We start from the raw sequence: 72,089 nt of genomic DNA on the forward strand, positions 1-72,089 counted from the left end.
ATTCCTCCCTCCTTTCCTCCCTCCCTCCCTCCCTTTATTCCTCTCTTTCTCTTCCCTTCTCTCTCTCTCTTTCCTTCTTTCTCTCTTCTTTTTCTTTCCCTCTTTCTTTTTTTCTTTGCTTCTCTTCTCTTTTCTTTTCTTTCTTTTTTGAGACAGTGTCTCACTCTGTCTCCCAGGCTGCAGTGCAGTGGTGAGATCACTGCTCATTGCAGCCTCAACCTCCCAGGCTCAAGGGCTCCTCCTGACTCAGCTTCCTTGGTAGCTGGGACTACAGGTGCACAACACTACACCTGGCTAATTTATTTTTGTAGAGATGGGGGTCTCCTTATGTTGCCCAGGCTGCTCTTGAATTCCTGGGCTCGAGCAATCCTCCTGTCTCAGCCTCCCAAAATGCTGAGACTACAGAAATGAGCCATGGTCCCCAGCTCCTTCTTTCTTATACAGACCCGTTCAACTATCTTTGCAGCATCAGTCTCTGAACTCACCTTTCTCATCCAAATAAGCCATCAAGGTTTCCTAAGCAAAGAGCTATCAACATGGATATGGATTAGTCAATTACCCCAGAATAGAAAAATGACTGCAGTCTGTTGGTTGAAATACTCTTTTTCCTTTCTCCTCACCACAAATGAAAATAAACACTTATTATTTTCAAGTTCTGAAAAACAGTACACATGTTTTCAGTCTCAAATGTTGAGAAATCTCAACATCGGACACTCTATGCAGAAAATACAGAGTCAGTGGGACATGAGTCTGTGCTGTTTAAATCTACATTCATGTATGTTAAGGCCAATTTTATCATGTGACCATCGTTTCTGTAGTTTTAACTTACTGCCTCTGAATATGTTGTCTTGGTGACTCATAAAACAGTGTCAAAATCAGGAACGTGACTTAATGTATTATTCTCCACACTTACGATGATACTGTATCATTGGACTGTTGTGAGTAATGATCATAAATATTGTCCACTCAGCCATATTCAAACCACATGCAAACTTTCTAACCATATGCAGATTCCCATTTGTGATGGTCACCTTCACTCGTAGTTTAGAAAATGTTGTGGTTGATTCTCCCCCAGCTCTAGTGGCGAGCTGAGATTCAGTTAAACCAACCAGCATATGTCATTATCCATGGTAGTAAGCAGCTTTGGAAATGGCTCCCATGGGGTCCCCACCTCCTGGTATTCACACTGTTGTGTAATCCCTGCTTTTTGAGTGTAGATGGACTTGCTAATTGATATGGTTTGGCTGTGTCCCCACCCAATTCTCATCTTGAATTCCCACATGTTGTGGGAGGGACCCAGTGGGAGGTAACTGAATCATGGGGCAAGTCTTTCCCGTGTTATTCTCATGATAGTGAATAAGTCTCCTGAGATCTGATGATTTTAAAAAGAGAAATTCCCCTGCCCAAGCTCTCTTTCTTTGCCTGCTGTCATCCATGGAAGACGTGGCTTGCTCTTCCTTGCCTTCTGCCTTGACCATGAGGCTTCCCCAGCCACATGGAACTGTAAGTCCAATTAAACCTCTTTCTTTGTAAATTGCTCGGTCTCAGGCACGTCTTTATCAGCAGCATGAAAATGGACTAATACAGTAATAATGACTAAAATATGACAGAAATGATGGGATATCCCTTCCAGGATTAGGTTATCAGAGACTGTGACTTCCATCTCTCTCGTTTGCTTGCTCTGATGAAGCCAACTGCCTTGTTGTGAACTTCCCTACAGAGAGGCCCCATGGCAAAAAGCTGAGCATGGTCTCTGCTGAACAGCCAGTGAGGACCTGAGGCTCTCAGTCCAACAGTCCACAATGAATTGAATCCTGCCAGTAACCACTGAGTGGGTTTAGGAGAGGATCCTGTTGAACCTTGAAATGACTGGAGTGCTGGTTGACACCACAATTGGAACTTACAAAAGACTCTGAGCTGGAGGACCTAGTGAAGCCATATTTGGATCTCCGCCCCATAGAAACTGTGAGGTAATAAGTGCATGTTATTTTAAGCTGCTAAGTTTGGCAGAGGAAGGAGGGGGGTGTAATTGGTTACATAGCAATAGATAACTGATACACTCCTGGTTACAAAAGTTTGTCCAGGTATGTGCATGTGAGCAATCGAGCCAATGGCAGTTAGGCTGATATCCTTGACTTTTCAACTGGTAGGGGGAGAGGGGAGGGAAGGAAAAAAGAAAGCAAGAGAGGAGGTGGAGGGCGGGTGGGGGGAGAGAGAGAGAGAGACTATTTTCTTCCGTCTATGAAACAAGCTGTTCTACAGCTGTTGTCATCTTGCGACTTTGTGGAGGTAACCTGTCTTAAAAGAAAGCTAACACAAATCAGAAAGCATAGCTGAGAGACAGGGAGATACCAGGTTCTAGGGCATCATTTAAATACCTTCATCACACTGTGTCTGAAGCCAGTGGATGTGAGTCACTGGATTCCCTTTTTTTCTTAAGCCAGTTTCCACTTTTTTTGTAACCCAGACTTTGACCTGATACAAACTGTAATTAGCTAATGATCAAAACTTCAGCTGCCCAAAGAAGGACTTGTCACCCTAAAACAGATGCTCCAAATTTTGTCTCAACTGACACAATTTGGAGCATCTGTTTACAGCTTTACAGGAAGGAGGAGAAGGTATTTTTAAGTGTGTGAGCACAGGTTAAAAAAGTAATTGGAAACTAAGTAAGTACAAAAACATCTTCAATCAAAGAAACATTTTGTAAGCTGAAATATTGTTCACTTTTATGATGGTACGTGTATATCGTCATATATAAAACTTCACTATCATTAGAAAATGTCACAGGAAATAACAAATACACCTTTTTCAATCTGGTTATAAATATGCAGAATGGAGTTTATTTACCAAAGTGTTACACATTTCCAACTGATAATATATCAATAAAAGCTCTCACTCCAAGATGTCATTAAAGCCACATTTGTTCATTTCTATTTATTATGAGAAAAAAACAAAATGAAAAAAGTGGATTTGAGTCATATTTCCTGTGAGTTCATCATTTGCTGGCATATAACACTTGTGAATTTTATTCAATTCATTTAAAATGATTTCTCACATGCAGCCAGAAAGTTGAGGGTAGCAAGGAATTCAAAATGATCAGCAGGCATCCAAGATTTCTCAGGAGACAGATTTAGAATCACAACTAAGGTATGTTTTCCTTAAGGAATGTGTCTTAGAAAAATTAGTTCTAATGAACCAGAATTTGTTCCTAATAAATTCAGCTCATTTGTGTTTTGAAATTAGTAGACTCAAATGACCTTCTTAAAATGAGGTTTCCTCCTTTCTTCCTTTCCCTTCCCTTCCCTTCCCTTCCCTTCCCTTCCCTTCCCTTCCCTTCCTTTCCCTTCCCTTCTCTTTCTGATATAGACCAAGATCTATGGTACCCATTTCAAATGCCCTCAGAACTCATTCTTTTTTTCGTTTGCTTATTTCATAAAAGTGGGCATTCTATCTATATCAATCTTTGCCTATGGATCTGACATATAACCTGTTTTGGCCAGTGGGATGTTAGCCAACATCACACAAGGAGAGGTCCTTTTGCTCCTCTGTCTCTGCCAAAAAAAAAAAAAAAAAAAAAAAAAATACCCAGGCTATCCTGATGGAGAATTAGACATTTGCTCGGTGTACCAGCCAACAGCCAATGAGGCATAGAGTGAACCTAGCATCGCCAGAAGAACTGCCCAGCGCAGCCCAGCCCAGCCCAAATCTCTGACCTGCAGATCTGTGATTTAAATACATGCTCGTTGTTGTCAGCCACTGTATGTGTGTGCATGTGTTCAGGCATGTGTTTCCCAACACTATCATGGTAATAGGTAACTGGTACACACCTAATACCTGAATAACTCATTATATGGTTGAAATATCTGGAATGATTTTGATTTCCTATACTGAGTCCTGACTGATACAGAAGTTTATAGACATTTTCTCATTTAATTGTCACAACTACCTGACATGGTAGGTGTTGTTGCTCTCCCATTTTACAGATCAGGATGCTAACTAATCATTCAAGTCCATACAACTCCGAAACGGCAGAGTGGAAAGCAAACCAGGATGCTGAATTTGAAAGTCCACATTCTCAACCATCAGACCACACTGACTGAGTCAGTTTTCACGTTGAGAGGGAAAAATATTACCAAGTTTCCTCTGGAAAGATCTAGAAGAAGGTAGGTTTACAAGGTCTAAATTGAATGGGAGCTATAAAAGAAGTACAGGTTTCATGCAGAGAATCTGAAGCTCTATGTACGCTTGCATATTTTAGAGCTGAATTCCTGGAGGGTTGTGCAGCCTCTTCATCTAATACAATTGAATTTGGCCCTATCTTCAGATTTAGTCATTTCTTCCATGACGGCATATTAAATGACAATCTCAGATAAAGACCCGCTCATCTGAACAAAGGGAACACGCCCCACTCAGGCCCTTCTTTGATTTATAACCAATTCTCTTTTAACATGTGGACCCAACAAACGAGAGATGGCTGACTAGCTCGAACAATGAACTTGTTAGTTAACAGAATTAACAGTGTGTTGTTTCACTGTGATGACAGTAATAAAACAGGAGACGTGAAGCCGATATAGTCACAACTAAATCGTAATGGATGAGATATTTACAGCAAAGCTGTTAAAACATTGAATAAAATATGGGAAGAGCAAAAGCAGATGTGTTTTTATTCTTCTGAGTTGAAGCTTGCAAGGTAAAAAGATAGTTTGAGTAATAATCACAGGTTCTGATTCACAATGCATTAATAAATATTCATATGGTACCAGCCGCTGAAACTTTCCAGATACAGAAATAAAGTGAGAAAGCCTGTTCTTGCCTTACACTTTACTAAGTTTAGATTTCCAGACACACATGTCAATATCTCCATTAGGTTCCTGTAAAAGTTCTCTTTTATTTTCCACTGCGTTCCAAGTCTTGATGGTGAAACATTCATCTTTCCTGTTTCGTTCCAAATGTCCCAGTATTTCCCCCACTCAAACCACAAGAAAGTAGAAAGAAGTGATGGTCTATTAATAAAGAAGAGACCTATAATTTAAGTAGAAGATAGAGGTGGAAGGAAATGAGCATTTCTCTTTGAATTAGGCACAGGTAAATGAGCTATATATCCCATTGGATGTCCACATCCCCAAATGAATTCGAACGGTGGGATGCCTGATTTTGCAACAGCAAGCAAAACACATTTATTCGTTTTTCTTTTGTTATTATCATTGTCTTTGTTTTAAAGGAGCAGGGAGTTTTCTGAGAGCACAAGGGAATGCTACCGCATTACTCAGGGTTGAAACAACTTGGGAAGCATAATTTGGGGGGTGTGAAAGCATCAGGATGCTTGGTCCAGGTTTGTTTTCCTGCATTTCAGGAAAACAGCTGCGGGAAAAAGAAGAAAGAGGCTTGGCGCAGAACTGGTTTGGATTTTTGGGAGGGAGGAAGGAAGAAAGTGAGACAAGAGTGCTTTGCAGGGGCTCAGATTCCCCTGGCTGGGGGCCACAGCCCTCCCCTCGTGAGTACCTGGTTTGGGTATTGGAGGCTTCCTGATGGACGTCCATGAGTGCTGCAGTCGGTAGCACAACAGGGCTCGTTGAGGTTGCTATGACATCCTTTGTTCCCCATTTCCCTGCTTTTACTGGCATATGTACCTTGGCTTGTATGTAGAACCGGAGGGTTTTGTGTTGCATTTTCATTTTCCCCTCTGTTTTATTAATCACTGCGTCCTTTTATCTCCGTGCACATCCCCAAGTCTTTTCCCTAGACTTCACAGAACCTTTCATTTGGGTTCCATTCTTTGCTTTCCCTCAGATGATCTCTGTTGGCTCTAAATGAGTTTTTGTTGTTTCTCACCCTCTCTCCCCTCCTTGGCCTTCGTATTATTTTTTCCTGCTAATTAATTCCATCTCCACAGACTTTTATTTGCATTTTTTCATTTTCTTATTCTTCTCCGTCTTCTTTGAAAATCTCAGGGTAATGTTCTGGGCACTTGTCTGTGGCTCGGAGTTCTAGGAAGGGAGAGGCCGGAGAGGGTGGCTTCCAAGCAGGTAGGGCACAAGACCAGCAGGAACCAGCAGCCTCAAGCCAGAGCTCACCGCAGAAGCCTCTGACCAAGTGCCTCCTGGTCAAGAGAGGGTTATTTCCAGGGCCGGGTGCGGGGGCTCATGCCTGTAATCCCCACACTTTGGGAGGCCAAGGCGGGTGGATCACGAGGTCAAGAGATCGAGACCATCCTGTCTGACACGGTGAAACTAAAAATACAAAAAATTAGACAGGCGTGGTGGCAGGCACCTGTAGTCCCAACTACCTGGGAGGCTGAAGCAGGAGAATGGCGTGGACCCGGGAGGTGGAGCTTGCAGTGAGCTGAGATTGTCCCACTGCACTCCAGCCAGGGCGACAGAGCGCGACTCCGTCTCAAAAAAAAAAAAAAAAAGAGGGTTATTTCTGGAAGAATCTTCCTTGCACACAAATCTGAGAGCAAGCAGGCCTCTCAAGGGTCAAGGGTGCTGCCACTTCCATTTTGGGGGATTCCCAAAGTGTTAGACAGTAAAGGCAGACTAAAAAAAATATATTTAAAATATTTATGCTTAACAAGTTAACACTCCTTACACAAATCTAAGGCTGTGTCATTGGGCCATGTGCAAGCAAATTGGCAGATTTAGAAACAACGCTTAATCTGAATGCACTACTGATAGTCTTGCAAACAAGTTTCACTAACAAAATCCAACCACACCAGGTCTTTCAGAAAGCATGTGATGTTCGAAAGCTAATATTAATTTGGTTTATCAGCTCAACCCTGAAGGAGTTAGTTTCCTATTATTCTCTGATTCTCTTGTCGCCCTGTGCACAATTAACAAGGCATTTTTTTTTTTTCCTGAATGGGGAGGTTGGGGGAGGTCTGAGTTTTAGATGGTTCACGTTTTTCCCTAGTAACTTTAGCAGAGGAATTAATTATTACTGTGCAATCATCTTTTTTGGAAGGATATTTGGAATGTGCTTCTTGTCTCTTTTCCCTTCAGACTTTTTTTCTTCTTCTTCTTTGAATTGGACATCATAAATGTTAGCTTTACTGGAGTTGAACATACTGTAACACTTAACCCAGGTGAAAATGACTGCTTGCCAATGACTTTTACATCTATATTAAGACTATTCTGGTTATATAGCACAGTTAGATATAATATGTTCAAGTACAGAGAGTGTGATAGATCCAGGCATCGATGATATGCTTTCTTTGAAAACAAAAGGATTGCAGGAAGTGAGCCAGGGACGGCTACTTAGGAATTTGAGCAAATAAGAAAAACGCAGTTATTACTTTTTAAGGCATTGGTCTGTATCTAACTTTACTTTTTTTGGATTTATTTATTCATTGGCTAATAAAGATTTTCAGCCATAGATGGGAGTTTGTTTTTTTCCTAGGTAATTGGTAAATGAATAGAAGCTGACTTTAATCAGTAAACCAGGTATCTGGTAAATTGATTAAATAAATGATTCAATATTGTTGGAAGAACGAGACTACAACATTATCCCAGTTTAAAACTTCAGTGCTCTTAGAACTTCATTCTTAAGATGAAGCTCTTTCTTTATGAATGGAATTTATTTACAGAAAACGAAGCATTTGGCTGAGTTTGTGACTTACTCAATAATGCACAGCAAGTCTGAATTAAATCTGTGTAACAGGTTCTAATCCCATGGTCCAGCAATTAGACCATTCTCCCTAAGCTTCTTTGAGAATTAATTTCTCATTATAAATAAATATATTCTGCACCATGGTCTGAACATACCAATGCTAAGCACATTTTCTGACAGACATTTCAAAGATAGAGATGAGGTCTTGCATCTTTTCAAAAGCAATGCAAGGGACATTCACACAGCAGGTGCTGGAAGGGTCCCTCTGGCAGACAGAGGGGATGCAGAAGTTCTCCTCAATCAGGTTTTCCTGACCAAGCTTGTCTGTGTAGCTGCGGTAAACATGCACAGGTCTAGCGCTCAAAAATGGGCCCCTGGCTCTCACAATGAACCTGACAACCTGGCCAATCAAATTCAAGTCTACCACGTTGCCAGGGTAACTAATACACAGTCACAAAAACAGAATGATCACAGTGAGGGAAAAATACAAAATGCAGCATTTTCATGCTTAGAAAAAGAAAGAGAAAACACAGGCTGACCATACACAGCAGGAATGTATGTATGGTACTTGCTTCTTCCTTAAGTATGAGCCGTTAGTTTACAGCCATGTGCAAATGCCTACGTGCAGATGTATGCACCTATCCACTTCCGCAGAAAATATGTGCTTCACTTCTGGAACATTAGTGAATTTAGAATGGGAGAAAGATGGCAGATTGTGGTTTGAGGTGGAAAGATCTGGAGGCACACACACAAAATGAGCATCCACCCTTCTTCCTTGAGCAACTCCTGGGTTGAAAGGTGCTTCCAGACTCACTTAACTCAGTCGATGGTCCTTCCTTTCAGTATCTAAAGGATGCTACTGACAGGGTAATAAAAGCCACCCCGTGCCCTTAGCAATGACTGTCTCCAGGCTAACCGGTCCCTCTGTTTTGCTATGTGCCCCCATCGTATAGGTGCCCAAGTGATTCTGAAAAATGTAAATCATGTCCTTCCCCCAGTGAGCTCCTCCCCTGGCTTCCCTTGCAGGCTGAGCAGCGGGTGGTGTTTACACCATGGCCCACCAGGTTCTGCTGAGTTCACCTCTTCCTAACTCTCTGCCCTTATTTCTTGACTCTCTCCCCTGCAGTCCACTGTCAGCGATCTTCCTTTCTGTCCCTTGAACATGTCAAGCTTATTTCCACTTGAATTAGTTTCTGGGAGTTGCCATAACAAAGCCCCACAAACCAGGTGGTGAAAAACAGCAGAAATCTATTCTCCCATAGTTCTGGAGGCTTGGAGTCTGAATCAAGGTGCCTGCATGGCCGTATCCCCTCCGAAGGCTCTAGGGGAGTATTCCATTTCCTTCTCTGAGTTCCTGACGTTGTTGGCAATTCCTGGCATTCCTGGGCTTGCGGGTGCTTTGTCCCCATCTCTGCCTCCCTACATCTCTTCTCCTCTTCTCATGAAGACATTAATCATTGGATTAGGGCCCACCTGAATTGAGTAGAACTCAACTTCACTATATTTGCTAAGGCTCTCTTTCCAAATAAGGCCGTATTTACAGGTATTAGTTATCACTTCAGCATATCTTTTTGGGGACACAATTCAATCCATAATGCCACCTCAGGAATTCCACCTCGAATTCCCTCCTACTAGTCCTTTTCATGGCTGGCTCCTTGCGTCTTTTGGGAGTGAGCTCAAAAGCCATCTTGTTCGAAGCTTCCCAGATCACATATTTTTGACTTCCCACCCCTCAACTCCTTGTCATCACTGCACTTTATTTCTTTCTTAGACCTTATCCCCACCGAATATACAACCCCCCTCCCTCTCTCTAGAAGAATATGAACTCCCAAGAGTAACTGCTTTGCATGTCTTAGTCACAGCTCCGTTCCCAGAGTGTAGATGAGTGCCTGCAACAAAATAGGTGCTTGATAACTATGCACTGAATATAACATCTGAATCAGAAAATTTGGGAAGTAGGAGAAGTTGTAGAAGAGAAGGCTGAGTTGAGGTGATACTGAACTGATGACAAGCATTCAACAGTTTCTCTGACAAATATCTGTTGGACATCCATTATATGCCAGGCACTGTTCTAAGTTACAGCTCAGCTAAGACAGACACAAAACCTTGAGCTCACGAGACTTGTATCCAAGTGAGAGCCCCAGCACCAGCCATATGTTGAGTGCTTGCTATCTGCCGGCACAGTGCAGAACACCTGTGATGTTAATCCTACAGAAAATTGTAGAAGGCAGGTGCTATCATTAACTTTACTTCTTCCCAGGCGAGGAAACAATTTCAGAGCAAATTCACCTCATTGGTAAGCAGGAGAGCAAACTCCTCCTAAACATGGGGTTCCGTTCCCTACCCTCTTGGCTGCTCCTTTATGGAACTCTTGAAGAAAACACTAATGCTGGCCAGAAGTTCATGTAGTTGGCAATAGGCTGCATTTTCCTGATGAGAAAATGAAACGCAGGAAAGTTAAATCACTTCCACACATCACAAGCTAATGGGTGGCAGGTAGGGAAGGAGGGAGATGGCCCTGGTTTGTTGTCAGAGCCCATGTTCATAAGCCCCACCTTTTTGTCCTTCTCAAGTCTATAGGTTTGTGGGCAGGTATAGCAGGGGTATCCCTTTTTTTTTTTTTTTTAAACAGAGCTCAGATCCCAAGGTTCTCGAACTCTAAAGAGTATAGGATTCATCAGGGGATTCCAAACACAGACTTTGAATCAGCAGGCCAGCTCTTTCCATTATCCTCGTGTGACCTTCTGGGCCTCCCTGATTTCTCACTCACAGCCATGTTCATCACATGGCAGGCTTTGTGCTACAGAAGGGTTCCTGGGAGTCTGCAGGACACCATGACCCAAATCACTTCTTGTTATTCCCTGAAACGGACATATGTTGCTTTGCTTACCCCAAGTCCAGACCTTCTTCTGATAGTAACATCTTTAATTTCCTTTTGAGGAACCATGCCTCCCTCATCCCAATCCAAAGAGTGAATAGATTTGACTCCTCCCCCTTGGTTGCAGATGTGACAAGGTAATTGAATGGACTTTATGGGGAACAAGAAGACATCTTTTCACTAGGGCTACAAAGTGCATAGAATGCCTGTTGGATGCTGTTACTGTGAAGGGAGAGTCACCCAGATAATAAAGCCCGCATTGAGGTAAGCAGAGATGAAAATTAGAGAAAGAATCTTGATGAAATCTTGGAATGGCCGGATCTGGCCCTGGGAGGTAGGCTTATTGCAAAAAATTCCACAATAGGTAAGACAATAAAGGCCCTTTTTTTGCTAAAATCAGATTAAATTAGATGTTGACACCTGCTGCCAAAACAATCCCAAATAAAACATCTCCTTTAGGCCAAATCCCCTGTACTCCAGAACAATCTCCCTCAGAAACTGGAGTGGCTCATGATGGTATTTCAAACTAAAGTGCCAATGATGGGGAGTGCTTGCTGACTCAACCACTGGAATGTTCTGGAGATGAAATTGATATTTGAAAGCAACTGGAGGGTGACTGACAGTTGGTAGGTACTTAAAAAATATCCTGAGTCTATCTAAATGGTGTATTTTCTTTTTTTACATACTAGAATATATGTACTTGGCCAATCACAAATATGGTTATAATTTGGGAAGTATAATAGGAGACACTTTAAGTAAGAAAAGTTCTAATAATCGCTTTTTGCCTGTTTGGTTTATTTTACGTGACTGTGAAATGCAAAATTCCAAGATTTTGACTTTTTGCCTGGTTTTCCTCTCTCTCCCATCTCCTTTTCTCCTACACTTGCACCATCCATCCTCAGTGGTCAAAAGTACGAGGATCCGCCATTTGGAACTTCATCTTTTAAAGACCAGAAACTCCTCTTCAGGAAAAGGAAGGATGTGCTTTACATGTAGCTTTATCTAAGATAAACAGTGAAGTTCCAAGTTCTCTAGTTTCTTTATTTAAAAATAAATAAATACCAGTGATTTATAGCAAGGGTAGCAATTTAGTGCATAAGGAATTTTTTTGGTCTATTCCTCTCCATCTCCATCTCTCTTAAAGTAACTAATTTTAACAGCTTAGTGCATAACCTTGTAGTCATTTTTCTATGGTATTATAACCAGACACAAATGCATGCATGTATACGCATGTATGTGACTATGCCTATGTACCTAAACACACATACACACATCATTTTTTAACATATTCTTGTACACTGTTGCTTTGGGATATATTTCCAAAGGTCTGATCTCTGAGTCAAAGGGTATGTATAATTTTAATTTAAATGAACACAGATGATTACTTTCCAGAAAGTTTACAGAACTTCACATTCTCACCAGTGTATTTCTCCAAATCACTGCTATCTCAGAATTTTTTGGCACATGATACTGTGGTAGTTTCATGATTTTTATTCTTTTTTCTCTTTATAACACTGAGCATCTTCCTCATTTGAGTCCTTAGGACCGTCACTCAGAATCTGCTCTATGGCCCCATTTTACATGCCTTTCCTGTGTTCTTTCGGAGGTTGCCCCTCGTAATAATGAGGATGAAGATGCAGATGATGTTTATTGAGTGTTGACTACCTGTGCTGAGTCTGCTATACACATACAATGCTGAACAGGTTCTTTACTGAAAGTTTTTCCTTTGATCTTCACAATAACCCTGTGAGCTATCTAGTCTTATAAGTCGGCTTCTATAGATTAGGAAACTGAGGCTCAGAAAAAAATTAGAGGATAGGTGTGATGGCTCACGCCTCTAATCCCAGCACTTTGTGGGGCTGAGGTGGGAGGATCACTTAAGCCCAGGAGTTTGAGGCCAGCCTGGGAAACCTATTGAGACCCCTCTCTCTAATAATAATGATAATAATAATAGCAATAAAATAAAATAAATTAGCTGAGTGTGATGGCGCACACCTGTAGTCTCAGCTACTTGTGAGGCTGAGGTGGGAGAATCACTGGAGCTTGGGAAGTCGAGCCTGCGATGAGCTGTGATCACATCACTGTACTCCATCTTGTCTCAAGAAAAAGGGTGGAGGAGAAGGTTAGAGTAATTTGCCTAAATGTGCAGAGGGAGTGAGAAGCAGAACAGGGATGAATCCAAGAGGTCTGGCAACTACAAGCATAGACGGCACACAAGCACTGTGCATATTGCCTGCTAGATACCCAAGATGGGATTCATTAAAGTGAGGCCAGGTCTGGATGACAAAAGTCCAAGAACCTCCTGAAATGTTGTGCAGGACGCTGGGAGAGGTTTGATTTATTTTCTTCATTTTCCAATCTAGCAATATAATCCTTCACTTCACTTTGAAATATTTTAAACATGCATTCCCAATATTTGTGTACTTATTTATAAATTATATACTTGCACTGAAGTATTGATATCTTATGTCCACCAGAAAGCATACATAAGCAGTTATAATTTTAAATGGTATCTCAGTTTGAGCCATTGTAGCAAAAATACCATGGACTGGATGGTTTAAACGACAAACATATATTTCTCATTGTTCTGGAGGCTGGCAGTCCGAAATCAGGGTGCCAGCATTGTTAGGTTCTGGTGACGGTCCTCTTCCAGGCTGCAGGTTACTGACTTTCCATTGTATCCTCACATGACAAAAGGGGTCTTTAGTGGGTAACTGGGTCATGAGAGTGGAATCCTCATGAATAGGATCAATCCATCAAAGCAGCTATAAGCCTGCCTTGCCTTAAGGGCCGGGGAATCAGACTACACTTTTTTTTTTTTCTTTTTTTTTAAGACAGAGTTTTGCTCTTCTTGCCCAGGCTGGAGCGCAGTGGCATGATCTCAGCTCACTGCAACCTCCACCTCCCGGGTTCAAGTGATTCTCCTGCCTCAGCCTCTCAAGTAGCTGGGATTACAGGTGCCTGCCACCATGCCTGGCTACTTTTTGTATTTTTAGTAGAGACAGTTTCATCATGTTGGTCAGTCTGGTCTTGAACTCCTGACCTCAGGTGATCCGCCCACCTCGGCCTCCCAAAGTGCTGGGATTACAGGCGTGAGCCACTGCGCCCAGCCAGACTACAATTCTTGATGAGGGAATAGGATTCATGAGGATCCCACTCTCATGACCCGATTACCCACTAAAGGCCCCACCTCCTAATATTAGGTTGGTGCAAAAGTATTTGTGGTTTTGCCATTAAAACCAATTGGCTGTAGCTGAGACTGCAGTCATCTGAAGGATGTGCTAGTTGTGCCATTGGCATTACCATTAAAAGTAATGGCAAAAGCCGCAAGCACCAACCCATTATCACTTTGGGGATTAGAATTTCAATATGTGGATTTTGGGTGGACACAAACATTAGGTCTATTACAAATTGATAAGATAAAACTGAAATTACTTGTAATCTAATTATTCTGTTTGTGAATAGTACCAAAATATCATTGCTCTCACTAAATAAAATTAGTATTAGAAATGAACTGCATGCTTAGTTTTACATGTTTCATGACTTGTGATGGCTTTATAGTATTATTAAAAAATATCTTAAGCCATGGCTGGGCACGGTGGCTCACACCTGTAACCCCAGCACTTTGGGAGTCCGAGGCGGGCGGATCACCTGAGGTTGGGAGTTCGAGAACAGCCTGGTCAACATGGTGAAACCCTGTCTCTACTAAAAATACAAAAAATTAGCCAGGGTTGGTAGTGGGTGCCTGTAATCCCAGCTACTTGGAAGCCGAGGCATGAGAATTGCTTGAACCTGGGAGGAGGAGGTTGCAGTGAGCCAAGATGGTGTCATTGTACTCCAGCCTGGGCGACAGAGCAAAACTCCATCAAAAAATAAAAATAAAAAATAGGCCAGGTGTGGTGGCTCACACCTGTAATTCCAGCACTTTAGGAGGCTGAGGTAGGTGGATCATGAGGTCAGGAGATCAAGACCATCCTGGCTAACATGGTGAAACCCCGTCTCTACTAAAAATACAAAAATTAGCTGGGCCTGGTGGCGGGTGCCTGTAATCCCAGCTACTTGGGATGCTGAGGCAGGAGAATCGCTTGAACCTGTGAGGTGGAGGTTACAGACCCGAGATCGCGCCACTGCACTCCAGCCTGGCAACAGAGTGAGACTCTGTCTCAAAAAAATAAAAAAAGAAAAGAAAAGAAATAAAAAATATTAAGCCATAACATATATTTGGGAGGAGGTTTATTGTTTTAGTTATCTAGTAACACGTAACAAATGATCCCCAAATTTAGTGATTTAAACTCGCAAGTTTGTTTTGCTCATGATTTCTGGGTCAGGAATTAGGAAAGGGCTCAGCTGACTGGTTCTCACTTGCAGGTCCTTGTGTAGTACAGTCTGATACTGGATGGAGCTGAGGCTACAGTCATTTGAAGGATGTCCAAGTTGTGCCATTGCCATGGCTGGCAGCTTTGGGACCTTCACTGGGGCTGTTGGTCAGAGTGTTCATGTGCCCCTTTCACCACGATGGTCTCAGTGTAGCTGGACTTCTTGAATAGCAGATCTTGCTCCCTCCAGAATAAGCGTCTCAGGAGAAACCAGAGGGGAAAGCTGTGTGGCTTTTCCTGACAGCCTTGGAAGTCACGTAGCATTCCCTCTGCCGTAATCTATCCATCAAAGCTGTCATAAGCCTGCCTTGGCTCAAGGGCTGGGAATTAGACTATACTTCTCCTCCTCCTTTTTTTTTTTTTTTTGACGGAGTCTCACTCTGTCGCCAGGCTGGAGTGCAGTGGTGCGATCTTGGCTCACTACAACCTCTGACTCCTAGGTTCAAGAAATTCTCCTGCCTCAGCCTCTCAAGTAGCTGGGATTACAGGCGCCTGCCACCACGCCCAGCTAATTTTTGTATTTTTAGTAGAGATGGGGTTTCACTGTGTTGGCCTGGTGATCTGCCCACCTCAGCCTCCCAAAGTGCTGGGATTACAGGCATGAGCCACCGCGCCAGGCCTAGACTATACTTCTTGATGAGGGAATAGCAAGATCACATTGTAAGCCAGCCTATGGAAGGGGAGAGATGATTGAGGCTATCTCTGAAAAATGTAAGCCTCATCATTACAGATTAAGTTATTTATTTATTTATTTATTTATTTATTTATTTATTTTTTGAGACGGAGTCTTGCTCTGTCACCCAGGTTGGAGTGCTGTGGCCGGATCTCAGCTCACTGCAAGCTCCGCCTCCCGGGTTCATGCCATTCTCCTGCCTCAGCCTCCCGGGTAGCTGGGACTACAGGCGCCACCACCTCGCCCGGCTAGTTTGTTGTAGTTTTTAGTAGAGACGGGGTTTCACCGTGTTAGCCAGGATGGTCTCAATCTCCTGACCTCGTGATCCGCCCGTCTCGGCCTCCCAAAGTGCTGGGATTACAGGCTTGAGCCACCGCGCCCAGCCAAGTTATTTATTAATAGATATTTATGCAATGCCTCCTATGTGCCAAGCTAAGAATATGAGTAAAAAGCTTGAAAAAACACAAGATCCCTGATGTTCTGGAACCTATATTCTAGTACAGAAAATATCGGATCACGGTTTTAAATGTAAATCTATATGTTGCATAATCTGCTTGATAACTTCCTTTTTTGTTTGTTTTGACAGATCCTAGTTGCTTATCATCTTTTTTTTTTTTACATCACAATATAACTGATAAAAAGCTCCTATTAGTGGTGGGAGAAGTTACAGCCATTTTCTCCTTGCATGCAGATGCTTGCATTGTTAATAATTCCTTCAATTCAGATTACTTTGTAGGAATCTTTAAGCCACTAGTCCTTTTTGTGAGAGCTGCTATAGTTAAGAGGAGATAATGCAGTCTGTGAATCCACACTACCAGGCATGTGTAAATTGCAAGAAACCTCAGTAGGCTAGAGGCAGTAAGAACACCACTGACATCTGCAGAGACCATCTGACTTCCTCTCTTCCTATGTGAATACCCTTTATTTCTTTCTGTTGTCTGATTGCCCTGGCCAGAACTTCCAATACTATGTTAAATTGGAGTGGACAGAGAGGGCATCCTTGTCTTGTGCTGGTTTTCAAAGGGAATGCTTCCAGCTTTTGCCCATTCGGTATGATATTGGCTGTGGGTTTGTCAAAAATAACTCCCATTATTTTGAGATATGTTCTATCAATATTGAGCGTTTTCAGCATGAAGGGGTGTTGAATTTTATTGAAGGTCTTTTCTGCATCTATTGAGATAATCATGTGGTTTCTGTCATTGGTTCTGTTTGGATTACGTTTATTGATTTGCATTCTACTATAAAGACACATGCACATGTACGTTTATTGCAGCACTATTCACAGTAGCAAAGACTTGGAACCAAACCAAATGCCCATCTAAGATAGACTGGATAAAGAAAATGTGGTGCATATACACCATGGAATACTATGCAGCCATGAAAAGGATGAGTTCATGTCCTTTGCAGGGATGTGGATGAAACTGGAAACCATCATTCTCAGCAAACTAACACAAGAACAGAAAACCAAACACTGCACATTCTCACTCATAAGTGGGAGCTGAACAATGAGAACGCATGAACACAGGAGGGTAACATCACACACCAGGGCCTGTTGGGGGGAACAGTCGGGGGCTAGGGGAGCATAGCATTAGGAGAAATACCTAATGTAGATGATGGGTTGATGGGTGCAGCAAACCACCATGGCACGTGTATACCTATGTAACAAACCTGCACGTTCTGCACACGTATCCCAGAACTAAAAGTATAATTAAAAAAAAAAAAAAAAAGAATGCCATTGTGTCCCCCATCCCAGTTCCTCTGAGTTGTGGAATTCTCACCTTCTCTTAGAATTTCTGCAATACCATATGTAACCGACGCAGAGGGAGTGAGGCAAGTGTCAAGCTGCGTATTAAAATATAACACACTTTAATTTCTTTTTTATTTTTAGTTTGAAGTAAGTATAAATAGAAGGTCTAATGCCTTTTTTTGCTTATTTTCCACTTTGGAGGACACTGCTCTAGAAAAAATCAGAAAACACTCCTCACCAGTTAAAGAAGATGATGCTTCTGGGAAGGACACAGTCCCCAATAATGAAACAAGCCCCACACCTTGCCTCCATGAGTGCCTTCTCTTGAGTGATGATGCAAAAGGAGCTGAAATGAGTTGCAACTTGCAGGAAGTAGCCTGACATACAACGTTGTTTAAATTAAAGTGAATGCAAAAGAGAAGCTTGTTATAGCGTAAATAGATAGGCGAGGAGAACTTTCTCTGTTTCCAATTGCTTGTCTGCTTTGGTTGGAGACCATATGCTTTGAAGAATCTTACAAATGTTCCTGTCCATATACATATTAGAGTATCTCAGGCTTTTCTCTCTGGAAGCCTTTGTGCCCTTGTCTGAAGGATCTATAAAAGCAATAAGCCATCTAGTAAATGGAGCTGGAATATGGGATGTTCTTGTTCCTTTCTTGCCAGCGGCCACTGGCATTTATTCCAGAGTTGATGCATCAGTGACCAGGGTTATTGCTCCCAGAATCCATGTTAAACCACACAAGCAATGGAAATTTTCTCATCTGTGCTGTGACCTCAGTCTAGGCTTATTTCACTCAAATATGAATAGCAATAAAGATATTAACAGCAATGCTAATATTAATTCTAATAGCTAACAGTACCCAGTGCCTGCTCCTTGCCAGGTGCTGTGCTAGGAAGCCACATGGATTTAATTGTTACTTCTCATAGCAACCTTATGAGAAATATACTGTCACTTATTGGACGTCAGAGCAGGAAACTTCTCCGAAGTTTGGAGGAAGTAAACAACTTGAGCAATAGAGACTGAGCCCAAGGAGTATCCCCATAGTCTGACTCCAGGTTTGCAAGATTAATTAATGACTTTCTATCTCTCTAATACATATATCTATATGTCATATAGACATTTATATTGTATATAATAAAATAGGCATTTATATTATATATAATATAAAACTTATATAGTTTTGACAAATAAATTTTAACCACTATGGAAAACTTGCAACTCAAGTTTCTCCAGGTTTGGCTGTGTCCCCACCCGAATCTCATCTTGAATTGTAGCTCCCATAATCCCCGTATGTAGTGGGAGGGACCCAGTGGGGAGTAATTGAATCATGGGGGTGGGTTTTTCCCATGCTGTTCTAGTGATATTGAATAGGCCTCATGAGATCTCACGGTCTTATAAAGGGCAGTTCCCCTGCACACGCTGTCTTTCCTGCCACCATGTAAGATGTGACTTTGCGCCTCCTTCGCCTTCTGCCATGATTGTGAGGCCTCCCCAGCCACGTGAGACTGTAAGTCCATTAAACCTCTTTTTCTTTATAAATTACCCAGTCTCGGGTATGTCCTTATAGCAGCATGAGAATGGACTAATACAATACATAAGTATATATTATATATAATATACACATATAAAATATTTTTTATGTATTATATAAATATTATTATATAGTATAATATAAATGTCATATACCATGTAATATATATTATTATAATTACATATCACTGTAATATGTTATATATATAATTTATTAGAAGGTCATTTGGGTCAGTTCCACACTGCTTTGTGACCATCTCACATCAATGCGTCATGCCACCATTGCCAGGTTTTGGCAGAATTCTAAGATGACTTTCACTGACCCTTACCCTTGTGTAAGTGTGGGAGGAACCTGTGACTATGACAAGATACCAGGCCCATGGAAAAAGGGATTTTACCATTGTAATCATGATGCATAATTAGTTGACATTAGGATAAGCAGATTATTCTGGGTGGGCCTGGCCTAATCAGGTGAGCCCTTGCAGGAGACCATGCTCTTCCTGTAGAGAGAGTCAAAGAATGAGTGTGGTTTGGCATGAGGGAGATTCTCCAATGCTGGCTGTGAAGATGGACAGGGTCACATGGCAAGGAGTGTGGGTGGCCTCTGTGAGTTGTGAGCCAGCAAGAAAATGGGGACTTCAGTCCTACAACTGTAAGGAACTGAATTCTGTTGATAACTTGTATGAGCTTGGAAATGGATCCTTCCCCAGACCCTCCAGATAGGAATGCTGCTTGACCGACACCTTGATTTCAGTCTTGTTAGATCCCGAGAAGGGAACCCAGCCATGCCATCCTTGGGCTTCTGATCAACTGAACTGAGAGCTCATGAATGGGAAGAGCTCATTATGTTAGGCTGCTAAATTGGTGGTAATTTGTTACATGGCAATAGAAAAATAATATACCATGCATTTTCATGTACTTTTTCTGCACTATAGACTCATTTGGGTGCCATGGATGTCTTTTCTTTTCTTTTTTCCTTTCCTTTCCTTTCCTTTCCTTTCCTTTCCTTTCCTTTCCTTTCCTTTCCTTTCCTTTCCTTTCCTTTCTCTTTCTCTTTCTCTTTCTCTTTCCCTTTCTCTTTCTCTCTTTCTCTTTCTCTCTCTCTCTCTCTCTTTCTTTCTTTCTTTCTTTCTTTCTGTCTTTCTCTCTCTCTCTTTTCTTTTCTTTGGTTTCCTTCTTCTTTCTTCTTTTTGTTCTCATCTCCTTTGCATTGTGCTTACACGTAGCAGGTGCTGTAAATGTGAGCTAGAGAGGCTGTGTGTCCAGTAAGGAGGACAGACTCTGGAGCCAGACTGCCTGGATTTAATCCTGGCACTGTGTCTTACCAGCTGTGGGACCCTGGGCAAATTACTTAACTGCCATGTGTAAAATAGGAATGAGATAGTCATGCTTGCTCATAAGGCTGGGGTGAGGATGAGATGACCTTTGTGTGTAAAGTGCCTAGTACATAGTAAGAACTCAATAACATGTTAGTTATTATTACTGTGTGTTTCATAAATTAGCAAATAAATCTTAACTACTATGGGGAAAAAGCCCTATAAAAAAATTCCCAAATGTCTCTACCTGCTTAAGATAAGTTTATGGATTTTTAAAAGCTTTTCTGGACTACTTGCTATTAAATTACTAAGGTATCTGTACTACAGGGATGTCCTCTGGCACCATGGAGAATTGGGGCCTGATCCTAAATTGTCCCATTCCGTATGATTTCTATTTGAATTCCTTTGGGGAGAGAATCTGTATCTTTGAATGAAACTTTCAAAAGTTCCTGTTCACATATTAGAATATCAGTATCTGCAGGAAAAATTGATTTCTTCTTTGCTGTTGTTAGATGTTCCCTTCTGGGCATGACCATGTACTGCGTTTAGCAGCAGTTGCTTCTAGTTTCCCCACATGTACTGTGGGTTGAAAAACCCACAGTGATCAACCAAGTATATGTCATGGTCCATTTGCCCCAGCAGGGCCACTTGCCACCCTGTCCTACCCTGCTTTCTGGCTGCAAAGCTGAACTTTAGGGGCTGCATCAACTGGCTCCCTAGCTCACTGCCTTTCAGCTGGGCAAGCTGGCAAGAAATAAGAGGGAAGAGAGGATGCTGGGATATATGTTTTCTAGACTGACTTTTTCTGGGGTTGCCTTGGCTGGTCGTTTCCTCCATGGTCATCATTCCTCTTCAGGTAGCCTTTTTTCACAGAGCTCTTCCTTGTTCCTCATTCTGGGAACAACACCCTCCTCTTTCCCTTCAGACCTCAGGATGGTAACAGCTCCGAATTTTCTACACCAAACCCCTCTGCAAATAGTGCCTTTACTGAACTGCCTTTGAATTATCCCAGTCTAAATGAGCCATCTGATTTCTGATAGGCCCTTCACTGTTATACCGAGATCGTCAGATTTTTAAGAAGAGTTCAGAGTCCATAGGTTCTGACTGTAGCTCTTTCATTAGCAAAGTGCTTGAGTTTGACCACATCTATATGGGCTGTTCAAAGGACCATTTCTCTTGCTTTTCACTGGGTTTTCAGGTATATTCTAGATGATGGAAGTTGGCAGAGAAGTGACCTGTGTATAAATGAGATATTTCAGGATGTTTTGCCATCAGGACATCTCACTCCACTGCATCTTATTTTGAAGCAAGCTCAGGTCTGAATCCATTGAAACGGGAGCTGACAAACTGAAGATGTGACTCTTCAGGCAAGACATTTTTTAAAGGTTGTTTGTACATGTCTTTAGATAAACCGAATTGTCTCTTCAATTCGATTTCCTGCAGATTATTTTGGGAAATTCTTGAAATGGATAGTGCATTCAGTTCTGATATGGAACACTTCTGTTTTGCATATTGACATGCATTTTAACAAGAAAAAGGTCAGTGATGGGAACAGCACTGCTTGTTGGTATGACAGTCGACATTTACCTGAGCATTTTTGATACACTGCAGTTTAAGATAATTTAGTAGGATAATTGTCATGATTGATTTTTATTTTCTTTCTGGACCCACAGTTCACCCTGTTACTCTTGGGCTGGGTAACTTTCGGAAGCTTAAATTTCCTTTTGGTGGAAATTCATTTATTAAGTTCTGGGTGGATGACAAACTTTGATTAAAATCATGAACTCTTTTATGATCCGTTGGTGAAAGCTGGTGAACCCAATTGCTGTTGACTTATTCTTTGACCAACATCTGTTCACCGCATGACATGAGAATGGCAGAAAATGAATGGTTGGGATTTTTCTGTGCATAATATTCTTTCTTATAAATCACACATCTTCTGAGGACTCTGATGGGAACCTGGGGAGAAAGGTGGCATTCAAACACATTGTCTTCACAGTCATAACAGTCATGTAGCTTTACGTAGTAATTCTTTGTCCACCAATGGTAAGATCATACTTTTGGGAAAGAAGAAGAAAAGACAAGTTATATTTAGAATAGTTTACAACTTTCACTGATGAGACAAAAAGGAGGCACTTGAGGAGAAATACATGACACTTAGATCAAAAGAAAGGAAGAGATGCCCAGAGAGGGCCAGAAAAATATCAGATAAAAGAAAATCCCAGTTCAATTTGAGAAACATTTATTGACCAACTGCTATGTGCCAAATACTGTGTCTGGTATTATTTCTCACAGAATCAAACAAGATAGATGTCACTTTTGACATTAGCCTGCTTGCATCTCCCAGGAAAAAGGGGACAAAAAACTATCTGTGTTAAGTATTTGCTGATTTTCCAGTCATATATCCATTCCTCTCTCTGATTTTCCTCAGTATAATTCTTCCTTGTTCCCAGGCTTTGAGTTACAGAGAGGGCTGACCCTGTGTCTATTCCCAACCCCAGGTGTGGACATGGGACCAGGCTGAGCCAGTTAGCACAACAACAGGTTCAGCTAGCCACCTGACCCCAAGTATTGCTATAATATTCAATCATACACTTGGCAAAAACCAGGAGAAAAGTTCTTATCTGCTGTACTTGCACTTGATAGGGACTCTAAGCGTAAGAGTATGTAAACCCACAATTTCTGGGAGTTACCACATCGAAAAATCTTACTGAACATGAAGCTGAGCACAGTGCAAAGTAGAATTTAGAGACTGACAGATATCAAGCCCTTTGATTGCTATTTGAGCTCCTGGATCCAGCTATGCCTGAAGCTACATTTGCCTCCTTGGTATGTCCAATACGTTTTCCTCTTTAACTTAAACCTGTTGGTTTGACTTTTTCTCATATCCTTTTCAAAGACCAACATATTTAATTATTATTATGCTAGTTGTTATGGGTTGAATTTTGTCCCCCAAAAAGATATGCTGAAGTCCTAACACCCAATAACTTAGAACGTAAATTTATTTGGAAGTAGGATAGTTGTAGATGTAATTAGTGAAGATGAGGGAACTAATTAAGGTAGGCCCTTAATGCCACATGACTGTTGTTCTTATAAGAAGAAAGACCCAGGGATAGGATGACCATGTGAAGTGGAGGCAGAGACTGAAGTTATGTTGCCACAAGCCAAGGAACCCCTGGAGCTACCAAAAGCTACAAGAGGCAAGGAAGGATCCTCCCCTAGGGCCTTCAGAGGCGGCATTACCTGGATGACAACTCAATTTGGGGCTTTTCGCCTCCAGAGCTGTGAGGCAATGTTTCTATTTGTTTTGTTTTGTTTTGTTTGTTTGTTTGTTTAGAAGGAGTTTCGCTCTTGTTGCCCAGGCTGGAGTGCAATGGCGGGATCTTGGCTTACTGCAACCTCCGCCTCCCAGGTTCAAGCGATTCTCCTGCCTCCTGAGTAGCTGGGATTACAAGCACCTGCTACCACACCTGGCTACTTTTTGTATTTTTAGTAGAGACGGGGTTTCACCATGTTGGCCAGGCTGGTCTTGAACTCCCGACCTCAGGTGATCCGCCCACCTGGGCCTCCTAAAGGGTTGGGATTACACGCATGAGTCACTGCGCCCAGCTGTTTCTGTGGTTTTAAGCCACCCAGTTTGTGGTCCTTTGCAATAGTAGCCCTAAGAAATTAACACATCAGGGCCAGACACGGTGGCTCATGCCTGTAATCGCAGCACTTTGAGAGGCCGAGGTGGGTGGATCACGAGGTCAGAAGATTGAGGCCATCCTGGCTAACACAGTGAAATCTCGTCTCTACTAAAAATACAAAAAATTAGCCAGGCTTGGTAGCAGGCACCTGTAGTCCCAGCTACTCAGGAGGCTGAGGCAGGAGAATGGCGTGAACCCGGGAGGCGGAGCTTGCAGTGAGCAGAGATGGCGCCTCTGCACTCCAGCCTGGGCGACAGAGCGAGACTCTGTCTCAAAAAAAAAAAAAAAAAAAAGAAAAAGAAAGAAAGAAATTAACACATCAGCAGGGCACGGTGGCTCATGCCTGTAATCCCAGCACTTTGGGAGGCCGAGGCAGGCGGATTATGAGGTCAGGAGTTCAAGACCAGTCTGGCCAACATAGTGAAAGCCTGTCTCTACTAAAAATACAAAAAAAATTAGCTGGGTGTGGTGCTGTGTGCCTGTAATCCCAGCTACTCGGGAGGCAGAGGTTGCAGTGAGCCAAGATCATGCCATTGCACTCCAGCCCGGGCGACGGTGGGAGACTGTCTCAAAAAAAAAAAAAAAACCACACATCAATAAAAATAAAAAGTGATCTGCCATGATGAGGGTATTATGGGAGTTTAGGCAAGAACATGACACAACCTGATGGGAAGATGAAAAAGATTTCAGAAAAAGTTTTCAAAAGGAAAATGGCTCTTGCATGGGTACTTGGACGACATATAAACATTAAACGGGTGAAAAGGGAGAGAGGAGTGTCTTGAGCAAAGGGGCTTGTGCATATGGAAATGTGTTTGGTGACCTGCAAGGAGGGGGCTGTTTCTCCAGCACGAATGGCTGTGGAGGTTCCCCAAGGTATGACACAGGATGGGCAAGTGTGGGTGGAGTCATAAGGCACTTTACCATTCACCCATGGAATTTACATTTGAACAGGAGGGCAATGGGGCCCTGTCATAAGGACAACGGGGCTGTTTCCACCCGGAGTCCTAGCAGGCGGTTCATGGTGGGCATTTTAAAACAAATTTGGAATTCTGGGGTCTAAGAATTTGGACACCCTATCATACAGCGGAATTTCTCGATCTCGGCAGTATTGACATTTGAGGCTAGGTCATCATCTGTTGTTGAGGGCTGTTCTGGGCATTATGGGGTGTTTAGCAGCATCGCTGGCTTCTACCCACTAGACGCCAGTCACCCTCTCATCTCAGTGTGACAACCGAAAACGTCTCCAGACATTGGCAGATGTCCGCTGGGAGCCACAATTACCTCCAGTGGAGAACCTCTATACTAGATATGAAAGAGATTAGACTCATTCCGCAATCAACAGCTACTGCAAGCCCGTTGGGCACCAGGCACTGTTTTAGGCACTGAGAATAATAAGTGAGCATGAAAGACAAGGCCCTGTCTTCAAAGGATTCAGATTTTCCAGCAGGAATGGCTCCATGTCACATTTCTAAGTCTATGGCTGGGCCAGCTGGGTCCCAGATGGCTGTCCAAGCTTGTGGGAGAGAACAGCCAGAAGACAGAGGTTTCTGCAATCGTGACACCTATGTTGCTGTTGAAGATTGTAGTATTGACGCTAGGGGCTTCCATATATTTATCTCCACCTCTTCCTTAGTAGCAAACCTTCATTTTAACCTGGACACAACCCCTGGCATAAAAGTCTGCATTTCCTTGCCTCTCTTGCATTTCTTTGGAACATATACATTATGACCAAATCTAGCTAAAGAGACATAAGAGACAGTGCTATGAGGACTTCAGAGAAGGCTCCTTAAAGCAGGTGAAGATAGTGACACTTTCCACTCCTTTCTCTTTCTGCTGCCTGGAATATGTATTTGATGCCTGGAGCGCTAGCTGCCACCCTGGAGAATTCGGCGCATGGTAGACAGAATAATGGTCTCCCAAAGACATGCGTGTCCTGATTCTCAAAACCTGTGAGTACCTCACCTTAGATGGCAAAAGGAACATTACAGATGTGATTAAGTCAAGGATCTTGAGAGGGGTGATTATCCAGGTGGGCCCACTGTCATCAGAAGGGTTCTTAGATGAAGGAAGCAAGTGGGTCAAAGACTTTGGAAGCAGAGGTTGGAGTGATGAGCTTTGAAGATGGAGAGACAGGCCATGAATCAAGGAGTGTGGGCAGCCCATAGGAGCTAGAAAAGGCGAGGAATTGATTTTCTCCTCGAGCCCTGAGAAGGACCACAGTCTTGCTAGACATCTTTTTCTTAGCACTGTAAGACTCATTTTGGATTGTGACTTTCAGAATGGTACAATACTAAATGTATGTTGCTTTAAGCCACTAAATTCGTGATCATTTGTTACAACAGCAATGGGACATGAGTGCAAAGTGATCTGGAGAAGGGACTCTTGTGCTGGGCTGGGGAAGTGGAAAGACAAGGACGTATGTTCCCTGATGACACCACTGGGCAACCATGCTGGCCTTAGATTTGTTACTTTTGGACTTCTTTTATGCATGAAAGAAATACACTTCTATCTTATTTAAAACAGTCTTGTATTTGGTTTAGTGTTGTGTGCCACCAGTCTGTGTTTCCATAGCTTTTGAATTTGTCTATTTGACATCCATTAATCACAAGGCCAAATTAATGACCAAAGTTGTTTCCATTTCTTCTGTGTTCCGTATTTCATACTCTGAGCCCTCTCCTGTAGCTTACTCTCACACACCAGCCTAATATATCTCCTACCCTAAATCAACCTGGGGCCAGGTACCAGCCCTGCAACTAGGAACAGCTTTAAGTCCCAGAGCCCACTAGAATTATTTAAACTAGACAGTTCTAAGCTGTTCACCTGTCCTGCCTCAACTTTCCTGCAGAAAACCTGATGAAGGCTGTGCTGGGTGCCTTCCTTCAGAAAAAGTTGTGGTCAGGGATCTTTTTATGTGGGTGACCTTTAAGTTGAAACCTCAGTGATGGAGAGAAGCCATTAGGAATAAGGGTGTGGCCAGTTCAAGTGCTTTTAGGCAGGAGGAATAGCTGGGCAAAGGTGTTGAGGTGGGTGGGAGCTTTGTAAATTAGGAGGCCAGGTGGTTGGAACGTCAGGAGAGATGGAGAAAGATGAGGTCATATGGTGCCAGATCAAGTGAAGGAATTTGGCCTTTCTTCCAGGTGCTGTGGGAAGCCACTGGAGGGTTTTAAGCGGAAGACATTGGCTCCAATGTGCATTTTAAAGAGATCACTCTAATATTGCTATCTTGAGCATGGGAAAAGCTGACCTACCATATGGCATGGTCCAATTCTGTCATGCCAACTTTCATTAGTCCCTCCTGGGGCCTTAAAAATTATATTATAGCTGACTCCTAACGTTCATGTGAATTATGATCCCGGACACCAAAGTGAGGCTGCTTTTCTTTGTGCATGTGGTTTCTACATCAGATACGGTCTTTCTATGAGGCAGATAAATATAAGTACTTGAAAGTATTTTATGGATCAATGAAATATTAATGGACCTGGAGGTGCTTTAAGTTTATTTATAAAGCTGGGTCATCTATAGGTCAAATACCATTATAGCAAGTGCAATTGTAATGAATATCTTTGATAAATTTGGTTTTTAAGTCTCAACCCATGTCCTGCTTATTTCAAAATTATGAGCTGTAGGCCTGCAATTTCTTACATGCAATTCTGAAATCCAAAAAACAAAACAAAACAAAACCCCACCTGAAGACCAAAGCTGGTTATTTTCAATTTGTTTTATGATTCATTTGATGGCCAAAATTGAACTAAGAGATATGGAATATTCCCACACAGCAAGATGAATAAAGACTATATATATGTATACACACACATATATATACACATATATATAGTGACTTGAGGCTAAGTTGCACTGCAGAAATATTGGGTTTGATTATAGGGATCTGCCTCAGTTTCCTTTGAGATTATGATTTAATGTATCTGAACCTATTAACCTAAAATCTAAGTAAAACTTGAATTTGGAAATATATTTGGCCTGAAAATTCCAGATGGGGGATTATAGACCTCCACAACTGTACGTGATCATTTCTTCAGAATCTGCAAAACAGGCATTTGAAACATAATTGATCATATTAGAAGGTAGACGGAGCCATTTAAAAGACTGTAAATAAATTACAAAAATTGTAGTTAAGTGTACATTTGTCTGTCCCATTAATTTAACAAAACATTTTGTTTGTGGGTGGGGATGGGGAATCCTGTAAACTCTGTGAGGTCAAGGATGAGGATGATTTTATCACCGTATCCCTAATACACAACAGAGCCTGAAGCACTAGCTACTCAATAAATATGTGCAGAATGTAATGATTAACTCGGCTGAGGAACCTGGGGATCAGATGATGCGTGACTTACCCAAGTGCTGGGGTTGGTGGACTAGAACTCAGGTCTTCTGACACCTTTTTTTTTTTTCTCCTTATGCTGTCATTGCTGTGCTAAAATGGAAAAAACAATTGAAGGCCTGTCTGAGGTAATCAAAAACATTGGAACACAAAGGAGGAAGAGGAAGGCAAGTGGCCTTTGTTGCCATCAGACAAAGCTAACCAGTCTGTATGAATAGCCAAGGGCCCTGTTTCTAGATAAAAGAAAACTCTCTAATGAGTTCGAATCCAAGAGCATCGCTGGCAGTGAGAGATTGTAAAAGCGAAATATTCACTTTGAAAAATGAAACCTATTAAATTCAGGGCATTGTAATTTCCCATTGTGAGACTGTGGTACCAGCGATTAAATTCTATTGTGTGTCTACAGTCCTTGTTACCAACGATGTTTAGTATTATTAACTGAGATTCTAAGAATATCAGCTCTCCATAGCTGGAGTGCTGCTCAGTTCCTCATGTGAAACAATTTGCATAGATCTCAGATTCACCCTTGATATGCCTCTTTCCCTCCTTATTCCCTATGAGCCATTTAGAAGCCAGTCCGGTAGACTCCATCTCCAAATATATTCTGTGTATGTTCATTTCTCTGCCCACATGGTTCACATCTGGGCAACTCTGGCAGCTTCTATTCTTTAAAAAATATAACTTCAACCTTTATTTTAGATGCATGTGCAGGGGTACACGTGCAGTTTTGTTGCATGGGTTTGTTACATGGTTGTGGATATTCACATCAGCTTTACTAGATAGTGCTAAGCTGATCTCCAAAGTAGTTCTACCAATTTACACTCCTCCTGGCAGTATATCATAATTTTCCTGTGTTACATAAGAATTTTCCTCTGTTACATCCTTGCCTATTGGTAGTATTTAGACTTTTAAAAATTATTGCTCATGTGTAGGATATAAAATGGGTTTTCCTTTCAATTTTGCATTTCTTCAATTACAATAAAATTAAGCCATGTTTTAAAATAATTTCAACTTTTATTTTAGATTCAGGGGGTACATGGACCAGTTTGTTATGTGGGCATATTGCATGACGCTGAGGTATGGGGTACCATTGATTCCATCACCCAGATACTGAGCATAGTACCTGATTTTTAATTTTTCAGCTCTTGCCCCCATCTCTCCCGCACACCTCTAGTAGTTCCTGGTGTCTATTGTTGCCATCGTCATGTTCGTAAGTACCCAGGGTTTAGTTCCCACTTACAAGTAAGAACATGAAATATTTGTTTTTCTGTCCCTGCATTAATTCATGTAGGATAATGGCCTCCAGTTGCTTCCATGTTGCTGCAAAAAAAATGATTTTGTTCTTTTTTATGGCTGCATAGTATGGTCTATATGTACCACCTTTTCTTTATTCAATCCACCATTGATGGGCACCTGGGTTGATTCTATGTCTTTGTTTTTGTGAATAGTACTGTGATAAACATCTGACTTTTGGGTAGAATGATTTACTTTTTTAAAAAAATATATAGACCCTAGCAGCTTCTGAACCAATCTATTTTCTATCTGTCCTCTATATGGAGGGCAAACTGCTTTCTAAAAAGATGGAAATTGTCCTAAGTTGTGTTCCCCATAAGCAGATCTTGAAAGAAAGATCTGTGTGGAAGTAATGTATTAGGAAGTATCTACTGAAAATACCAGAATAGAAATGAGGAAATAAAGCCAGGAGAAGAAGGAGGCCAAGCGAGTATACAGTATCTACAAGTTCTAGGGAAGGTAACTTGGGTTCTAGCCCTCTATCTCACGGGGAACTTCCGAGTGTAAGCCATCATCAAATTGTCCCAATTAGGAGTAAGGGATATTTATATTTCTTGCACCTGCCGGGCATTTGTAAGGGCTGCAGCCAGAGGTCATCAATTTCCACATAACCCAGGCTCTGAGTGTGCAGGAAGTAGACTATTCTCATAATAGCCCCAGGAAATAAGCACAATGATCACTTTCATTCCTTTCATTCGACTGACAAGGAAATCACATTTTTGCAGTAACAGAGATGCAGGAGTGGTAGAGACAGAATGTGACCCCCGGATGTTTTAGAATCTGTCTTCTTAACCATGGCTTCAGATTATGCTACAGTTATCTCACAATCACTAAGGGTGGGCAGCCACAGAAGTGCCAGAGAACATATACAAAATGACTGGCTTATGATCTTCTAAAGTGTCGGGTTATGAAAGTCAAGGAAAGACCAAGGTAGTGTTCCAGATCGAAGAGGATAGAAGCAAGCGGTTGATTTTGAACTTGCTCCTTTGACTACAAAGGACAATTCTAGGACAATCAGAGAAACATGAGTGGGACAATAGGAATATATCCTGTGATTCATGTTAGTTTCCTGATTTTGATGGTTGCTTGTGTAAAAGAATGTCCTTATTTATAGAAAATACACACTAAGGTGTTTGGACATCAGGTTAGCAACTTACTCTTACAGTGCGGGGGGGAAATGTTTATTTTTCTGTACCTGAAACCTTTCTGCAATTTTAAGATGACTTCAGAATTTAAAAAGATATTTAAAAATCCTCAAGCAACACTTATGGAAATATGATTACCTTAATTATAACTCTTACCTTTGAGTTTCAAAATAGAGATGTAGTAAGAAGATAGTTTTATAAGCCTTGTACGAGTTTTATAAGTCAGTACAAGAAAGTACTATTATTCTGAGTATTCTCCAAACTGGGTTTTTACATCCCACAATCAAGGCTGGGTAGGCGGACCACAGAAGGAAACTTAGAGTGGCAAAAGTGAGGTTATGTATTAAAATAAATTTCTGATCACATAAAAAGGGAAAAGTTTTTTTATATACTGAAAAAGAGTATGTTAATAAACAGCTTTTTTTTTTTATTATACTTTAAGTTCTAGGGTACATGTGCACAAGGTGCAGGAAAAATTTTTAGAGGCCAGAAGGGGGAACCCAGAAATGTGGTAAGGAGAGAGGAGGCAGGAAATCCTCAGAGGAGTATCCTAGTGATTCTAGGTTTCAGGTCATCTTGAATTTAACTCTGGAGCACAATTTTTAGTCTGAAGACTGAGGCAAATGAGGCCTCATAGAGAAGCATCATGTTAGTTACAAGGACACCTCTTACATAGTTTCAAATAAGAGAGTGATGGCTGGGCATGGTGGCTCACGCCTGTAATCCCAGCACTTTGGGAGGCTGAGGTGGGTGGATCATGAGGTCAGGACATCGAGACCATCCTGGCTAACACAGTGAAACCCTGTCTCTACTGAAAACACAAAAAATAAGCCGGGTGTGGTGACTCATGCCTGTAGTCCCAGCTACTCGGGAGGCTGAGGTAGGAAAAAGGAGAGTAACATTGGCTGGCCTGGGCAGCATCACAGGACCGCACATACCCCAACATGGTGCAGAAACAAGCAGCCATTTGTACTCATGGAGATATGGAAATGTTGTATGAACTCTTTGCCTGGAAGAAGACTGGGTTCAGGTAGAGGAAGTTTAGGGGACTTGGACTTCATGCCCAGAAGCAATGGTGAGATCCAGGTTCATTAACACCAGAGGCCAACACAGAACCCAAAGGACTGGTGGGTCTCAATTGCATCTTGGTGAACACCAACCTTGAATGACCATTGAGCAAGGACGCCACACTTTGTAACAGTAATTGCAGTAAGTGTGTAGGGCAATGCCGGAAGACCATGAACAGAAGGAACCGTCATGAAAGGGGAGCTCACAGGCCAGAAGTACCTTCCTGGCACCATGAGGAATCGACCTTTCCCTGATACCCAGGTGCATTATGGGAAGTAGACAAGAACCCTGAAATTAGGGAGAAACTCTGAAAGGTTGAAAAATTACTCCAAAGAAAATTTAGCAAGATGAGTACTAATGCCCTTAATGGATAAATGAAGAGATTTTGGCTGTCTGTGTGAATCAAGCTTGAGAACAAAGGGATTTATGCTAGAGAAAATGATTCAGCTCTCCCCCTCCCTTTTCTTTTATACACTGCAGTCAGAGTTATAAATGTTAACCTTTTTTTAAAATGAATTATTGATATGTGTTATAACATGGGTGATACCTGAAAACATTGTGCTAAGTGAAAAAAGTCACAAAAGACCCCATATTTTATTATTTCATTTATTTGTTTGTTATTATTTTTTTTATTTCCATAGGTTACTGGGGAAAGCGTGGTGTTTGGTTATATGAGTAAGTCCTTTAGTGGTGATTTGTGAGATTTCAGTGCACCCATCACCCGAGCAGTATATGCTGCACTCAATTTGTGGTCTTTTATCCCTCACCTCCTTCCCACCCTTTCCCCCTGAGTCTCCAAAGTCCATTGTGCTATTCTTATGCCTTTGCATCTTTATAGCTTAGCTCCTACTTATGAGTGAGAACATACAATGTTTGGTTTTCCACTCCTGAGTTATTTCACTTAGAATAATAGTCTTCAATCTCATCCAGGTCTCTGCAAATGCCATTAATTAATTCCTTTTTATGGCTGAGTAGTATTCTATCGTATATATATACACCACAGTTTCTTTATCCACTTGTTGATTGATGGGCATTTGGATTGGTTCCACATTTTTGCAATTGTGAATTGTGCTGCTATAAACATGCATGTGCAAGTATCTTTTTCATGTAATGACTTCTTTTCCGCTGGGTAGCTACCCACTAGTGGGATTGTTAGATCAAATGGTAGTTCTACTTTTCGTTCTTTAAGGAATCTCATATTAACTAGAAATGATGAAGATGATAAAAGTTACTAAGTGACATGAGGGTGAGGTTAAGGACACCCTTTGATGACATGTTCAGAGAAGGTTCTTCCAGGAGAACTGAGACCTAGCCCAAGAGAAGAAACCAGTGATGAATAAAGTTGGGAGAAAAATGTGCCAGGAAGAAGAAACAGCCCAGGCAAAGGCCTTGAAATATTATTGAGTTTGGCATGTTCTGAGTCACAAAAGAACAGTGAGGCTGGAGCTCAGGAAGTTAGGAATAGAGTGACCAAGGATGAGGAAGGAGAGTGGACAAGGACAGGTTATATAGGGCCTGGTAGGTAATTATATGGAGGTCTGGGTTTTATACTAAGGGCAATGACACCATGAAAGAGTTTTAAGGACTTGATTTGTGTTTTTAAGTGATTGTAATGCCCTGTTCAATAGAAAATCGGAAGAAGGAGACCAGGAAAGACACTACTGCAGTGCATAACCAGAGATGGAGTTCAGTAAATGGATTCAGAACATAATTTGGAGTTAAAATTGCCACAACTTGCTGATGGATTGGCTATGAGAAAGAAGATTGACTATGAGAAGAGAAGGTAATGGTAATTCCTAAGGTTTTGGTTTGAATAAATCAGTGGTTGGAGTTGGGGGTGATAGAACCTTTGACTAAAATGGAAATACTGGGGCAGAAAAGTCTTGGGTGGGGTGGGAGTTGCTAACTCCTTCGCTAATGCATGGCTACTGTCTGATCTCTCAGTACTAAAGAATCTGGATCTGCCAAACAGTAAGCTCTCCTTCAAACATCAAGGGTGATGACAATGCTTGCAATATAGTTGATATAAAACTATGTTCAAGTCTGTGTGTTTCCTGTATTAGATTTTTACTTAGTTGATAATGTATTAATGACACTGTTTACATTTGCATTTGGATGCCTTGCTATAATTAAAATAACTCTTGAATTTATCAACTGAGCCCTAAATTAAAGACCCATGAAAGGCTCTACATGATGGAATAAATTTTCATATTCAGTTGTCCTAGATATGGACAACCATATACGTTTTTCTGACACATGTAATGTTTGACATCAGTCAAAAAGAGTACAACAAATATTCCATGTTTAAAGCAGAGCTGGGGGAAAAGAAGGCTAAAACATTCCATATTGCATAAAAGAAAGAGTTAGATTGTCACCAAAGTGAAAGGAAATCAATGGGACGACTTTGGAGACCCATTTCAATCTGTTGTTGACATTGTTTTCTGGTAGTAATTTTCTCAAAATGTTAACAGTATTGAGTTTGCCTATTGATTCTATTATTTTTGACCTTGCATTAGCGTGGGCTAATCTTACATGCCATAAAAATGTTTTTTCACAGCTGAAATTTTTGCATGACTCTGGAGGAAACCTCCAATCCGGTCAGATGCCCTGCTCAGGATTTCGATGAGTGTGTAGGCAGCAATAATGAGCTATGTTGACTTCCAATACACTTTCATGTTGTTTACATTTTATTAAATGGTTTAAGCAGGGTCATCATATAAATGATCAACATATTGACTAAAACACTCAAGCCTTGAAGAATTGAAGGCTGCAGACAGCCAACCAGATTGGTCAGCTTGAATTTGAGTCAATAGCATAAATATATATTTGGCTACAGAGTCAAAGCCAACTTTATATTCATTATTCTGAAAACCCTGCTAAATAAACAGCTCCATAATGTCCCACTGGAAGATGCCCATTCTACTGACTCAGTAACCCTGTCTAGCTATGTCCTCTCCAGAACCAAATAATCCAAGCTGAGTGAATTCAGCAAAATTAGGGACAGTTGATGAAGACTAAGTGAATGGGAAACCAAAAACTCTTGAATGATTTTCCTGGGAAACAAATAGATTTATTGTTGGCTCTATGTAGAAGAAATTTGGCAGCTATATTTTCAAGGGTGTATGAAATACAGTCACAACCCACCATTAGCATCCTATTTCCCAACCTAACACTCCCTTATATCTCCATGGTAGGTCAAATCACCGTACACCACACTACCCACCCCACCCCTTGCCTTTGAGGCCGTAGTTACTCAGTCTGCAAGCAAAGAAATTTCAGAGTTTACTGGCACAATGCTAATGGGTTTGCCCACAAATACTTACAAGAGTATTGCTTGAGGAGTTAATTTGCCTCTTAATGATTTAATTATATGCTACAGCTTTGCTGTACAAGAATAACAATGTTCCTCGCTTTCTTGCTGCTGGGCCTGCTGATTTTGGAGACTTTTGGAGAAGAATGGAATTTACTCTCCTTCAGTGAGAGGGGAATTGAGTTACTGGGAAAGAGAGAAGCATTTCTCCCATGCCACAAATAACTATGCCCGTTCATCTGTAACGGAAAGAGGGGGATATGTCAGGATGACAGTGATAAGCATTATAAAATGCACTATGATTTATATTTTCATTGTCTTGATTGATCCCATGAAGTAATATTAGTTCTAATTTTCCTATAAGGTTGAGTGAGGTCACTTGGATTGCTTAACACAGAGATAGAAAGTGGATGAGCTAAGGGTCCAATAGAGGTCTTTTGACTCCAAAACTCAACTTCTGTTTTTCCCTACCTGAGCCTACCTTTCCGTGGCTTAAAAGACTTGAGTTCCCTGGGCCCTCTGAATGGGAATGATTGTGATTTTAGGATCAGGGTGGCTCTATACACCACACTGTATACTTCATTTTGTACTGTAGGTTGGGTTCTTTGGAGGCAAAATTGGGAGTTTAAGGTATTTATTGGGATTAACACCTATAAAAAGAAGGGGAGAAAGCAAGATTGGGCAGAGGCAGATGTTGAACTGACATGAAACTCTGATCCCTGCCAACCCTTTGGGGAGCTTTGGGGCTGGTTTTGCCCATCAGAGTGTCCTGTCTTGGACAGAAATGACTGGGCCTTTATGCCCCCGCTGTGCTCTATCACTATGGGAGCTGCTCTGAAAGCATGACGTGGGTTCAGTTGGCACTTTCCAGCTGTGGCAGTCCCTGCATTCAAGAACAGATAGCAAGGAGGGGGTACAGTCTGCTGACCCACACCCCTCAGCTAGATGGTAAGGCCTTTCCTGAAGGGAGGTCTGAGCTGAGCAGCTCATCTCTCTGTCTACAGCCCACTGCTTCCAGGTATCTATAGGAACACTAATCACTCAAGAGGGACACAGAAGGGAGAGTGAAAAGATTACAGGGTGCAGAATCAGGATGTCTGAGTCTGTATTCCAAATCAGCCTCTTCCCAGCTAGGGCTTTATGGTAAGATACTTGAACTTTGAGATCAATCCAACCTGTAAACTGGAGATAATGGAACAATTTTATTGATATATGATGAGGACTAGGAATAATTTCTTTAAAGTAATTTCAGTCAATAAGGGCTATTTTTATGAACCTCTGAAGAAAGAGGTCATATTCTGGGTCACTCATCAGTCTTCCTAACACCCACCTGTTTATACATCTACCCCTGGTTATAAGCATTTTCTTTCTGCTCAGTGCCTACCAAATCACCATGAGAATCCATGCACCTACAGCTGGATTTTCTTCTAGGCTCATCCCTGTAAGATCTTATCCCAGGGGGCTGGGAATGAAGGAAGGCCCTCCCCTGAACTTGGAGTCCTATACATGGTTGAATCACCAATGTAAGAGTCTCCCCCAGGAACTCAATGCAGAGGCTAGTTCACCTAACCAAGGTTTCCCTTCTTTGCTCTGGTCTGCAAAGGAAGCCAAGCTCAAAGGCCACTGGATAGAGCTTGGGGCCAGTGGCGTCTGTGTGCACTGCCTGGCACTCTCAGGATTCAGGTGAGGGCAGAAGGAGACCCAGGAATATTTACTGAGTGCTTATTACTTGCTGATCATGGAGTCATGCCTTTGCATGCATTTCTCATTTCATCTTCACAACAATCCTTTCATGAAGGTATTAGGCCTGGCTGCATTTTAGTGAGAAGCAGAGGCTCACAAAAGATGAGGGAACTTCTCAAGCCCCTATAGCTAGTAAGTGTTGGAGCTCAGAATTGGGCTAGGGCAGTCTGACACACGGCTCTGAGTGTGAGACAGATGGGGAATGTGAAGAGAGTTTAGCACATTCGCTTCGCAGGACACTGTGAGGTTTTCCAGTCACAGTGTTGGTCTCAGTGCAGTAGAACATGGGTCTCTTTTCCTCATTTTCTTTAGTGAGGGTAGATTCATCTCCAACTCTCATTTTTCTATTAATTCTATTACTCCTAGATTTAATTGCATTTTCCTGCAAATTAGATTCTTCAACAACTGTACTGTAGTTGTACACGTTTCATATACATATGAGAAATAAAGTTTATGATGATTATGGAATCTTAGATGGAAGACTTCACTAGCCATCGGCAGCAATTATTCCCCATTCATTGGGCTTTTCCCTCTGATGACTGTCAGTTTTTATATCCTCCCTGTTTTCTTGCCTGATATCTAGCAGAATAATTAATCAGCTTTCCTCAGATGATGTTTATTAGTTAAATTGACTTAAGTTTCATGTAAGGTAATCACTGAGTGTAACATTCTGAAGTCAGGCTCTCCTGGGTTAAAAAAATCCCAGCTTTGCTATTTATGAGCTAATGGTATCAATTTTTTAAAGCTTTGCCTCTCAGACTCTCCATCTGTAAAATGGACATACTGTTACTTATCTTGTGGAGTTTTTAGGTGAGATAAATTTAAATGCCTTATACAGAGTGCTACAGTTTGAATGTTTGTCTCCTCTGAAACTATTGTTGGAACTTAATCTCCAATGTGGCAGTACTGAGAGGTTGGGTCCTTTGAGAGGTGATTGCGTCATGAGGGCTCTGACTTTATGAATGAATTAATCCATTCATAGATTAATGGATAATGGGTTAACATAGGAGTGGGACTGGTGGTTTTATAAGAACAGCAAGAGACACCTGAGCTAACACATTCAGCCCCCTTCCCATGCTATGCCCTGGGCCATTTCAGGACTCTGTAGTCCCCATCAGCAAGAAGACTGTCACTAGCTGCACACCCCTGACCTTGGATTTCTCAGCCTCCATAACTGTGAAAAATAAATTTCTTTATAAATTACTCAGTTTCATGTATTCTGTTTATAGGCAATAGAAAACAGACTAAGACACATAGTAAGTGCTCAACAAATTCTTAGTCATAGTATCACCCGGTTTTCCATGAAAGATAAAGGAACAGATGTGAGATTATATTTTTATTTCACAGCAGGATGGGTACTTGTTGTTATTTGTATGTTTGATTTTCTTTTTTTTTCTTCAGGTCAAGAGGAACAGCATCGATTGCTAATATGCTGTCTGCTTTCAACCCCCAAAAGATTATTTTCAGAATGAAATGATCTGTGGTCTTTAAGGGGTGGGGATGGGAGGAGCTGAAGAATTCTTGATCCTTTGAAGAGGTCCCAGTGGACTTGATTTCTCAGTGGAAACAAAGGGATTTCCTTCCTCAGTGGGAAAGAGACACCAAGTGATAAACCGAGCACCCTCTCTGAAGATTTCCCGGTATATTTGTCCCTAGAGGAGTGTGCCTCCGGGAGATTTATTGTTGGAAGCTTTTAGCCTCAAGCATAATTTTTAAAAGTATGTATTTCCCTAGAAACAGAGTAGCTCCACTTAAAAGTCACAGGTGCCCCCAAGCTCTGCTCGGAAGATTACCTCAAGTTTCATTTAATACCCGTCTCAGACCTGGAGGCAAATTATTTAGTTCATCACTCTGAAAATGGATTTTTTTCCCTTCTACTTCCCGTTTCCGTACCTGCCGTCTTGTGGAAAGGGATGTGCTTCCCAAGAGATGAGAAATGGACAGGAGTGAAGCCTGAGTCCAAGCACTGTGATTTTTTATCTCCCACAAATGTGCAGGAATATTTAGTCAGGGAGATCATCTTCCTGGAGAAATTGGTCCATCCTACCCCTGGAGTGCTGTGTTGGTTGTAGTTGCTCCGGTGCCAGCTCGAAGACCAGGGTCAGAGTACAGTCGCTTACATGGGAGGTTAAGCCACAAAACACTGGCAGAAGAAGGGGAAAATAAGACAAGGATGCAAAGGCAATCAGGAAAGGGCATGTCATCAAGCAAGGCACTGTTCTGGGCAATTGGAGCTTACACCTGCTGGGGAAGCCTGAGATAGTGGGGGACATGTGCCTCACAGTGACGCTCGTGAGGGCCGGGGTAACTGGGGTATTAATACACCAATTCCATCTGTTATTGATTGAGGGCTCCTTACTGGCAGTATTGATTCCCTGGCACTTCAGGTCAGAGAAAGCCTTCAATCATAGAGAACATCAAGCCATGGGGCCTGGAGTGCCAAGGGCTGAGTGGATGTGGGCAACGGCCAATGACAATGGCTACCATCAGTGGACTGAATCTTTGGCATCTCATTTCTTCTAAGTCTCCTTAATCTCTGTGCTTGGTGCTGAGGTGAAGCAAACAATAAAGATCCAGTGTTGTCCTTAGGATGCTCACACTTCAGTGAGTGAGTTGAGGAAGCTAAACAGGTAAGCAATTTTTAGCCTGTGAGGTTAGTAGTCTACGGAGATATATTTAACAACATGTGCATCATTTGTGATATGCATGTTATTTGTCAGGCTGTACTCTAAGCATTTACCTTGACTAACTTATTTGATGCCCACAAGAACCCTCTAAAGTGGGTGTATTTGTTATCTCTTTTAGAGATAAGGAAGTGGAGGTATGGAAACATTAAGGTGTTCTACTAATCTGTAGTGAAGCCAGGATTTGAATACAGGCTATCTACTTCCAGAGCCCTGTTCTTATCCACTAGGCTATAAGTCAGGCTTTCTCAACCTTTGTTACTATTGCCATTCTGTGATGAATAATTCTTTGTTATGGGGGCTGTCCTGTGCATCGTAGGATGCTTGGCAGCATCCCCTCTACCACTAGAAGCCAGTAGTACCTGCCTCCCCACCTCCTGTTCTGACAACCAAAAATGTCTCCAGACATTGCCAAATGCCCACTGGGGCACAAAAAGCCCCAATTGAGAACCACTGCTGCCTATTATAAAGCAATCAGTTTTTCCTAGGGAAGTGTTATAGAAGGCAGATGGAAATTTCTTTTCTTTTTGTTTAATCTTCCTTCTCATAAACATAAGGAGAATAGTAGTATTTCAGAGCTGATCATATCTCTAAATCAACAGCCAAATATCTCCCAGCGTGGAGAAAATGGAAGTAGAAATCAAGTTATTGAAAAATCAAGGTAAGTTTGTGTGTGTGTGTGTGTGTGTGTGTGTGTGTGTGGTGTGTGCATCTGCCTTGTAAACTGGGCGTGCTTGCCCACTGTGCTCTGCTACCAGCCCTTCAAACAGGCTGTTTCCATGGTCATTTTTTAAATGTTGTCTTGCAACTTGACGACTGAGAAATTAGCAAAAAGACCGTTAAAGGAGAATAGACAGTGTGTTTACACAAGATTGTTTGTTTTATTATTTTTCATTTTCCTTGGGCGATTTTATTTGTAATTTTTTCGGAGTTTTGTTTTGAACTCTCTTTATCCAAGTAAATACATCCTTCTTCCTTCTATCTCAAGCTGGGGGTTTCCAAGCTTTATTTTCTGAATCCTTCCAACCCTATTTTATCCATGTGGCTTCTTGGAGCTGGTCAAGTCTACGAACTGATCCTTGAGATTTTGGGGTGTTCTGTGTGAGGACAGTAGCCCTGACTTTGGCATTAAAGCGTCCTTGTTTGTCTGCTTTCTTTCTTCTTCCAGGATACTTTTTAAAAATTCAGTCTTCTCCAAATTTGGCTTTGTTACTAATCTGTGTGATCAGAGAAGCATTAGTTTAGTGTTGGAAGCCTGAATAATTCACTGTTTCAGTTGGTCATGGAAGTAAAATCCCAGAGGTTTAAGCATTCTTTGTAACAAAGCATTTCCATGTGCCTGTGGATAATTTATTAAGCAGTGCTTTGTGAACCTGCTTGCTTCTCTATGACCAATGCTTTTGATGATCGCTGCTCATGCTCAAATACATAATCACCCTAATGACTTAAGTTCCTTTTGCATGGTATTTGTGGGAGGTGAAAAGCCACCATGGTCAAGATCGTTGACTCTGGGGTTAGATGGGACTGGGTTTGAATCCTGGCTTCACTACTATCAGCTGTGTGAGACTAAGCAAGTGTGACAGGCAGAGAAATGGCTCCCTGAAGATGCTAGTGTCTCAGTCCTTGAAATCTGTGAATATGTTGCCTTATCTGGCTAAAGGGACTTTGCAGATATGATTATGTTAAGAATCTTGAAGTGGGAGATTATCCTGAATCATCTGAGTGGAACGAATGTCATCCCAAAAAGGAGGTCAGAATCAGAGAGGTTAGAAACTGCTAGACTGTTGACTTTGAAAATGGAAAAAGAGATGACAAGCCAAAGAATATAAGAAGCTTTTAAATGCTGGAAAAAGTAAGAAAATGGACTCTCCTCTAGACCTAGAGCCTCCAGAAGGAACACAGCCCTACTGACACCTTGAGTTTAGCCCAGTGTGACCCAGTTTTGACTGTTGACCTCCAGAACTGTAAGATTATGAATTTGTGTTGTTTTAAAGCCACAACATATGTGCTAACTTGTTATAGCAACAATAGGAAATTAATACAGCAAAGTGATGCAATCTCTCCTAATCATTGTTTGGTCATGTACAAAGAGGAATAATAACAATATTTACTCCTTCAAGCTATTGTAAGGTGTAGAAGAGAGAGGCACTTGGCACTGGGCCCAGCATAAAGTACATATTTAAAGGTACTGGATTAGTCATGGGTATTTTATTTTGCCATACCTTAGCAGTTCCATCATCCTTCCTATTTTTAAGTTCAAAAATACTTATCTGTGATGGCTAATTTTATATATCAATTTAGCAAGGCTATGATGCCCAATGATTTGGTCAAACAGTGGTCTAGATGTTACTGTGAAGGTATTTGTGAATGTGATTAGCATTCAAAGCAATTGCCTTTAAGTATAGCTGATTGCTCTCTTCATAATGTGGATGGTACTTATTCTGTTCGTTGAAGAGCAAAGACTGAGGTTTCCAGATGAAGACACCATTATGTCTCAAGACTGGAACATGGAAACCCTGCCTGAGTTTTCTACCTGCTGGCCTACCCTGCAGATTCAGATACTAGACTGCAACATCAACTCGTACTTGAATTTCCAGTCTGCCTGTCTGCCCTACAGATTTTGGACTTGCCTGTCCCCACAATTGCATGAGCAAATTAAAAAAAATCTTATTTCTCTCTCTCTCCATCTCATTGGTCTTTTTTTTTTTTTTTTCTCTGGTGTACCCTGATTAATACAGCATCCAAACTAAATGTAACATACCAAAATATTTAAGAAGATGAAAAAAGAAGAGGTTGGAATGACAAGCACATAACATTAAAACTTTCTATTTTGTTAAGAACCTCGCATTTCCTCGTTGACATTTAACCTGAAGACTACGCCTCAGGTTTTTTCTTTCAGCTTTAACTCAAGAACGTATCATTGGGATTATGCTAATAACACAATTGCTTAAGACAAAATAGTATCCCAGAAAAAAAAAAAAAAAAACTGGGATGGTCCTGTGATGTCTTTTATAACGGAGTTTGACTTTGGACTTAAAGCAAGAGTTTATATTCAGCAAAGATGATTGGTATTGCCTTACTAGTTTATATGTTGCTCCTTCTCTAGTTTCCTCTGAAGATCTCCTACCTCATCCTGGTCACCTAAGGTCCTACACTAAGGCTCCTTATTGATCAAGCAGCTACAGAATAAAGAATAAAGAGTAAAGAAAAAAGCCTGCACAAGGGAATGTCTGTTCTGATTGGTTAGTGCCATGCCAGTGCTATGTAGGTTGCTGATTGTTTTAGTATCACTCCTGCCTGAAAGTAATAGTTAAGGAATCAAATGCAATAAAGGATTGCTCAACTATCCAAATTGTTAATGTCCATAAATGTGTAATTTCAACAGATGTAACTAGTTTAAGGGAGAAATAGGTAAAAATGTGCTTATTTCATTCTTTATCTTGGATAAAATTTGAAATCCTCATTTTCTAGCCACTCTTCTTAGGACTTAAATACTGTGTCTCTTGTTTACTTTTTTCTTTAACAGACAGAAGTGTGACTATTTTCAACTGGACAAATATTTAGATTTTCTCCTCTGAAGATAAGTCCCAGTGTCTCAATTGCTAATTCACTTATAATTCTTCACTATAAATTATTTCACTATTGGCCTTGGAAGAAAAGACCAACTCATTCATATGACTGGAATTTCTTCCCCCAATTTCATAGAGGAATTCATTTTCTAAACACGAGGATTTGATCAATAAACAACTTGCAATCCCTAGGAGGACTTTAAAGGGATTTAGATTGTCAAACATTGACTCAGGATTTGTTCTGGTAGTTGTTAAAAATCGCATAAACATAAGTTTTGTTTTTTTTTTTTTAACTTCCATCAACCAAAGAGTGAGTAGTAGGAGAAGAGAAGACTTGGACTTGTTATTGATTAGTTGCTATACATGTTCTTCCAAAGAAAGTTAATCAACAAGGTGTTGACAATATTAGCACAGTCTTACATCTGTCTTGGAAATTATTGCTCACAATTGCAGAGTTGCTGCTGCATCCTTCCTTCCTGCCAGGAACCAATAGAGGTGAGCTTGTTTGCTACACACCAACAAATTTTCCAAGAGCCTGTGGACCATTCCTGTCCACCAACTAAGTGCTGCAGTACAGAGAAGCAGAACTTCTAGGCCAGAAGAGGGAAGTCATTTCCTAACACACTCTCTATACTAAACATCCTGATGTAAAAGGCTATGTCCATCTTGTTAACCTAAATTCCAAGCACCTAGATTCTATACACATCAAGGTTATGTGTATAGAAAAATATATATGGAATGATTTGGTTTTTCCTATATGTTGAAATCACATTATAGGAAAGTGCAGCTTAAAGTAAAAACACCATTTGTCAATGGGAATTATTTAGTCTTCGATAAATGTTGAGAGCACATAAAAAAAAAACCACACCTTATAAGGAATTTATACATAAAAATTATTTTTAGGGAAATTTAATTTAAAACAAAAGATGAGCCACATTAAATCAATTAATATTACCCTATGCATGTTAAATCTTAAGAGAAATTACATAAATAATTTAAAAATACAATATTTTATATAATTAATTCTCCTTTAAAAGGTGAACTTTGTACTTCTGGATGATGAGATCAAAAGAGCCACTAAGCTCTGCTATCAAAGGCAGAAATTATGCGAGAGAATTCCCAAAAAGAGGGAAGTTATGCAGGTGAACTGTTTTTACTTAACAATGCTTCTGACACCAAATCAGAGGTTTCTTTTCACATCAACGAATTATCCAATTCTCTGAACACCAGCTGGGTGTCCAATAATTCAATTGATCTCTGACACCATCTACTTGGAATTAGCAACAGATTCAACAAGTTAAAGGGCTCAGCCCCACAAGACTGCCCTGACTTCAGATACCAGTTGCAAATCCCAGGTCACCTATACTTCTGACCAACCAGCTGTATAGACTGGGGGTTCCCACAACTCTCTCCTCAGGTTTGACAGTTTGCTAGGATGGCTCACAGAACTCAGGAAGCCACTTAACTTACTTCTGCTGGTTTATTATAAAGGATAAAGATGAGTAGCCAGATAAAGTGGTACATAGGGCAAAGTTTAGAGGAGTCCTGAGTGCAGGAGCATCTCTCTTCGTGGAGTTCAGGTGCCCCACCCTCCTGGCACACGGATGTGGTTGTCAGCCAGAAAGCTCTCTGAACCTGGTCATTTCGAGTTTGCAATGCAGGTCTAATTAAGTAGACATGATTGATTAAATCATTGGCCATTGATGACTGACTCAATCTCTAGCCCTTTTCCCCTCCCTGGAGGTTGTGGTTGGGAGCTAAAAGCTCCATGCTTTTAATCAAGGCTTGGTCTTTCTGGCAACTATTCCCCATCCTGAAGCTATCTAGGGACCCACCAAGAGTCACCTCATTTGAGCAAAAGATGCTCCTGTCACCCTTATCACACAGGAAATTACAAGAAACTTAAGAAATATGTGTCAGGAGACAGGACAAAGACCAACTGTCTTTCTGTGGTACCCCAGTGGTACAGAGAGTGGAAGGCAAGCTCACAGCCAGCTCTCTCAAGTCCATGTTGACATTTGGGATGCTAGGTGCAGAAGGACAGAGAGCAGTTGCAGTCTATCAGAGGACTGAGAATGATAATTCTTCAAGTGCATAAGGAAGGAATAGAATATGGACTGTATTCCATTAAGACTCTTGACTTTTAGTTTTTCAAGGCACCATTCTTTCACTTCTTCCAGCCAAAGATATCACATAGCAAACCTGTGAAACAGGAATTGAGCAGGTAAGTTCTCTAAGTACAAAATAACATAAAAATGAGCAATAATTAATATGGTTCTTCAGTATCTATTGCATTCATTAATGAGGAAATAATAATTTTCAATTCATCCTCACAACCCCACCTCAATGAAATTTCCTCTCTATTTCTGATACCACTTTTATTATTATTATTTTTTATTATACTTTAAGTTCTAGGGTACATGTGCACAATGTGCAGGTTTGTTACATATGTATACATATGCCATGTTGGTGTGCTGCACCCATTAACTCGTCATTTACATTAGGTATATCTCCTAATATTAGCCCTCCCCCCTCCCCCCTCCCCCCACCCCATGACAGGCCCCAGTGTGTCATGTTCCCCTTCCTGTGTCCAAGTGTTCTTATTGTTCAATTCCCACCTATGAGTGAGAACATGCGGTGTTTGGTTTTCTGTCCTTGCAATAGTTTGCTGAGAATTATGGTTTCCAGCTTCATCTATGCCCTACAAAGGACATAAACGCATCCTTTTTTATGGCTACATAGTATTCCATGGTGTATATGTGCCACATTTTCTTAATCCAGTCTATCATTGATGGACATTTGTGTTGGTTCCAAGTCTTTGCTATTGTGAATAGTGCCACAATAAACATATATGTGCATGTGTCTTTATAGCAGCATGATTTATAATTCTTTGGGTATATACCCAGTAATGGGATGGCTGGGTCAAATGGTATTTCTAGTTCTAGACCCTTGAGGAATCGCCACACTGTCTTCCACAATGGTTGAACTAGTTTACAGTCCCACCAATGGTGTAAAAGTGTCCCTATTTCTCCACATCCTCTCCAGCACCTGTTGTTTCCTGACTTTTTAATGATTGCCATTCTAACTGGTGTGAGATGGTATCTCATTGTGGTTTTGATTTGCATTTCTCTGATGGCCAGTGTTGATGAGCGTTTTTTCATGTGTCTGTTGGCTGCATAAATGTCTTCTTTTGAGAAGTGTCTGTTCATATCCTTTGCCCACTTTTTGATGGGGTTGTTTGTTTTTTTCTTGTAAATTTGTTTGAGTTCTTTGTAGATTCTGGTATTAGCCCTTTGTCAGATGAGAAAATTGCAAAATTTTTCTCCCATTCTGTAGGTTGCCTGTTCACTGTGATGGTAGTTTCTTTTGCTGTGCAGAAGCTCTTTAGTTTAATTAGATACCGTTTGTCAATTTTGGCTTTTGTTGCCATTGCTTTTGGTGTTTTAGACATGAAGTCTTTACTCATGCCTATGTCCTGAATGGTATTGCCTAGGTTTTCTTCTAGGGTTTTTATGGTTTTAGGTCTAACATTTAAGTCTTTGATCCATCTTCAATTAATTTTTGTATAAGGTGTAAGGAAGGGATCCAGTTTCAGCTTTCTTCATATGGCTAGCCAGTTTTCCCAGCACCATTTATTAAATAGGGAATCCTTTCCCCATTTCTTGTTTGTGTCAGGTTTGTCAAAGATCAGATGGTTGTAGATGTGTGGTATTATTTTTGAAGGCTCTGTTCTGTTCCATTGGTACCAGTTTTGGTACCAGTACTATGCTGTTTTGGTTACTGCAGACTTGTAGTATAGTTTGAAGTCAGGTAGCATGATGCCTCCAGCTTTATTCTTTTGGCTTAGGAATGTCTTGGCAACGCAGGCTCTTTTTTGGTTACATATGAACTTTAAAGTAGTTTTATTTCAATTCTGTGAAGAAAGTCATTGGTAGCTTGATGGGGATGGCATTGAATCCATAAATTACCTTGGGCAGTATGGCCATTTTCACAACATTGATTCTTCCATTTGTTTGTGTCCTCTTTTATTTTGTTGAGTAGTGGTTTGTAGTTCTCCTTGAAGAGGTTCTTTACATCCCTTGTAAGTTAGATTTCTAGGTGTTTTATTCTCTTTGAAGCAATTGTGAATGGGAGTTCATTCATGGTTTGGCTCTCTGTTTGCCTGTTATTGATGTATAAGAATGCTTGTGATTTTTGCACATTGATTTTGTCTGATACCAATTTTTAAAGTTGTTTCATTCTCTTCTTACTCTCCTCCTTATTTTTCTAACATTGTTTCCCCTGTTACCCTCTGTCACTCTTTGGATTTTTAGTGTTGTATTTATGTTTACAAACATACTAATTAGCTAATTACTATTTAATCCTTCCATTTGGTGCCCTTGCACCTTATTCCCCTCACCCTATTCCAGGCACTGGTTTATGCTGTGCCAGCCATAGGAAGGAAGAACAAGAGCCATTTAGTACAGTAAGTGAAGATGACATGACTTTTTGTAATGAAATGGAATGATGAGTGTTTTAACCTTATGCTCCTCTCTTTCCAAGGATAAAATATTACCATTATCTATTAAAAATTAAAAACAAGTTTAAATTGTGGGTATGGACTGCCTAAGAGCAAAATTAAAAATAAATGGTTTAAAATCACAAAGGAAGCATCAACAATTTAAATAAATTTTCTATACTTTGAAAGGAACATAGACCACATTAAAAAGCATACTATATAGGCCGGGCACGGTGGCTCACACCTGTAATCCCAGGACTTTGGGAGGCCGAGGCGGGCAGATCATGAGGTCAGGAGATTGAGACCATCCTGGCTAACACGGTGAAACCCCGTCTCTCCTAAAAATACAAAAAATTAGCAGGGCGTGGTGGCAGGCACCTGTAGTCCCAGCTATTCAGGAGGCTGAGGCAGGAGAATGGTGTGAACCTGGGAGGTGGAGCTTGCAGTGAGCCGCGATTGTGTCAATGCACTCCAGATTGGGCAACAGAGAGAGACTCCATCTCAAAAAAAAAAAAAAAAAAAAAAAAAAGCATACTATAAACATGGATAGATATGGGCAATATATGTGGCACATGCATTGTAAATATATTTACTATCGAAGGACTCATGTGAACCAATTTTTCACAACTAAAACCTATGGGAGAAACATGGGCAAATACTCCATTCACACAAGAGGAAATACAAGTGGTTAGTTAATATTTGAAAGTGCTCGACCCCAACAAGAAATAAATTCATACTAAAAAGATATCTTTCTACCTATTCTATAAACAAATACAAATTTTTAAAAATATCAATGCTGGGGAACATTTGGTGAATCTGCTCCAGGAGGGCCAAATATGGACTATTTTTATTTCTCATCATCTCCCTAAGATGAAATTACCCTTTGTTTTATCTCTCTCCTGATGTAGCTCCTGTGGGGACTAGTTCACCAATAGCAATTTCTAGGACCTTCATGTTAAATTCATATTTAGCTCTCTTGACATTTCCTTGCCCCTGTGGTTAAGGCTGCCATATCCTACCTAACAGTTTTCCCTAACTTGACTCTTGAAAGAGGAACTTTGTGAAAGCTGCTTTACTTCCTCTCTGGAACTCTGCCTAGTAAGGGGGGGAGGCTGCCACACAAGGTGACCAACTTGTCCCAGTGTGCTTGGGACTTTCCCAGTTTTATCACTGAAAATTCCTGAGAAAATCCAGGCAAACTGAAACGTTGGTCACTGTACTCCCATGTGAAATTAAATCGAAGATCCTGGTATGCCCCTTTTTCGATATGTTAGTTTTCTAGGGCTGCTTTAACAAAATATTATAAACCGGATGGCTTAAAACAACAACAATTAATTCTGTCACAGTTCTGGAAGCTAGAAGTCTGAAGTCAAGGCGTCAGCAGCATCACGTTCCCTCCTACAGCTCTAGGAGAGAATCCTTCCTTGAGTCTTCTAGCTTCTGAGACCAAGGCCAGCAGCCCTTGGTGTTCCTTGGCTTGGTAGATGCATCACTCCTCTCTTTGCCTTCATTGTCACGTAGCCATTTTCTCTCTATGAAGATTTGTGTCTTCACATAATCTTCTCTCTGTGCTATGTCCAAATTTCCCCCTTTTTATGAAGACACCAGTAGTATTGGGTTGGAACCCATTCTAATAACCTCATCTCAACTTAGATGAATTTGCGAAGACCCTATTTCCAAATAAGGTCACATTCTGAGATTCTGGGGGCTAGAAATTCAGCATATCTTTTTTTGGAGGACACAATTTAACCCATCATGCCTAGTCCTGCATTCTTTGGTTCTTGTACAATGAACTCTTTAGTGTAAATTATGGAAAGTTGTAAGTGCAGGATTGAGACATTTGTACTTCATCCACTAGGCATCAATGAGTCACTGATGGCTTCTGAACAAAGGAGTGACATGCTGTTAGTGTCATTTTAACAACATTAACATGGAAATAGTGTACATGATGGATTGGCTCATGATGGAAGCTGGTTATTAAGACCATGAGAAATCTCCTGAGCCTAGCGCCCAGTTGCAATCACTGCCTGCTGCTGAGCTCAGCCTTTTGTTTTGTACAGAGCACACATCTCACACTAGAAAGGCCTATAATCCTAAGGCAGTATGTGGACATCCTTTCCAGCAATCAGAGCTCATCCTAGTTGATCTCCTGCTAAAGGGTACTGCTCTGTCTACCCTCTTATGAAAGACTTTCTTATCAAATAATAGGTAAGAATTCAATTTCTTACCTATTTCCTCATGCTCAATCCATGTCTTTGTCTGTTCTGTGCTACTATAACAGAATACCACAAGCTGGATAATTTATAATGAACAGACATTGATGTGGCTCATGGGTATTGAGGTTTTGAAGTCCAAGAACATGGTGCTGGCATCTGATGAGAGCCTTCTTGCCGTATCATAACATGGTTGAAAGTATCCACAAGGGTGAGAGAGAGCATTTGAGGGAGGAAAAGGGGTCAAACTTACTTTTATAACGAGCTCACTCTTGTGATTCTAAACCCACTCCCATGAAAATAACATTAATCCCTTCATGAAGGAAGAGCCTTCATGACCTAATCAGCTCTTAAAACCACCCCACCTCTCAAAACTGTCACAGAAAGAATTAAATTTCCAGCACATGAACTTTGAGGGACATATTCTTTTTCTTTTTATTTTTTAGACGGAGTCTTGCTCTTGTCACCCAGGTTGGAGCGCAGTGACGTGATCTCAGCTCACTGCAACCTCTGCCTCCTGGGTTCAAGCAATTCTTGTGCCTCAGCCTCCTGAGTAGCTGGGATTATAGGCACGTGCCACCATGCCCAGCTAGTTTTTGTACTTTTTTAGTAGAGACGGGGTTTCACCATGTTGGCCAGGCTGTTCCTGAACTCCTGATCTCAAGTGATATGCCCACCTTGGCCTCCCAAAGTGCTGGGATTATAGGAGTGAGCCACTGCGCCTGAAGGAGGGGCATATTCCGAGCATACAAGCCCACATGCTTATTTCTTCCTGCCTATCTTAAATCTTTGAGTGTCAGTGTTCCCTTCTCTCCCCCAATACACGTTCCCAACCATACTGCAACCTGGGCTGCATCTGATTTCTAATTGGGGCATACTTTCTTCTTGCCTTCATGGTCTTTGAGATTACTTTACATTCTTCTCCTCAGATTCCTTTGACTTTGATCTTGGCATTTGACTTTGATCTCAAGATTAAAACTCTTAGTTATGAGCAAATTATAAGTTGGGGTTAGCATCTGTTTGCCATGGTTTCTGACCTATGTATTACCTTAGCCATTTTTTCTTGACAACATAACTCTTGAGTTTTCACTCTGTGAAGGGGTTTTATTTCCTGGCTCCCTGAAAATTAGCAGTCAGGAAAGTCTTAGAATATTGATAGCGGAGGGGAGGATGAGGTTAAAATACCCAATACCTAATATTTGAGCATCTTAGCCCATTCTATTCCTTTTTCTTAGAGAATCTGCCCTATTTATGGCTTAAGAGCTTTAGCCTTGAAGCCTGATCTCTGATGTCAGCTGCTTGAACAAGGAATGGATACCCAGCCAAGACTGACTATAAAAGACAGTTTCTTCCTCCAAATTTAGAGCGATACTGAGACTGGATTAATTAACTGGAGTGAAGCTCAAGCTTCACTTCATAGACTCAAGGTTTAAGGCTGCCATTTTGGACTATCTATGATGGGTTACCTGTAAGTGCGTTGAACATATGAGTCCCTCCTCAAAGAATAGAGAATGAGATGTACATTCATTCACTTGACAGATATTGACTGAGAACCTACTAAAATGCCATCATCTGTTTTAGGCTTTGAAATTATGAGAGTGGAATGGCCTAACCTCCCAGAATGTGCTTAATTGAGGTGAGAGGAAGAAAATAAATAAATAACGCCATCTGAAATTATGTTACAGAGTTAAAGGCAATGAAGAAAGGGTAAGAGAATAAGGAGATAGAGAATAGGTAGGAACTGGGGGCAGGGGACCTTGCTACTCTAGACAGAATAGCTGCAGAAGATATCTATTAGAAGATACTACTTGAATAGAAACTTAAATAAAATGAGAGAGTGAGCCACAGGACTATCTGGGAAAAAGACATTGCAGGCAGAGGGAGCAGGTGCAGATCCATGGGATGTGAGCATATATAGCGGGACAAGAAAGCTTATGTGGCTATAGAAGTGAGAGGGAGGGAGAGAGTTATAAGTTCTGAGACATAAGCAGTGGCCAGATCAGAAGGTCACTGTCATCATGGTGATTTTATTTAAAGCATGATGGAAAACCATGGAATAACATGACCAGATTTATATAGATGTGATTTTTGTTTGTTTGTTTGTTTTTCTTGAGACAGAGTCTCACTCTGTCACCCAGGCTGGAGTGTAGTGGGGCAATCTCGGCTCACTGCATCCTCTTCCTCCTAGGTTCAGGTGATTCTTCTTCCTCACCCTCCTGAGTATCTGAGATTACAGGTGCATGACACCATGCCCAGCTAATTTATATATATATTTTTTTAGTAGAGACAGGATTTCACCGTGATGGCCAGGCTGGTCTCGAACTCCTGGCCTCAAGTGATCTGCTCGCCTCGGCCTCCCAAAGTGCTGGGATTGCAGGCGTGAGCCACTGTGCCTAGTCCAGATTTATATTTTAAATGGATCACTCTTGCTATTATGTGAAGGACAAATGATAAGAGGGGAGTGAAAGAAAGGAGGAGGGAGAGAGAAGAAAGAGTTGACTACTTGTCTACATTATAAGTCCTGTAAGTCTTCACTCTGTCTTCTCTGGTCTGAGAAGATCTTGTGCGTGCTTAGGACATATAATTCCTTACTTGGTTAAATTAAGTGGATTTCTATTTTTTTTTAAACAACCAAATTGCTCTCTGATTAGGACACTCCCAAGACCCTGAAGTATGGTGAGATAATACATGAGAAGAGGAGGGGATGACTACATTCATAGGGCCTAATTATGTACTATTTTCAGTGGGTGCTGAAAACATAATTCAATTTATGGAAAGACTCATTCTACAACAGTGGTCTCAACTGAGGACAATTTTGCCCTCCAGAAAACATTTGGCAATGTCTGCAGACATGTTTTGATTGGGAGGAGGGTACTGCTGGCATCTAGTGGGTAGAGGCCAAAGATGCTGCTAACCATCCTGCAATGCCCAGGACAGACTCTCACAACAAAAATTTTCATCTCCAATAGTCAATAGCACTGAGGTTGAGAAACACTTCTGTAGAATATTGTGGAAGCAAACAATGCGCTCAGACACAGCATGATTATTTGTCAGCAGGCTTTCTTGGACCTTTGAGATATCTCCTCTAAGTTGAAGGAAGGACAAAGAATAATGAAAAATATACTTACTGGCTGGGTGCAGTGACTCATGCTTGTAATTCTAGCAGTTTGAGAGGCCGAGGTGGGTGGATCACTTGAGGTCAGGAGTTTGAGACCAACCTGGCCAACATGGTGAAACCCTGTCTCTACTAAAAATACAAAACTTAGCCTGGGTGTGGTGGTGTGTGCCTGTAATTTCAGCTACTCAGGAGGCTGAGGCAGGAGAATCGCTTGAACCCAGGAGGAGGAGGTTGCAGTGAGCAGAGGTCATGCCACTGCACTCTAGCCTTGGCAATAGAGTGAGACTCCATGCAAAATATATACCAACTTAGGTGTATGGCTGTTACCAAATATGTCCTTTCCTCTGTGGTCCAGTGGTCTATCTTGAAGCAGTGAAGTACCTTATAAGAGGATCAGTTTTCTAGATACAGGAGGAGGACCCATTCAGATGCTGATAATAAATTTTGAGAATGGCCATCTTGCAAATGCACCATTTCCTAATTCATACCCTTTGCTGTAGTTTTGCAGATAGGCATCAAATATTGCCAAATTACCATCAGTGGTTTTTACATAAGACATGTGCAAATAAAAAGCAATCAGATTGATGCCAAATATTTATCATTAATCTTCATAAATAAGTGGAAGTAAAACTCATTGTAAGACTAACTTAACAATTTTCCCTTTATGTCACATTGAAGCCTAATGCACTTGCAAATTCAATTCAGTAAATAAATGTTTGTTGAATTGAATTGCAAATCAATCCATTTTGATTCTTGATAAAGAAATGGGAGAGAAAGAGACTGACTGGTGATTTCAGGCTGGGAGTCACCATATAACTACCCTAGAGGGGAAAAAAGGACCAGGATACCACCAATGCAGGAAGAGTGTTCAGCTCTAGTGGTCCCAGAACCTCTGTTTTATCTGTTCACTTGGGAGAAGATTGGTGTTGTCTCACCACCTTTACAAATCTTCTGGGAGAGGCTGGAGGCTGTTACCTGGACATATTTCTGGCAAATTTAACAAATCTCTTTTACACATTGCTATCATCATTCTTTTCCTGTACATCTCTGAATTATAGTTATATATTTGACAAATATTTATTAAGCATCTACTGCATTGCAGGTACATATCTGGGTACTGGAGATGCAGCAGAAAATAAGACAAGCAAAACTTCCAGATCTCCTGGAGCTTGTAGTCTAACAGGTGAGGCAGACAATAAACCAGATGCTTGGCTAAAATATGTGTATTTGAGATAATAATATGTTAACAAAATGAAGGAGGGTGGCGAGTAGGGAATTTCTCTGGCTAGGATAAGAAGAGGGTTGTAACTTCAGATAGGTTGGCTAGGGAGGGCTGGATTGAGACAAGTCTTTTGAGGGAAGATTGTAAAGAAGTGAGGGAACAAGTTCTGATGTTGCCTGAGAGAGGCAACTTTGGAAGAGCACCTGTTAGTGCTCCAAGAAGGAGCCACGGCTCATGTCTTGGGAACACTGTGTTCCTGGTTGGTGTGCCTGGAGTAAGTGAAGGGGCAATGGGAGGAAGGGGGATCCCAGTGACGCAGGTCTCATTGGTCATTGTTGGGATGTTGGCTTTTATGGCAAGTGACATAGAGGCCAGTGGACAATTCTGAGTAGAGGGGTGCCTTGATGTGAGTTGCATTCCAACAGGATTATTTTGGCTGTTATGAGGATAACATGATGTGGATCAGGCAAGTAAGGAGTCCAGTGTCATAATACATAGGAGCAACATTGGTGGCTTAGATAAGGGAGGTAGAAATGGACGGGGTTGTTTCCTGACACAATACTGTTCTTTTGTCTGCTCACTCTTGTTTCTCTGTTTCTAGCAATAGTTACAAATTCATAATTCCTGTTGACATTTCCTGCACTTTCATGAGTTTCTTGAGCCCTGTCTGTTTCCCCGGTTTCATTATTATCAAACAGCTCAGCTGTGATAGACTGCTGATCTTCATCTTCATATTGATTAATTTCATTTTCACATGCATCACCCGTGTTTCCAGCATCTTCTGCACAGTTTTCAGATGATGAGTCATTTGCGAACAACAGATTTTCATTATAGGAGTCATCTTTGGAGCAGGATGTGTTGGACTAGACTCAGGTAAAATGTTTGCTCAATTCTGCTTAGTGCTGTCTCTCATGAAATGGGATTTGATGGGTTTCTTTGAGCCCAACCACTGTCGAAATAATTACAAAGCTGTTTTCTCTTATTTATTTGCTGATCAACTGGGAATTGTGTTATTGTTTTACATGGGAAATGTAATTCCAGCAGTCACTGCTTTTAAATGAAATGATAACTGTTCTGCATTGTGAATTGTATAACATGCCCATTATGCACTGAGGACCTTGGTCCTTTGAGTCTGGGTTCCAAACTGGATGGTGGGGAAGGAACCTCACTCCAGCTCACCGCAAATTGGTTAACAGAGGTCTCTCATTTATGGCAGGGGTTGCAAATTGAAATACTTCTCAAGATTCATCAGCCAAAGTAACTGGGTGAATCGGGCATATGTAAGAAAACAGGGACTGGAGGGTACTGTCTCGCTGAACTCTATAGGGATAAGCCAAGGTCAGTGCCATTTGGTAGTTATCCTGCCGAAATGTGGTTTCAGTATTAACAAATTTCCTTAAAAGAAGTCAGAAATCTGTATTATTTATTATCAGCACTCTGATATTTAATTGTTTTTTTCATGTTTAGAGCAACAAAATAGGTCTTTGAACCAGATCCAATTCAAATTGTCTGGTTTGTAACTCCTGATTCACAAAGATACCTTTTCACTTTCTGTATTTATGGTGCTTCTTTTATCTGTTTTCAGTGAGAATAACCATATGGGACTCTATATAGTTGAAGCTTACTATAACTGTCAGTAAAGAATCTTACTTACAAAAAGTAATAAAATACTTTTTCCTTTTTCTATAACAAAATGCCATAGACCAGGTAGCTTATAAACAACAGAAATTTGTTTCTCACAGTTCTAGAGGCTGGAAAGTCCAAGATCAAGCAAGCCATCAACAGACTCTGGATCTGGTTCACACATGGCACCTTCTTGCTTTGTCCTCACACGGCAGAAGGGGCAAATGAGCTCCCTTGGGCCTGTTTGATAAGGATATGAGTCCCATTTATGCGGGCTCTGCCCTCATGACCAAATCACTTCCTGAAAGATCCTACCTTCTAATACCATCGCCCTGGAGATTAGCATTTCAGCAGATGAATGTTGAGGATCACAAACATTCAGACCACAGCAGGATGGTTTTCTAACATAACCATGTTCTGAAATTGGCCCGTGGAGGACTGAGTATTGAATCCTGGCCTGAACTGACACTTAGGCTCTTGGTTCTGTGCTATACTTCCCACCAGTGAGTCGATGGTGTTAGTGGAATTGAACTCAAGACTCTGACTCCAAATCCTGTGTTCTTTCCTTCTTTTCTGTTCTTCCTTTTCTTCAAAATCCAGTGCAAGTATCCATTTGAATCAAGCCTGGAGCACCACCAGTTTATAAGGAAACATCCTCTTTGGATCATCTTTTCATGGCCACCGTAGGATTTAGAAGAAATGCAGGACCTCAACTGAAACCAGTGTTGTCCAGTCTCAGCACTGCAGCTAGTCTGCTTGGCAACCAGAGCCCAAGCACTGTAGCCTCTGAGACTTGTAATGCAGTCATTTAGGAAAATCTGTCTTAATCTGTTTATCTCTGTCTCTGTCCCTCTCTTTCTCCTCACCAACATAGTCTCTATTTTAATTTTTGAACTTTAAAAAATGTTTTAATTATTACTGGTAAATAAAAACGTTGTGCTAATGAGACACACATCTAGAAAAAGGTCACCTAGACTTTCCAAAGTGAAAATTGACTTCATGAAGAGCCAGCACCACCAGCTTTAAGCCCTGGACAGTGCTGCTAAGTGTATACCTTAAAGTGGGTAGGCATTAGCTGGGATCATTTGAAATACAGATTTTGGTTCATTAGGACTAGGGTGAGCCTGGACTTTTGCTTTTCTTAGGAGCTCCTGGTGATGTTAATGAGGCTGATCTGTGGACCATACTGAGTAGCAAGGCCCTATAAAACTGCTACCTCATCTCTCTCTTCCTCTGTCTCTTCATCCTCAATTACATGTTTTCCTTCAAACATCAACATTCAGAATAAATGAGAAATCATGTTTTACTCAATATATTTATTTTTCTATTTTGTTTAAAAGTGACTACATTTTAGCTATCCTGTGAGTTAAAACGACTTTCTGTGTGTGCGTAAGGACGGATAGCTTTTCCAGGAATGAAAGTACCATTGAGACCATACTTTGCATGGTCCCAGATCTAAATGGCCAAAATAAATAATAATTATAATGAATTCTTATTATTATTGGACTTATTCTTTGTTAAGCACTGTATTAATGTTTAACTTAGTACATCTCTTTGCTTATGATAACCATAAGAGTTGGGGACTGTTTCACCGATCTGAAGTTTATACATGACACATACAAAAGCAGGGCAAGAGATTCTAAGGAAGTGGTCCAGGGTCACAGAGCAGGTACGTGGTAGAGGCAGGATTCAACTAATACCTGGGATTATTCAAAACTTCAAATCCTGTAGAATTTGGAGGTATGCCACCATGCAGACTGAGTATACCGTGTCCTTAATAAAAATGACAGAGGGAAGTGTTTTGTTGGTATCAGCCCTGAGGCTTCTGGTCTTTTTTTGGTTGCTGGGTTTTCCAGAGAGTGTCCAGCTTCAACCAGTTTTCTGGAGTACTAGGACAGGTATCTGGGTACCAGAAGTGACCACAACAGGATATAGCAGGTGAAGATTAGCCCAACCAGGAAGTAGACTGAACAGTTGAAAAGAGGTTCTCAAAAGGCATGAGGAATCAAAAGAAAAATGCATGACATGCATTTCCTAAATAGCCCAATTGTTGGGGTTCTCCCATGCTGAGGGATTGAGGAGAAAATATGATCAAACCCTTGCTGAGGATTTGGCCATTGGCATGGGCTTCTGGTTAATCAGGCCGTTTCCTAAGTAGAGGCAGGTCAATACCATGGGCAATAAGGGTCCAGGTGATCCTGAGGGCAGGGCATTTAGGGAGGCAGCTGAAAGGCCCTCTACCAACCAGGCGTGAGACAAATGTGATTCTCTGCCAGTCACAACCAGCCCAGAGAGCCCATCACCACCAATAGTATAAAAAAAATGGTGAAGAGGGTGAGCTCTGGAGCCAGACTTAGCTATTAACAGGCCTGGGCCCTTTGGCCCTTGTGATGCTCAAATTCTTCATTTGCAAAATGGTACAATGGTATCTTCCTGATGGGACCGTTGTGAGAATTAAATGAGGAATTATTTGACTATTGTAAGTGAACTAGAGATAATCCCCGATTTTCTTCACTATAATATTTCTGGACATAATGTTTCTTAATACAAAGAAGGGACTGAATAAATATTAATAGTTCTTACATGAATGATCAAATAAAGACCCTGCTCATAAAATCACTTAGTACAGGGCCTGGCATAGAGTAGAAACTCAGAACTTTGCTAGTAAAAACATGAAATTTCACACAAGAGAAAGACTCATCAAGACCGGGTACTCTCAGGGAAACCCAACAGTTATGAAATAATTTTATGATGCAAGCTAATGTTTAAATAATGCTTACTGTCTGTGTTAGACACTCTTGTAACCAAGCATTTAATATTCATCAATACACTAAAATCTCTAGACACCCCCATGATGTACAGGGTATTTTTACACACCCACCCCATCTTGCAGATGAGAACACTGAGGCATAGAGAAAATCATTATGTCATTTAAGACCACAGATCTCATAAATGGCAGAACTTGGATTTAAAAACAGAAGGTTTGGCTCCAGGGTCCATATTCTCAGTCACTCTCTACCATTGCTGTTCATTTATGAGACTTCCAGGGTGTGAGGACTTGCCTCTAACCTTTTACGTCTTTGAACCTACCCTCATCTCCCTTCTAGAGGTAGTAGGGCTCCTTGGAAAGAGAGCCATGTTAGCAAGGAATTGTCTGTAGAAATTGGGGAAGACCATGTGGGCTAAACTGGAAATGTACTTTTTCATACAAATGCTTTTTAATAATCAAGCAGAATTATGATTTATTAAAATTAAATTATGGCTCCTTTTCCATCACAAAAGCTGTATTTCTAGTTGTTCAATGGAAAGATCACACATAAAGAAGCAAAAAACAGGTAGTATTTGGCAACACTGGTCATAAAAAAGAATAATCGAAACATCATTTTTTAACTAAAATAACAGTGGAAAGAAGTTGGAAGATGGTGTTTTAGGAAGTTTTAAAAATCTTCTTTATAATCTTTGTTTTTTAACTCCATAATAATAAATATTCACAATATTTTAACAAAAAAATGTGTTTTTATAAAGAATCCTCCCACCATGGTGATAATAGAGAAACCTTGGTTATTGACTCTCAGTGACAGATTATAAACGACATATAGAAAAATCTGAATAACCTGGAAGTTTCTTTTTTTTTGTTGTTTTTTCTTTGAGGTATATCCCTTCATCTGGCTCTGGATTCAGTCAATCCTACCTTTCAGAGATATCAATTTATAAATCACCTCTTCCTCATCTCATTCCCCTCTATCAATTTCTTCTCCTCAGCATTTTAACTTGACCAAAATCTCTGCCATCTTAAAAATACTTCTTTTGGTCTTACGTTTGTCATATTGCCCTATGTCTCACTCATACTGAATAATATTTTGTAATATTAAAATATTTATCATTTAAAAATTATCTAACATTCTATAACTAAATTTAACTCATTTATATTTATTAATTGAACATCTATATACCATTGCATTGATATCTTTCCTTTGCTAGGTACATTTTTTTTAACTTGACTGTTATCAGTGGATTGGATTTACTTATTTTTGTGTTTATATAGTAGTTTCACAGTTTTATATCTTATTTCTATGTTTTGACATTTATATGTACACTTTAAATCACATACATGGACAATTATCTACCCAGTGTATCTTGAGTCAGTCAGTATCCTCTGAGCAGGAAAGAAACGTTAGTATGTTTCACTCCTCTCCATTCTCACTTCCTTTTTTTTTTTTTTTTTTTTTTTTTGTTGAGACGGAGTCTTGCTCTGTCGCCCAGGCTGGAGTGCAGTGGCCGGATCTCAGCTCACTGCAAGCTCCGCCTCCCGGGTTCACGCCATTCTCCTGCCTCAGCCTCCCGGGTAGCTGGGACTACAGGCGCCGCCACCTCGCCCGGCTAGTTTTTTGTATTTTTAGTAGAGACGGGGTTTCACCGTGATAGCCAGGATGGTCTTGATCTCCTGACCTCGTGATCCGCCCGTCTCGGCCTCCCAAAGTGCTGGGATTACAGGCTTGAGCCACCGCGCCCGGCCCATTCTCACTTCCTTATCTATGATACAGTGACCTTTTGAAATTTCAATTCCAGAATCACATTAAAACTATTCACACTTTAGAAGCATTTGGCTTGGCTATGCTTCTATCCAACTTATCAAAGTGTGAATGAAGAGGTTGTATTAATTCTGCCTTCTTTAAAGGTCTATTTCTTTTTTTTCCTTTTATAAGGTTTTTATACATTTTCACTATTATTTTTGTTGTATATATTTGAGGAGTACAACATGATGTTTTGATATACATTACATAGTGAAATGATCACTACGGGTAAGTAGATTAACATATCCATCCCCTTCCTTATTTGTCTCTTTTTTTTTTGGTAAGAGCACCTAAAATCTACTCTCTTAGAAAAATTTTAGTATACAATATTATTAACTATAGTCCTTATGCTGTTCATTAGATATCTAGACTTATTCCCCCTATCTACTTGCAAGTTTGTACCCTTTGACTTACAAGCTCATTTCCTTCTCCTCCTTGCTCCTGTAACCACTGTTCTACTCTCTGTTTCTTTGTATTCAACTGTTTTTTTTTTTGGTTTTGTTTTTGTTTTGATTCCACAATTTGACCTTTTATTTTACTGGTTACTTGTTTTCTACCCTTTCTTGTATGTCATTTTCTTCTACCATAGATGCTTTGGTAATTTTCCTGTGGTATATCTTCAAGGAACTCAAAGAGACTCTGTGGATGGTAAGGTTTCTGATTTCTTACGTGTTAGCAAATAGTCAAGCACCTGTTTGATCAGATCCACTGTCTTCTAGTTTACAATGTTATCTAGCCCACAATGATAGCTAAAGACAATCAGAACTTTAGCCTTTAAAGGGAAATGACTTTAGCTTTTTCTATTTTCAGGTTTTTATCTTTGGATTTTGTTCTGACATTTTATCATACTGTTTATAGGGGTGGGTCTTTTATTGCCATCAGTTTTTCTGTTGCTTAATGTTCAAAGCCCCCATTCAATTTACAGATACTTCTTATTCTTCAGCTCTAGAAAATTTTCTTTTATTATGATTATTTGTTATATAATTTTCTTCTTTCCTTCTAGAACTCGTTCTTGATAAACGGTGGAAATTTTGGATCTATATTCTATGCCTTTAAAATTATTTTTTTGCATCACCGTGAGCCAGGATCATCTCCTCATCCCAAGATCCTTAATTAAATCATATCTGCAAAGACCTTTTTTCCATATAAGGTAATATTTACAGGTTCCAGGGGCTAGGACCTAGTATCTTTGAGGGTCCTTATTCAGTTTCATAAGGGCCCTTTTTGTTCCTTCTGATTGTAGACCCTGAGGCTGGAGTTTTATTATGTGCCGGAAGTCATGATGTTATCCTCATCCATCTGATCCAGCTTTGCTCGACTTTCTCACTTTCTCCACCCTGTCTCCTTTTTCCTGGCCCTTTTGCTTCCTTTTTCCACCCATTCAATCTTTCCAAGCACTTACCTCTTTTCTTTTTTCTTTTCCACTCCCCCTTTCTCTCCTTCCTTCACCACCTTCTTCTTTCCTCTCACTTTTACCTTCTTTCCCTTCCTTCTTTGCTTTCTGCATTCTTTTTCCCTCTACCCCTCCTCATCTCCTCGGTGCCTCCCCTCTACCTTCTCCTTCCCCTTTTCCCATATTCTCACACCATATTCTCACAGGTTTTCTCTGCCTAATATCTCCACAGCTCCAATCAAATATTCTCACCTTGAACCACATCAGGAATTTTTCATCATTTCTGGTTTGCTGAATTTATTTTTTGTTCTTGCTTTCTAGGATCTTGATTCACTTAATTGTAAAAAAGAAAAATCAATTTCTGAAGTCACATTAAGTTTTTGCAGGTTGGCAGGGCACGGTGGCTCACATCCATAATCCCAGCATTTTGGAAGCCTGAGATTGGCAGATCATTTGAGGTCAGGAGTTCCAGACCAGGCCGGCTAAAGTGGTGAAACCCCCTCTCTCCAAAAATTATAAAAATTGGCCAGGGATGGTGGTGCATGCCTGTAGACCCAGCTACTTGGGAGGCTGGGGCACAAGAATCGCTTGAACCCAGGAGGCAGAGGTTGCAGCGAGCCAAGATCATGCCACTGCACTCCAGCCTGGGCGACAGAGTGAGACTCCACCTCAGAGAGAAAAAAAAAGTTTTTGGAGGAAGGAATAACATTCTTTACAATTTGAATACCTGGAAATGCCTTTTTATTTACAATATTTCTTTAGACTGTGAACTTCCCATAGCAAAGACTCTTCCGTATTTGTTTTAATTTACTTAATGCCCAGCACATGGGGTTACTCTTACATGTTTCTGAAATGCATGCCACTGTGGATTTTGTGAAATGAAATGCATGTGGTTTTTTTTAACTGATCACTCAAGTTGATTAGACTGCCACGTCCCATGCGAAAAGAGGGTGCTCAGAAAGCCAGTGACTGGATAATAATTTGAGAATACTCAAGTTTCTAGTAGTCCTAGTCAGTTGAACCTAAAAATGCCATTAACCCTTTCTCAAAGAAGCAGATTGGAGGTGAGTAGCAGTTGTGTGGCTTTTTGGTATGCAGCTGTTCACTTTCAAAACTTAATTTAAAACAGTAAAAAATGTACCTCGAAATCATTTTGTTTCCCTATTTATTTAATGTGATTTATTCTAAATGCGTTTCATATCACCATAATGTATTGGAGCTCAACCACCACCTGTTATTTTGTAGGGGAAATAAACAAGACCTCTCTCATCAGATGAGTTAATTACACTGACATATTCACTCCTCCCCAGAGATACCATAAACTAAAATGCCGCAGAGCTTTAATTCAAACAAGCAGGCTGGAAACAAGAGCTATTGCAGTGGTATAATTTTCTTTGGGAGAATCAAAAGCCCAACACAGGCTTGAACTTAGGGGGCAAGATAGCTGGAGTTGATCAAATGGAGGCTTGTCTAGGGTCGCATAATAAATCTGTAGGTGAGTTTAGCTTGAACCCATTTCTCAATGTTTTGGCACTATTTTCCAACCTTTGTGCTTCTGAGCATCATGTGGTCATTTTTTAAACTGTTTCATCCCGTTATTTCTCCCTCCCCTCAGGTATTTGTCAGGGGATGGCTGTGCATCCGGAAGGCCATTCGCTCCATGAAGAACACAAAGGAGGTACCTGGTCCTACCTGGATTCTTGGGTGTGCGGGCAGCAGCAGCAGCAGCCATAGTGAACTTCATCCTAAGGAAATTAAGCACATGTTGCATGAGGCTGCTGTGGGGGTGCCAGGCCAGATTCTCCAGTGGTAGAACCTGAGATGAGGATTCATGGGCAAGGATTTACTGAGAATGTTCCCCCAGAAGAATTGTGTAGGGTGATGGGAGAAGCAGCCCAGGGAAGGGAAAGAAGCCAGGCAAGATGTGACTTCAGGCAAATCTCAGCCTCCGCCTGATCCTGTGGGGAGCTCAGGAGTATAAATCTCACCCCAGAATGTTTTCTCAACTGGCAGCAAAAGAAGTGGGCTTTCATACTCCTCCTACCATTGGTCCCTGGCTAAGAGCCACTGGAAGAGGCATAAACTCCCAGGCACTTTTGGTTATCTTCCCTGTAAGCAAAGCAGCCCTCATAGCCTGCGGCAGCTCCTTAAAAAGAATCACAGGTGTAGAAAAAAGCCCAAAGAAAGGGGGGAGGTTGGTATATGACCCACAAGATACTGTAAGAGGGATTCAAGTTGGCGTGAGAGATCAGCAGAGTCTGCTGTCCCCAGGAAGGAGTATCAAGTACTCTGAGCCTACAAGGTGGAAGCTGGGGGAGGAGCCCCGCCTAAAGGCAGAGTACCTACAGTCTAGATAGATTTTGAGGACCTCTAAAATATTTGAGACCTAAAAACTAAAAAAAAAAAAAAAAAAAAATCATGATTTTAACAAAAAATTCACTTGAAATTAATGCATGTATTAATTCAACCAATATTTGTTAGCTATCTACTAGGTTCCATTCTGTTCTAGGTGCTGGGGTTTCTGTAGTGGATAAAACACAAAAATACCAGACCTCATGGTGAAAACAGAACGACAATAAACAAGATAAATTAGATCTATGGTGTTGAGGAGGGAGGTGGGACTTTAGTCTGGAGACTGGGTTCCGATGACTCCAGACCAAATTGAAGACTAGTTAAAACAGGGACCCAACGGGACAGCTTTCCATAAGACACCTCACCCGTCTGCCATGTCAGTTTACCATTGCCATGGCAACACCCGGGAGTTACCACCCCTTTCCATGGCAATGACCCAAGGATCCAAAAGTTACCACCTTTCCTCTGGAAATTTCTGCATCAACTGGCCCTTAATCTACAAGTCATTAAAAGTAAGTGTAAATACGGCTGCAAAACTGCCCTGAGCTGCTACTCTTGGCACACTGCCCATGGGGTAGCCCAGCTCTGCAGGAGCAGTCATTTAGCTGTAACACTGCCGGAGCTATAATACTGTCGCTTCAATAAAGCTGTTTTCTTCTACTCTACCACTGGCTCACCCTTGAATTGTTTCCTGGGTGAAGCCAAGAACCTTCATGGGCTAAACTCCAATCCGGAGTTGCCTGTCATGCACCAGCATCTTATATTCATAAGTTCCATAAAGAAAATAAGGCAGGGGAGGAGAAGTAAGTAGAGTCCATGGTGGTGTGGGCAGTGAAAGTTGTACTTTTAAATAGGGTGGTCAGGGCAGCATTCTCTGCTATATATAATGATTGCTTGGAACTTTTGGGCAAATGAGTAACTCAGAACTAAATAAGTAGCTTAATAAACAGTCTTTCCGTTTGTTTTTCACAAAATACATTTTTAGTTCATATACAATGGAAGCAGGGTCACGTATTATACAATTCCAGGGAGCTCCACTCAAAACTGGGCTTGTCAACATGGCAACTCAGGGAGTGAGTGCATTTTAATATTCTTGACATAACACAAGGTGGTACCTCCTATGACAAGAATGGCCAGGATTACAAAAGTCTTAAAAGAGCCCTTCTCACTTTGGTCACGTAGCATTGCAGGTCTGCAAGTCAAATGACAGGGCACCCTAGGAAAAGTGGTGTTTACCAACTGAACTCTTGGAGGTAGATTGATAAATCCACAAACCAATTTATTCATTTACAGCAGGCGATGTAGCCGGCACAATAACTCAATCAGTCTCTTTCCTGGTATTGACTTACCTGAGGAACCAAATTAATTATCAGAAGGTTGCTCTGCTAAGTATGGAATTAGAAAGAAAGGAAATTGGATGGTCTTAAGGGATTGTTCTTACAGGCTTGGATAAATCCTGATAAATTGCCTTTAAAGAGAAAGGAATGCACTGCTCTTTGAGAACCTGGCTCAGTTGTAACCACCTTCTCCTTGAACTCTGACGCTGACCCAAGTTTGTCATCCAAGGCTTTTAGTTTACACTTGTTCTTATATTACCTCGTTTCAAAAAAAAATCTAAATTGCATTGTAAATCAATGAGATTTTAAGTGTGCTGTCTTCTGACTGTGTCCAGGGAGGCATTTTAATCTCATGGATAAATGGTAATCTTTCATCAGAGATAATTTCCTCTTTTTGATCTTTCTCTTTATTCCTTTGTCTGTCTTGCTTTAGGTCCTTTTTCTTTTTTCTCATCACCATAGCAAATGTCTTAAAAAACTGTGGTTGTAAAATATGCAGATAACAACCACGCCTTTATTTCATCATAGTGGTTAGGAGCACACACTCCAGCTAAATCCTGGTCCTTCTTGGTGGCTGTATGATCTTAAGTAAGCTCACTTTGCTTCAATTTTCTTATTTATAAAATGGGGATAATAACAGCCATGTTATAGAGTTATTCTGATGATTCCAAAGGGCCTCAGAGACCTAGGATCCACAAAATCAAAAGTATATTCATAAAAATATTAAGAAGTAATTTGCCTTTTCACTTAGTTGACTTTTGGAATAATGGTGCAAGATCAATGCTGGGTAGACAGTGATGCCTTAGTATGACAAGTGGTGGCACCAACTGTGCTAGCAGTCTTGGTATTCTGCACCACTTGCGGGGGGAAAAATGAAACTTAAGAACAGCCTTGATGAAGTAGTAACATTTCTTAATTTTATTAAATCTTGATTTTTTAATGTTCTGTGTGATAAAAAGGGAAGTGTATTTATAGCACTTCTGCTATATAAGGTATCACGATGGTTATTTCTAGCAAAACACTTGTATGGTTGAAGTAGACATGGCTTTCATAAAACATTTTTATTTGGAAGAATGATTGACAAATTATGGTAATTCAGACTTCACAATCTGGCTGATTTTTTTTTTTTGAAAATGAGCAAAATGAGTATCACTGCAAGGAAAACAGCAAGTGGTATTTGTTGCCAATGATAAAATCCTTATTTTCAAGCAAAAATGAGAATTTTGTAAAAGTTGAACCCGCCACTGTGAGCTTGACAGCTTCCCCATGCTTAAATACTTTTCCGATAAGAATGGTGGTGATATGAACTATGTCTGTATCTGGAATATCTTCATAACCTGCTAAGTCAATATTTTCCATATGACCAATGTGTGATGTTACAAAACCATGCATGCATTAAAGGTCTATTCAAATTGCAAGATAGACCAAATGGATTTTAATGTAGCAGAGTATGAAAAGTCTATTGAATATGATTTCACATTTCACATTGTAGTAACCTTTAAAAACTTATTACTTGTTGAGTTTTGGTGTAGTATCAAAGAAGAAAATCCTTAGTTATCTGAAAAGCTTTTTAAAATACTCTTATTTTTTCTAAGTACACACATGTGTGGCACTGGATTTTCCTCATATTCTTGCCTTAACCAGAACATATTATTACAGACTGAACACAGGGAAGGATATGAGAATGTAGCTGTTTTCTACAACTAGGCATTAAAAATGTACTTCTTACTAAATATTTTTTGTTTTGGAAACAATAGTTATCCTTTTATAGGCATATGTTGTTTATATTAACATGTAATGGATTCACTGTCATTTATTATTAATTTATTATTATTTTAGCATGAATTTTTAAATAAACATATTAAAACTTTCGCAGTTTTAATTTCTACCATGGCAAATGTTGATTGTGATAAGCCATATAAACAAAAACTCTCTGGGAAGCTCAATGATTTCTAAGAGTGTGAAGGCATCTTAAGACCTAAAAGTCTTGAGTGTCACTGATTTAGAACATTGCTTAGCTCATAGGAAAAGGCATATAATCCTTAACACTTTTATTGGCTAATTCTTCACACACCTAGAATTACTTGTTCCCAAAGTATGTAAAATTCAATGACAGTTAGCTTTTATTAAAGATTTACTTTGTGTGTGCCAGACACTGTGCTATTTGCTTTGCATGTATTATCTAACCTAATTTTTAATAAAATGTGATGAGATAGGTACCAATGTTAGTTTTGTTTTATAGATGAGGGAAATGAAGCACAGAGAGGTTAGGTAATTTGACCAAGGTCACACAGCTATGCAATAGCAGAAATGAGACCCCAGGCAGTCTGATTCCAGACTGCCCCTAATGACTTTTTTTCTATGTGAGTTGTGTTTATATTATTTCCCCATTTAAATGCTCTGAGTCCCCCACTAACTTGATTGTGGGATCAGAATCCATTTCCCTGACTCAACCCAAGCAAGTCTCCCCAGTACTTTCTAGGAACTTCCAAAAGAGTACCTCTCTCATGGAGCCACAGTGAAGTCCATCAGCAGCCATCCTCCACGTTCTTCTCTCTTCCAATCACTCTCTGATTTCCACTGGTTACCAAACGAGTTGAAGTTTTGCCATCACCTTCCTAATGATGCTCTTCATATATAAGCTATTACCTCACAACATCTGGGACACCAACAAGTGCTGGTTCTATCAAGACTGGCTATATAATTTGCAGGATCCAGTGCAAAATAAAAATGTGGGGCCTCTTCTTTAAAAGTTATTTAAGGTCTGCAGCTGCAAAGCATTGATCAAGTACGGAGTTCCATGTGAAGTGCTCTTTCAGTTGCATGCCTGGGGAATTGGCTCTGGGTTCTCTGCAGAGATGGGAAATACCACAGCCTTTCTGAATCTGTCACAGCTTGTGCCCCTTGGGCATGAAGGCAGGAGCCTCATGGCCCCACATACTTTCTTGTGAAAATGAGTCCTGCAGCTTCCAGTCTTTAGTCCTCTAGCCAGAGACCACTGAATCTAGTACACAGGGATGGAGGTGCTGATGCCTTGACACTCCTTCTGCCATCTTGTCTTTCCTCTCCTTCCAGCAGCAAAACCAAGCCTTTGTGCTCATCTGTGGTTGTGACCAGTTGGAGAGACATTAGTAGATGAGATACTGTGTTCACTCCTCACAGCTGTACCAGGGACCTGAGATATTCCACCACTATTCTATGAGTGAGTACATTTAATATGTAGAACGAACTGAGAACTTTTTCTTAAAAGCGTGAAGAGCAGGACTTTGTCAGGTTATAGAGAAATCAAACTATTTTTTTCTTAAGCCAAAGAATGACGTGAACTGCCTTATTTAACCAAGCCATGGGAAGGATAGAGCAGGCTGGTTTCAGACATAAATGGATCTAGGGCCCTTAGCCCAGTCTGACAGTCACTGTGAGAGTCTTATCCTACTTCTCTGACTGGCCTTGACTTCAGACCCAGAGCTATCCCTGGACCCATCACTGTGGCCAAGGGAAATGGTGGGACCATTGGCCCAGATTGTGCCCACTCATGTGGTCAGGAAGCGGGCAGGGGTGCTATGACCATCTCTCACCATGGTGAGATGGGACAGTGGAGTAGAAGCCATTTGCCCCCGGAAGTAGTAACTATTCTGGATAGAACCTTTATGGCAAAGCCATGGTTCTTCTAAAATAACCCTTTACAGAAATGTAAACCTGAATGTGGGCAGGCAGAACAATGAGAGCCAGGAAATAGGATTCAGTTTAAGAAAATCTGGTTTATTAGAAACTGACATCAGGTGAGTGCTGATGCTTATATCTTCCACAGCAAAATTTGGGAACCCAGAGAAAGTGAGGTCCAATCAGTAGAACCTCGCCATCCTGAGAGACACAGGGACTAATCCAGTGAATAATGCTCATGTGTTAGGATTTTTGGAGTTCCCACCAGTGGTTTTCCAGTGCCAGGGTATGAGAAGATAGTCTCCATGTCCAAACTCACAATTTCAGAACAAATGTCATCAAGATAAAGGTAAAAACAAACCATGACCTGGGAATTTTGTCAGTTAGATCACTATTGCAGAATTTGTTTATTGCATACCCATGTCTTACAGCAAAAGGCAAATATGCAAATATGCAAAGGACACTCAGGTATGAAAATCACCCCTCCTCCGTGAACTGGTGGCCTGTGAAAGAGGAACCCAGAGAGGAATTGGCATACTTCTATTTCTATATTTCCTTTGTTCTGCACCAAAGGTAGTATTTTTGCAATATTTTGTCTATATTTGTTCTCCCAACACCCAAAATGAAGGGAGCTGATGAAGTAGAGGCAACCAGGCAGTGGGGAGGGTCACTTTCTTAGGGATGGGTGGAACCAGTGAGAAGCTGGCTGATTTGCAGTGGTTCAGTGATTTCTTAAAATTCTTTGCAGGGCTGACCTATCTCTAATTCCTTGAGCCTATAGTCTGAAAGGTCATTAATCTGGGCTCGGCTCATGGTGCTGAGGCTTAAGACTTCCATTTCTTAAATGCCAAAGGTGTGTCAGGTTGCCTTTTGAAATACTGGTATCTCTATTCAGGCATGCAGTGGTTAGTAGAGAGGTACATCAGCACTTCCTTTTGTCAGAGAAGCATTCACCTGACCAAAGGAGCCACCTGTGTTTTTACTTATTTTTTTTTTATTTTTATTTTTTGCCATTTGGATCTTTGGCATGGATTCAAAAGACAAACCAATCTCCCCCACACACTTTCTTTTTTCTTTTTTTTTTTTTTTTTTTTTGTCAAGTACAGGGACAAACAGGTATGTGTTTGCTAATGGGTGACAGCATCAAATGTACTTCCTGAGAGTCAAGTTGGAGGAAAACATGGAAAGTATCAATTTATTCCTGTCACTTTCTGTCTCCTCATTTTCTATAGAATGAAATCTGAGCTCTTTGTTGTCACATATGAGGTTCTTTCTGGTCCTCTTTCTGCTTCCTTCACTGATCTTCCTTCTTGCCTCTCCCCAAACTTACCTTTGACCTCTAAGAACCAGTCCTGTCTCGGTTCACATCAGGGCCTTTGTAAATGTCATTCCTGGCCTTCTCACCTGGCGGATTCCTGCTGACCTTTCGGTGGATGGTTCTTCTTTAGGAGGCCTCACCTGACTCCCCAACCCTGAAGGAGGGACTTCGCTTTGGTGTTCCCATAGCAACCAGTGCTTGCTGCAGGAACGCACTTCCTCTGCATGTAATTGCTTGTTTACTTGTCCTTCTTCCCTATTATGCCTTTTCTTGTTTCTTTCTTTTCCTCTTTCTCCTTCTCCTCCTTCGTTTTAACGCATTTTCCTTGCATGAAATCCAAACATCACAGATAAAGAATGCCATCCTCCTGGGCCACGCGTCAGATCTCTTTCATGTCTCTCTAGACACACTTACCAGCCACTTACTCCCACAGTGTGCTGGGAGCCTGACCTTGGGGTCTGCTTTGACAGGCCTTTTGCCCTCCAGCTTGCTACTGGGCTTGGCCACTAGGGACACAAAAGAAGGTCGGGGGTGGGAGGGAAAGGGTTTGATGTATGCGTCCCCTACTTCCTGCCACATTCCCACCGCTGATTGTGTCACTCTAACTAAGGCTCTAGGTCTCCTCAGGTGTCCCTCTTCCTGCAATCACCTCTTGGGCTCTGGTGGCACTTTTTCTTCTTGTCCTTCAGGCCTGGGCTGGTGAATGGTTCCTGCTTTCACTATTCCAGACGTCCAGCTCTGTACCTTGCTGCTCTCCTTAAACCCTGCCTCTATGTAAGGTGTCCCTGTGTTAAATATTCCTTCCACTACCCAGTGTACGTGTGATTCCATCATGCTGAGAGCCTCACTGATTCTTATAATCACTTCCAACCCTAGTCCTTGCCCCTTCCTCGAGTTCACCCAGTTATAACTATGTCTTCTAGAATATCACAACCCTAGATGCTGGCACAGTATCACACACATAGAAGGAGTCCAATAAATGGTGACTAAATGCTATTATTGAATCTTGGGCTCCCGGGAGAAGATGGGTTAAAAGTTGCTAATTTCAGCCAAACACTCATTTCCTCTGCACATCATAAAGATAAAACAGGATCACAGTTGTTCGAGTGGAAAATTCCCTCACTGTTACCGCAGCAAATAGCCAGTATGTGTTCCAATGAAAGACTCAGGAATGGGTATAAAAATAATCCACTGTATACCATCAAAAATTGAAAGCACATTCTTTTTCTTTGAAACAGTATCGGCTTGTAGAAGCTTTCACTCCAACAACCATCCATCTAAAACTTCTCTCCAAGGGCATAAGTAAAATGCAACTTGTTTCATAATAAGTCCCAGGAGTTTACTTTAAAGACATGATTACCCAGAAGGCAATGAGAGCTGTCTACAATTTCTTCTGTTTTAAGAATATTTCTGTCCTAACGAAAGACAGGATAGCACCAGTTTCACTGGAAATTTTGGCTTGTGAATTATACAGGAAATAGAAATTTTGCATATCTGTGATTGATCGTGGATTGGACCTCATTCCCCCAATTATAGTTGCTCAACTATGGAGCATAAGGCCCCATCAGAAGCCCACCTATCTGTCAGATCAGCAGTAGGCCAAGCTGTAAGCTGACAGCCTTTATTCTACCATGGTTTCGTTGCTGGAATCAGTGACTATTTCAAAACCAAGCTGGGGCATTGCATACTCGAGCCATTATTGTAGCTACTGTTAGCAGTGCCCTTACCAGGTACTTTGCACGTCTTATCTCACCCAGGCCTCCCATCAGCGCCATGAGGGGGATGCTTTTAGCATCTCCATCTCACAGATGAA

The 72,089-nt window shown here is 40.9% G+C and overlaps 1 long non-coding RNA gene across 1 annotated transcript; it reads left to right on the forward strand.

Annotated features, from left to right (window-relative positions):
• The first annotated feature begins 9,582 nt into the window (after positions 1-9,582).
• Positions 9,583-42,049, forward strand: LOC111520999. The gene is made up of 3 exons (XR_002724825.1): positions 9,583-9,901; positions 10,611-10,747; positions 38,117-42,049. It is a non-coding gene; the product is annotated as an uncharacterized LOC111520999 (long non-coding RNA).
• Positions 42,050-72,089: the final 30,040 nt, after the last annotated feature.

Source organism: Piliocolobus tephrosceles, chromosome 20 (genome assembly GCF_002776525.5).
Source record: "Piliocolobus tephrosceles isolate RC106 chromosome 20, ASM277652v3, whole genome shotgun sequence".
In the NCBI taxonomy this organism is placed as follows: domain Eukaryota; kingdom Metazoa; phylum Chordata; class Mammalia; order Primates; family Cercopithecidae; genus Piliocolobus; species Piliocolobus tephrosceles.